A 71915-nucleotide genomic window follows, 5' to 3' on the forward strand; every position below is an offset into this window, starting at 1 on the left:
AATTATTACTTTTATTATTAGTGAAAAGTAGTGATTCTCAACTGGCTGATTTTGCACACCTACGCTGGCCCCTGGGAGTCACCTGGCAATGTCTAGAGACATTTTGGGTTGTCACAATTTTGGAGAGGAATGCTAATGGCATCTAGTGGGCAGAGGCGGAGCTATATACTATGGCTTTTGTGGGCCCTACACACTTTTACCGTCACGAGTCCCTTCTTCTGTAAAAAACAAACAAACAAAAAAATTAAATTATATTTTAAAACTTAGTTGGTATGAAGAGGAATATAATCCCAGCTGGTTTCATTATTATATGTTCTTTATTATTATATTCTTTTTTATCTAGCGCATGCACATTTTCTGCACATCGATTTTAAAGTTAAATTAAAATTAAAACGTTTTTGTAAGCCCATAAAAGAATCATGAGCCTTAGGCACTGGGTCTACTGTGGCTGATGGGTAAGTGGTCCTGGGTAAAGGCCAGGGAGCCTGTTAAATGTCCTACAGTGCATAAAACCCCCCAAAACACAGAACTATTCGGCCCCAAATGTCAATAGCGCCTAGGCTGAGAAACCTCTTATGAAGGAAAAGTCCAGAATATTAAAGCCTGGAAACTGAATGTGGGAGCTCCCACAGCAACTGTAATGCAACACTGGAAGAACATAAACTTTTGGTAATTAGCAAGACTTTGGGGTAGGGAAGAAGTCGATGAACATAGCACACACTTTCATTAGAGCATTCATAAAAAATCCAAATGTGTTTTTTCTTTTTTTCTCCAAATGGTGGATAGAGCACGGAACACATATTTTGTTCATAGTCAGCTATGCAGGCAATGGGCAACACTTCATTATTCAGACAAATTGGGGAAGTCCCATGATGCCTCCTGCCTCGTGGTCAGCTTCTCATTATCATGAAACAGAGCTTGTTGCTCAGCAAAGCAGCTCAGAGGTACTGATGCTGAGCCCTTCACCTGCCTGCTAAGGTGTCCAGGCAAACCTGCCCCCGGATCGGATCAGTTTCCAGGATGACTCTTCTAAGAGAGGTGTCGGGTAACACAGAGTTCTGAGTTGGGGGGGGGGGTCTGTGTTAGTCAAGGTTCTCCAGAGAAACAGAACCAACAGGGTAGTGTTGGGGAGGTGGGTAGGAGAGAGTTATTGTAAGGAATTTGCTCATGCAATTATGGAAGCTGATGAGTCGAAAATCTGCAGAGTAGGCTGGCGGGCTGGAGAGCTGGAGAGAGTTGCAGTTTGAGTCCATCTGCTAGTAGAATTCCTTCCTACTGGGGGAGGTCACCCTTTGTTCTTCAACTGATTGGGTGGGGCCCACCCACATTAGGAAGGGTAATCTGCTTTACTCAAAGTCCAACAATTTATACTCCAATTTCATCCAAAAACAAACACCTTCACAGCAACATCCAAATGTCTGGGAACTGTGGTCCAGCCAAGTTGACACATTAAATTAACCGTCACAGGGTCTAAATTGTTTTTATTCTCTGTTGCCCCTCTCTTTCTCTCTAAATGACCAACGAATGACCCTGCTGGACAGGGAAATACACAAGGTTTCACATCAAAAGGAGGCAGTTCGCATTCATTGAGTGCTTACTGTACACAGGTATTTGCAAACACGATTTCCTGTGGTTCTCACAGGAGCCCTTGGGGGGCAATACCAACCTCATCTGATAGTTTTGTCACTTGCCCAGGGTCTCACAGCTGGTCATCAGCAGAGCCAGCACTCAAACCCAGGTCTCTCCTGAACCAAAAGCCGTGCTCTATTGACTCCCACTTGGCCAACAGCTACATTGGTGACACCAGGGGAAGGACAGAGGCAACCCAGATGGAGGAAAGAACACTGGATCAGAGTCACGAATGAGTGGGAACCCTTTGCAAATCTGTCACCGCTCAGTTACTGCGACCTCTGTTCCTGCTTGTCCCCAACATTCTCACACCAGGCTCTCTGTCTCCTGTACACACACACACAAACACACACAGAATATTTAGATAATGCATATGAGGTGCCCAATAGTGCATGCACATTTTTTTGCATATTGAAATAATGGTAGTTGTTATAATAATAACTATAAATAATGTATACGTGCTAGTGAAATGGTCCCATGTCACAGGTAAGGGAGGAGGGGCATAGGAAACAAAAGGGTAGGGGGAAGTAACTTAAAATTAATGAAACTTTGGAGTTTAACCCATCTGATACCACAAAGTCCCTAAATAAATGATCAACAGCTTCCCTTTTTCAAAGAACACATTGTTCTCGCCCCTTTGGTGACCCTCATCACAGCCTGGTTAAGGGGGAAGGGCAGGGACCCTCTGCCCTTCTGATAGGTGAGAAATCTGTGGCTCAGACAGGCTGAGTGCCCTGTCCAAGGACACACAGCATTGTGCTCTGAGAATTCGAGCCAGGCCTCCTTCCATTGCTGTCTCCACAGAGAATAGACAGCCCAGGGAAGGGAGAGTCTGGAGGGTCTTTAAAGCATTCGAGTATCTGCTTTCTCTGTCTCTCAGGTCAAATTGGGATCCAAACTCCTTCCCCACAAAGGGGGAACCACGAGAATTAGCGACAACCTCTGCAGTGGTCCCCTCCTGGTACTTGGCACAAAGTGTGTAATAAATAAATGGTGGGTAATAAGTAATTACGTAGCAGTTGCTATTATGATCACCATCATTCTACCTTCCAGGTTCAGCAGTTTGCACTGCAGCACACAAAATCCAGAGGCCCTCAATCGAGAGGGGGGATAAAAAATGCCGGTACAAGTATGTCTTACCGTCCTTTGTTCTACCCCATTCTTCCAAATGTCTCCCAGGCCAGAGATTTCCATGGCGGCTACACAGCGATTCCCTATTTTTCACCTCAAATGTTCCTATTTACGGTCTGCAAATGTTGGCTGGGATGTGAGGTGAGGACTTTTTTCATTTGCACCCAGAAGGCCCATAGCCATTACATCATTCTGAATTTCCCGGGCTTGTTCATGACGGTACACCCACCCTCCCTGGGCAGACACCCGCTTTATTTTCTGCATGACATGCGAGGCCAGGAAAATTCAGCACAATAGCCGTGATGTTGGAAGGAGCTACAGAAGGAAGACCCAAAATCAGGATCAGACCTTCAGCTGGGATGGAGAAAGGCAGGCTTCTAAATGATATGTGGGCTGGGGAACCTGGCCATTCCCCAGCAGCATAAGGGCAGAGGGCTTTATTTTCTTTGAAAATATGTATTTTTCGCTTTGGGGAAAGACATTGGTTGAGTTCATCACACCCCTCGTTTCATGGCTCACTCTCACTCTAGGTCCATTCAAGGCATCTATCTATCTTGGTTCATTTACTTACTTCTTCCCTTTTATTCTCAGCCCCTACCCATCCCCCTCTCCCATGGGCAATCATTCCAGTGCCTGTGACTTTGTGCATTGTATCTGTGCGAAAGTATTGAATTTACATAAGCAGTAATGGGTCACGGGTCTCCTGCTTCTTACTCTTTTACTCAGCACTATGTTTTCAAAGATCTAGCATTACACAGCTAACTCCTGCGGAGTAAGTATTCCGCAGTGTTTGTCCACCACACTTTATGCACCCATTCCGCCAGGACAAGCACCTAGGGCTACCTCTGAGTGCCCTGCATTCAATGCCCAACTTGCAACCCTATGATGAACAGCCTGTATGTGTCACCTTATGGGGAGATGTGTGAGAATGTCTTTGAGAAATAATATCCCAGGTGGAATTCTGGGTTGTGGGGTGTACATATACACCCCATAACCAGGTGACTCTCTAGGATGGCTGCATCCCTCTAAACGTTCCCACCAGCCAAGCGCAAGGTTTTTTCTATATCCCCGCATCCCCGCCAACGTTTCGCATTATCCTGCCTTCTTTTGTTTTGCCAGCCCAATAGGTATAAGTGATATCTCATTGCTGTTTTAATTTGCATTTCTCTGTGTGCTGCTGAGTTGGAGACACCTCTTCATTCGCTTGGTAGCCTTTTGGGGTTTCCTCCTCCATGAATTGCCTCTTCATCTCTCTTACCCAGTTTTCCCTTGCAGTTCCTATTTCTCCTTGTTTTGCAGGGATTCCTTGGGATAGTTTCCATATTGGGCCCTTGTCCATTTCGAACATTGCAAACACCTTCTCTCGGTTTTTTATCTGTCTGTGAACTTGCTCCAATGTGTCTTTCACTGAACAGAAATCTCGAATTATATTATAATCAAGTCCATCCTTTTTTTTCTTATGGCTTGTACTTTTGAGACACACACACACACACACACACACACACACACACACACACACACAGTAGTTTCCCGCAAAAAAATGATTCCCTGTATTATCTCCTATATTATCTTCTATTGATAGTCAAGTCTTACTTTAGAGTTTAAGTCTCACTAGTTAGGGAACCTATGGCTCTATTTGCCTCCATTTGATGGCTCAGTTTTTCCAACCCCAGTGACTATCCATTCTTTCCCCCACTGATTTGTGGGAGCACCTTCATTGTATCTTGAGTCTCCATATGCACACACGGCTCAGTCTCTGAGCTCTCTATTCTGTTCCATTGGTCCAATGAAATGTTCCTTTTCCATGTTTCTATTACATGCCCAGGGACAGGAGGCTCACTACCGAAGACGATAGCTACCAGTAATGAAAGAAACACAGGCATTAGAGTCAAGCACTTTTGTACACTGGCCCACCCTGTATGCCAACTTATCACCCATGAACCTCAGTTTCCTCATCTGTAAAGTGGACAAAATATTTAGCTGTCATGACCGTATGTGATATATCCCCACGCAGGGCCTAATGCAGCAAGTGGTCCATAAATGTGAACTTTTGCAGTTAGTCTTATTGCATCCAAACATGTGTCCTAGTAACTTCAAAATTCCACACTTTGATAATGTAACTTCTTCTATCTGAAGGCTCCTAAAAGTTGATAGGAAAGGGACATTCCCTCCCTCTGTGTCTCAGCTTCCACATCCGTACAATAGATGGTGCCACTAGATCAAAGCTTACAAACTGCTTGCCCTCAGCCAGTTTGTGACATGTTTGATGTTGTTCATGCGGTTTTTTCCCTCTTAGAATCCAAATCTATTCTCATTTATAAAAGGGCAGATTTCACCTAAAAATCTGGAGTTCTGGCACCTCTTGAAAAATAAAAGGTTTAGCAATACTGGGTCTATTTCACTCATGGCAACAGTCTGGGGTAGCTGATCCATGCGACCCCCACATGGGGCATGAGCTCTCAGTCCACCACAGCCCCACCCCTCCCCACTGTCCTGCTTCACTCATTGTCTCACCTCTGACCTCACAGTTCTTAAGATATAAGGGTTCCCTGCTCCTTGCACCTCTCCTAGTCTGTGAGTCCTGGAAACCAGGAGTTGCTACTCAAAGCAGAAACGTCCTTGATAAACTACCAGAGGAGACTCTAACGACTGATGATTTGCTATGGTCTTTACTTAAAACAGAAGCGCCTGGACTCTGAAGGAGACCATAGCCACCTTATTAAAGTTAGTGGAAAGGCTACTTTGATTTGCAAACCCCGTGAAGACAGTGGCCAAGTCCAGGGCTGAAGAGGACGGGAGCTGGGAGGCCCTCATAGGAACCTGGTGGGCTAGGGGTGCCCCCAGGACACAACCACGTCACATAGTGGTACCAATCTATCTTTGCTGGGGATCTCCTGACGTATTTCACCAGGCATCTGAAGCAGACCTTCAGGAAGTAGGTAGTCTGGAGAGGTAAGGCAGGGGAGCCACGTAGACACAAAAACTGAAAAAAAAAAAAAAAAAAAAGAAAGAAACAATCACACTATGGCCCATTCTGGAGATGGAGTTGGCCCTTCCCAGTTAATTTCTGCAGGACTTCTGCGTGTGCCAACAAAATTCTCTCACCAAGTGTCTCTCAGTATAAACCATGCAGCAGAATGACAGAGCTGGCATTTAACTGCTTATGCAACCTCGGACAAGTCACCCTATGTCATTGAGCCTCAGTTTCCTCATCATTAAAATGGGAATAACCAGAATACCTATTTCCCAGGGTAGCTGCGCTCCAGTTAATGGTCTATGGATGACAAAACTGAGGCGTGGGCAGGAAAACTGACTTACAACACACCTGTGCTTTTGAAAGTCCACATGGCCGGCTAAGACGTAAACCAATTAATCAAATCCAAGGGAAAACTTATTAAGAGGAGATCTCCAATACAAACAAGAGGGTACTATTTAACCAGGAAAATAGATAAACAGAATAATACTCAGTGCTGGCCTCGCTGCAGTACGATGGAGACACGTGCATGGCTGTGATGGGTCTGTCTTGTCACCACAGATGAGAAACCACGTCACACAGTGGGCTCTCATTATATGTTTGCTGGACTGTTGACCTTAAAGTAATTTGGCAATTGTCTGGAGGGCTGTTAAAAATGTTCATTGGGGCAGCCAGATGGCTCGGTTGATTAGAGCGCGAGCTCTCAACAACAAGGTTCCAGGTTCAAGTCCCGCATGGGATGGTGGGCTGGGCCCCCTGCAACTAAAGACTGAAAAGGGCGACTGGACTTGGAGCTGAGCTGCGCCCTCCACAACTAGATTGAAGGACGACTTGGAGTTGATGGGCCCTGGAGAAACACACTCTTCCCCAGTATTCCCCAATACAATTTAAAAAACAAATGTTTGTTATCTTTGTTCACTTTGGCTTCTCTGGGAATTTTCCAAGGACGCAATCTTACAGGAAAAAGAATGTATGTGAACTCACTATGTGCGTCAGGAAATGCTTTACAATGTTTTCTAGAATGATGCAGAGTACTGGGTTGAAGAGTGAGGGCTGGGATCCGGCTGCTGCTGCTGCTGCCCACGGGAGTGTTTGACGTGGCTATGAAGAGCTGAAGGTAGTCTACAAGCCTGGTAATGGGGACACGTACAGAAACGAGGTACCTTCACTCAGTGGTGTTTGAAAGAGACTGGGTAGCAGAAGCGAAAATATTCACATAATAATGTTAAGTCCAAAAAACAAAATAAAAAAATATTACGGAAGCGTTGATGAAACAGAAGGAGAATGAAAATGGCTGTCAGAATAGTAAGATGAGGGCAGACTTTAAAGTTTCCTTTCTGTGATTTTTATAATACGCACACCTCGAGGTGAAACACTGCGTTCTGCAAACCCCTGAAACTCAGACTGGGGTCTCACCAAGGACTTGCTGATCTTTTTAGACTCAAAGCCTCCCACTAAGCACCCACTACGTGCTAGGTACGCACAGAGCAAGGCACACTCTGCCATGTCAACGGGGAGCTCCAGTCCCCACTGATGAGGCCTCAAAGGGGACCAAGTGTCACAGTATCTAGAGATGGAAAACAGAGCGCAAGGAACTTGCCCAAGGTCCCACGGCTGAAAAGGGAAAAGTGGGGGTTGAAGCCCCATATGACCTGTGGACAAATTCTGGTCTCTTTCCAGCACCCAGGGTCTTCCAAAGAGATGGACCATGGAAGAGGGCATTAAACGGCCTTGAATGACAATGCCCAAGGTCTTCCTTACTCAAGGCTTTACAGTACTTGCAATGACCTCTGGAAGAAAGATGCTCCTTTAGAACAACGAGAAAGCAGGCCTGGGGCTGAGAACCCACCCCAGACAAAAAGAAGGAGCTGGAACTGAATACCTCTGCTGTGCTTTCAGTAGTCACATCATCTTTACGGTCATTTCCTCTATGATCATTTTCATCTCTGCATGGCAGGCAACACTTGTGTCCCTTTAACCGTAGTGATGGAAAGTTTCCTTTGTGTTTCCTCTTCCTCCATCATGAATTTCGGAATGCATCTATTTCTGGATTTCAGGCTTCTGAGACTTTAGGTTTAACCACACCTCTATCACAGTGTTTTCATTTATAGAAAACCTGAAAATCCCGCCATCATGGGGCAAGTAGGGTCCACACATTCAATCACAAAAAATGTGTTGCATTGTTATGAAGTTACTGAAAACAGATCAGCTGATTGGGCCTAGGCTGTTTCATTTTTAAACAAATGCATTTAAGTTTTAAAACATGAAACAATTTATAAAAATATTAAGTGAACCATCATACAGGTGTCAGTCTGATGTGCAATGTATACAGCTAGCTGGTTGACATTTTGGCCATGTCACCTTAGCTCAGGCCTCTGAGCTTTGCAGACAAATTGTTCCTCACTGGCCTGGATTCAGGGTGCTATTTGGGGTTTCTTCTGAGCCACCAGCTTCTCTGAGGACTGGAATTCGTTTGCTCTACTGGAGCTGCTTGACTTGGAGCCTTTCGCCTAGACTAATCTGTCCCACTTTAAATTACAGCACTGCAGAAACTCAATGACAAAAGAGAGAGCTGGCCAGTGGCAGGAAAATACCATTGGAAGTCAGAAAAGCAGCCAAACCCTTGGTAAGCGGATTAACTCACTCAGCCGCTGGAAGGTGAGCCTTTTGGAGATGGCATCCAAGTCAGGAGGTGGGCCAGCCGGCTGTCTGTCAGGTGGGCTCCTTAATGCAAATGGAATGTGGGTTTGGAGCTGTGATGCAAATCCAGAGGGGCCAGGGATGGAATGCTCAGCAGTCACTGTTTCAGCCTGTGAATGCCAAGGTGAAGCAAATTTGAAATTACAAGGATGGGGAAAAAGCAACAAGAATAGAAGCAGGTATCTGGAGGGGATCTTCCGTGGGCTCACTTACCCTTGCATTCCAAACCTATTATCTTTAGTGTGTGTAAAGGAACACTTTCTTCAGAAGGAGTCCCATGACACTCTGAGGAAAAATTAGAAGCAGTGTGCTGGGCAGATAGAAAATAGACAAAATCCATTAACATCATGGAAATTGCACAGTTAGATCAAATACTAGAGTTGGAATCCTGACTTAATAGATCACTACCCTTCCAGTAACATGTGTGTGCTCAGTGTGTGTATTATTTTTTAAAGAAATAGTTTGGCTACTATCCTTCAAGTATCCAAGGATACCTGAAAAAGATAGTCTAAGACAGACTACCCATCCATTCCTCTGATTGCCTAAGCTCTCAGTCTGTATCAGGTTAAAGCATGAAAAAGCTGTTTCCTAGACCACAAGAACTTAACTTCTTACAAAAATTCCTTTACTAAATTGCACTGAAGTAATAACATCCTTTGCTTTTATATTGGAATGCCATGGCATCTTTAGAAAATCCTATGCTGCTTAATATTTTCATGGGTAAGAATCCTCATGAGAAAATACTATTTGCAACATTTGAAACAAGGATTACTTTATCTCACTTAGAAGATTGGTATGTTTCCCTTAATCGGACAAGTGTTACATAATTCATCCTATTTCTATTTTTGCATTGGCTACTAGGAAGCTCAAAGTTAAATTATTTGTTTAAAGACCAGTAACAATATTGGCCTAAATTTTGAGTATGATCATTTTTCTACTTACTTCAATATTTTTTAACAATCCTCAAATAACAATTTTAATAGTCCTATTATGTCTGAGTCTGGTATATATCATATCTGTTATTTATCAGATATATCATATATGCTGTATATTATATCAGATCTCTTTGCTGGCAACTGACAGATATCCAACTTAAGCAATAAATAGGGGAGGGGAATCTTATTGGTTCATATATCTGAAAAGTTGAAAAATTCAGGGTAGATCCAATCATAAAACCTAGAGACAAGTAGAATAGACACAGAAGCCAGCCTTGAACAGCTCCCAATGACCAAAGCTAGAACAACAAAATATATAACATAGTATTGAATTATAACCCAAAGTGTAAAATAAAAAGACATGAGTCCATACTTAGATAAATGAATAAATAAATAGGGACAAGAAACAAATCTTTCTTACAAAAGCATTTCAAATTATATATGTAGATACTCCCTTTCTAGGAGGTGGACCTTAATTCCTCCTAGTTCCCCAGCTTGAGGATAGGCTAGAGTTAGTGACTTGCTTCTGAAGAGCAGGGTATGCGTCCTGCCTTGTGAGGATGCAAGGAGAAAACGGCTCTCTGCAAACCAGGACGATATCCTCACAAGAACTGATCAAGCTGGCATTCTGATCTCAGACTTCCAGCTTCCAGAACTGTGAGAAATACATGTCTGTTGTTTATAAGCCATGCAGTCTGTGGCATTCTGTAACAGCAGCTGGAACAGACAGAGACAATAGTACAGAGAGCACCGTATGTCCCTCACCCAGCTTCCCCCCGTTGTTGACATCGTACATGATAGCGTCATGTGGTACATTTGTCACAAGTAAACCAACCTTGGCACATTGCTCTTAACTAAACTCCAGACTTTATTTGAAGTTCACCAGTTTTTCCATTAATGTCCTCTTTCCAATCCAGGTACCACATCACACTTAGTCATTATGCCCTCTTAGTCTCCTTTGGTCTGTGACAGTTTCTCAGACTGTCCTTGTTTTCCTGAGCTTGACAGTTCTGAGGAGTCCTGGCCAGGTATCCTGTAGAATATTCCTCAGCGTGGGTTTGTCTGATGTTTTTCTCATGGTTAGACTGGGGTTACAGAATTTCGGAAAGAATACAGTACCATGGAAATGTGCCCTGCTCATCACATGATGTCAGGATTCCTGACATCAATCAGTGTGACTCAGCATTGGTGACATCGACCTTCGTCATGTGGGTTAGGTGCTGTTTGCCAGGGTTCTCCTCCACAACTAAGATGGACACTGCTACTGGACTTGGAGCTGACCTGCGCCCTCCACAACTAGATTGAAGGACAACGACTTGGAGCTGATGGGTCCTGGAGAAACACTCTGTTCCCCAAGATGCCCCAATAAAAATAAAAAAATAAAAATAAATAAATAAAATAATAGCAATAATAATAAAATGGTAGGCCTAAATCCAATTATGTCCATAATCACATTAAATCTTAATAGCCTGAACACTCCAATTAAAAGGTAGAATGATCAGAACGCATAAAAGAGACCCAACTATATATTGTCTAAAACTGATGTACTTTAATTATAAAGACAGATAGATTGAAAATAAGTCGGATGGAAAATAATTTACCATACAAAATTAAGCCTTCAAAGGATGGAGTGACAATATTAATATCAGGCAAAATACACATCGCACAGGGTATTAGCAGAGATAAATTACATATAGACACACATATGTAATCTTGAATAGCAGCCTACATAAGGTCATCTTCCTCAAAAGGTGTTAGGTCTGTGTTTGTCCTAGTCTTGTATTTCCCTTTTACGCTTTTATGTGGCTTTCCAGCCACTTCCTCTCCACCGCCCCCCCCCCCCACTTAAGCAATGCTAACACCCTACTATTTATCTTTTCCACATTTTCCCCATGCTTGTAAAATTATTTCTAAGCATATAATAAGTACACACATACATGTATATATACACATATAAAAGTGTTGTCAATATTTTGGGAAAACGTGGGTTCATACCATCCTACCATGCACACTTCACTTCAGCTTGTTTGCTCTTTCAATCCCTTATGTAGATCACTTCAGATCCCCAGATACAGTGTAATTTATTATTCTCAATGAATTAGTATTAAGAATTATCCATCACTATAATGGTAATGAATTATTACAAATTATCCACAATTTATTCAGCATTGAATACACAGTCTTGTTATTTATAAGTATTCCCAGGTGTGGGATTCTGGGCCACAGGGGCTGTGTTTGTGATTTTAATACATTTTGCCAGATTAGTTTCCGAAAAGGTCCTGACGATTGCACGTGCACCAACAACGGAGGCATGTTTACCTTCTCCCCGGCACAGGAATCAGATGCTACCTGTTCGGCCTGAACTTCTGCACTGGCCCTCGTGGTTGGTGTAGGGGCAGACGCCGTTCTCCCCTGGAGCTCACACACATTGTCATGGGGCTCCAGGCCCACGGCTTCTCCAGCTCCTGCCCTGTCTCTTCCCTCCGGTTCCCAAATCCTAGGTCAGGCTGTGCATGAATCTGTTCATGTCCGCCTGCGCCAGGGGCTTCTGTGAGGACACACCCAGCTCTTCTGCAGTTCACCTACAGCATCAAGGGTTGGAGGAAATGAAAGACCAACGTGGGATCCCATGAGACGCAGTCTCCTGGTGGGTTCCAGCTTAGCCTTCCAAGTTCCAACTTGACCTTGAAGGCCCCCACAGTGCATTCGTCTTCTCTTCCATCCTCCAGCCCTGCTGTCCTGAGACCCACAGCCGACTTGGGGACAACACACTGGCATAGACTGTTTAACTGGTTCCCATTCACATGTGAGGTCTATGGTAAAACCATGACTAATACACCACCGTCGCTCTCAACACAGCTCTACCGTAAAGCAGAACTTTGAGCCTTGGTTGTTATGCTAATACCAGCTGTTACTACCACCAGCCATCATTTAATCCACAGATTGGAATTCACCAATGCCATTGTGCAGCAAGTCAATTCAGCAAACATATACTGAGCACCTACTGTGTGCTCTCTGTGAGGTCTGTCCTCCCACTAGTAAGCCTCCTCTTTTATAAAGACAAAGAAAAGGGAAAATCTTGAGATAAGGATGTTTAAAAAGTTTATGCTTGTAGTTTTAGCAATTTCATATTAGATTCACACTCCAATTATTTTTAAGGAAAATAGACCTTTCATTGGGCAAATAATAAGATGACCCAGCGAACTGCCAGCTGCCGGACATAACTCTTTGTGTGGGTGATTCCCTGAGAGGCTAAGATCTAACTAATTGCCTGATGCTGACTTTCTTTAGAAAAAGAAAAACAAGACTATAACACACTAACATGAATCAATATCTTCAGAGTTTCAACAACAGTTTAATTTACACCTAACACTTGGATATGCACATGTTTGAGACACACTCTTGTCACCTATTTTTAATACAAAATAAATAAGACAGCAAACCCCTGTTCATCCCATGGAGGTCTCAAAGCATCTCTGTAAATTTTTGATGCTCCCCCCATCAAAAGGTGGGGTCTAATTGCCCTCCACTTGAAAATGGGCTGGACTTCGTTACTCTCCTGGAAGTGACTGTGCTTGATTTCTGAGGCTCATTCCTAAAGGGCAGCCCAGGCTCTGCGTGGCTCTCTCTCTTCGCAGACATGCACTTTTGAAGCTCTGAGCCACCCTGTGGACTCCAGCTACCCTGACGGCATCATGCTGGAGAAATTGCGAAAAGAGTCCACACAAAGACTGACCTGCCCTCGGAGCCCCAGCTGACCAGAAAGACATGTGAGCCTTCCCAGTCAGACACATGAGCAAGTAAGCACCTTCAGATGGTCCCAGCCCCAGCCTCCATTCTGTCATACCCGTATGTGCGACACTGCATGAAAACCACCCAACTGAGCCTAGTCGACTGCAAGAGCCATGAGAGACAATAAGATGGTATTTTAAACCACTAAATGTTGGAGTGGTTTGTTACGCAGCAATAAATGAGTGGGAGATTCTGAGTAGAGAAATAAATAGCATAGTCACACTGTTCCCAGGGCTCACAGTCTATAGGGAGACAGAGACACAGTTTCAACACAGAGACACACAGACACATACCTAGAAACAGCCAGCCTGAAAGGTCACCCAAGAGATGTGAATTTAAACCTTAGCACCCTATGGAATGTACTCAAGGTTCAAAGAAGCACAGAGACAAGACTAGTCTGGCTTCCCGATTTGAATTATGAGACATCTCACATCTTGTATCTAAAAGCAACAATGAAAAAAGCTTTTATTTAAATAACAGCCCTATGTGCAAAAATATTGGGAGCCCAAACCACTCCTGAAGCACAAAACATGCAGTTGGCTCCCGTGTTACATTTGTGCGGTGACCGGCACAGATGAGCGGACGGCTATCAGCATAGGACGGCACTTAAAGACTGCCTCTCCTTACCGTTCCACATATGTGCCGCTGTACGTTCTGAAAATGTTAGCATGGATTTCACACACACCCTTCCAGATACTGCAAACTTTTCCAATTGGCAGCTCAGAAGGGAAATATTCCTATTGCACACATTGGTCTAAGGGAAGGAGGCAGAATGAACGCGTTGGAGGGCCTGCTCTATAATGAATAATTTGCATCATCTCACTGGATCACAGGTCAGTCCTGCCAGGTAGAGTCTGTGACAGTCACCATACAGACATAGGAATCAAGTCTCAGGGAGAATGCGGTTTACTCACGGTCAGCAAAAGGCAGGGCTGGGATGTACAACCGACTGTTCCTACCCCAAACCTCTTTCTGTTCTGGGTTGAATTGTATCCCCCAAAACGATATATTGAAGTCCTAACCCCCAGGATCTCAGAATGCGACCCGATTTGGAAAGAGGGTCATTGTAGATGTAATTAGTGAAGATGAGGTCATACCAGAAGAAGAAGGTCCCTAATCCAATATGACTGCTGTCCTTATAGGAAAAGGAGAAGACACAGAAAGAGTCACACACAGAAGAAAAAGCCTTGTGACGACGGAGGCAGAGACTGGGGTGATAAGGCCACAAGCCCAGGAACACCCAGGATTGTCAACCACCACCAGAAGCTGGAAGAGGCAAGGAGGAACCTTCCCTTAGAGTCTTCAAAGGGAGCAGGGCCCTGCCAACACCTTGATTTTGGACTTCCGGCCTCCAGAACTATGACAGAATAAATTGCTGTTCTTTTAAGCCACCCAGCTTGTGGCACTTTGTTACAGTGGCCCCAGGAAGCTAACACATACCATGGTCCCCTGGAGTTGTGAGCTGCAAAGGGCGCTCACACAGCCCTGATTCTGATGACTTATCTGGACCTTGACAGTTGGAGGTAGAAGCAGTGGGTTCCACAGAAATCTGTGAAGGATTCAGTCTGTGCTCACATCAGGCCAAGCGTACACTGATCCCATTTGGCCGGACTGAAATGGTCTGGGATGGCCTGGGTGTCTGCGTGTCAGGAAACTTGTTTTACAGAAGGAGCTGGGAATTTTTTGTTCCAGTGTGTACTATATCACAGAAGTTTTTGTTTATCCAAAGGATTTTCCATGTAAATAAAGACATTTGCAAATTGATTTAGATTAATCAGGTGTGACTGCTGGATAAACAGAGGGAAAAACGCTGTCACTGAGATCCGGGAGCTGGAACAACCAGAACCCTGTGCACAGGCCGGCCTGCGACATTGGCAGTGGCAGTAGCAGGACTTCTGTGGTCCAGGAGAGAAGATGAAAACCAGAAAGGGAAAGAAACCCGAAAACATGAAAAACATCTTGGGGTGTAATCCCAAAAGAGGCAGCCAGGCTTAAAGGTCACCCAAGAGATGTGAATTTAAAGTATGGGTCCCCCCAACCTAAATCTTACAGATTCATGCCTTCTGGCCTCTCCCACTCCTTCCCCACCCCCAGACACATGCATAGAAACAGACACACACAGACAGAAACATACACAGAGACACATAGATACACAGACACACACATACCTTCACCCTTGGGCACAGGGATAACTGCACATTTAAAGTATTTTTTAGAGAATAGAATTCATGTATTTGGCATCCAGTTAAATGAAATATTAAGTGAATATTTAATGAATAATAATTATTAACTGACATATGCTGAGCACTCAGCACCGTGCTCAGATCAGCCAGTCTCCAGCCAACTCCCGGACTTGAGAGCAATAATAAATAGATGCGCTTACAGCCACTGAGTTTGGGGATGGTATTTTACACAGCAAGAGCTAACTGACAAACATTATATTCCTGACTGGTGAGATTCAATATTGTAAAGATGCACCTTCTCTACAAATAAAGGGTGCGTGTGGCTCCAATCAAAATACCAACAGATATTTATTTCTCTGGGACTTTTAAAATAAATTATAAAACAAAATGAGCCACTAAAAATTTGGGAAAGAAACTAATGGAGGAGGATAAGATTTTCCCCCATCAGATATTTAGAGGTACCATAAAATTAGGATAGTTACATAACATAGCAACAGATAAATGAACCAATGGAACACAACCACGGGGGCAGAAAAAATGATAGATAGATGATAGATGGATGGATAGATAGATAGATAGATAGATAGATAGATAGATAGACACAGGATGCTACAGACAACTATAGATAATGTTACATTACAAATCAATGGTCGGGGGGGTGATAGGTTGTACAGTAAATAGCATTAGAATAACTGGTTATCACTTTGAAAAACATAAAATTAAACTCTTACATCACCCTAGATACCAAAATAAATTCCAGATGGATTAAAGGCCTAAATGTAATAAATCAAACTATAAAAGTACTAGAAAAAAGTACAGACGACTATTATCATAATCTTGGGATAAAGCAGGCCCTTCTAAGCAAGACATAATCCAGAAGCCATTAAGAAATAGACTCACAAATTTTACTCCATAAACATTAAACTCTCTATACAGCAAAAGACCACAGACAACGTTGAAATACAAATGACAGTTTGAGAGAAAAGTATTTGCAATACATATAAGGGACGAAGGACTAGTTGCCCTGGCTTGCTCAAAGCTCTGACAATAAGAAAACCATCACTGTCCCATCGAAAATAGGGACAGGTATGAACAGACAATGCATGCAATAGGGAGAAATGCCAACAAGCAGTTAAAAAAAAAAAAAAGGCTAAAGAGCCCAGCCTTTCTATTGTGCCCCTCAGCCTGGCACAAATTCATGACTGACACCTGCAGTGTGGAGAAGCAAGACTGGCCAGAACTTCTGCAAGTTGCTGTCCTTCCAGACCTCCCCTGGTGGGGACGAATAGGATCCCTGCACAGTGGTCTCCGGGCATTAACTATGTCAGTTAAACATCGGGAATGGCTTCCTAAGCAGCAATAAAGAAATGGGCCAATAAACTAAGGTATATCGGTACCCACTGCGGACGCGGACGGAGAGAGAAGTGCATGAGTTGTTCATGATGGATTGTTTAATGAAACACACGGGAAAAGTATTGAAGAGGAAGAGAGGATTTTCACCCCTTACTAGATCCACTTCTGAATAGTTTAAATTTTTACATAGGCATGTATGATGTATGTAATCCTACAAGAAAGAAAGAAAATAATAAACGTGGAGGTGAATGAATACTTGTGTTTGGCTCTGAGATACAGTTGGATATAGATATAGGGACAGGGACAGGTATAGAGGTGACATAGCAGCAGATGTAGATTTTAACCCCCTCACCACTTTCTGTTTTAAGAATTCACTGTCCTTGAAACCTAGGAACCGTTCCTCCCTAAGGGAGCCTCAGAGCTGTGCATGTCCCAAGCCATGAACGGAGCTGTCACCAATTAAAGGCACAATCAACCTCATCTGCCTGATCCGGTGACACCTTTGTCTCAGTGAGGACACCGGGAACTCCACTCCAAGCGGAAGAAAAGTCAGGGATCCATCCCTGTCAAGGAGCACAGTGCCACTAACGCCCCACTAATCCAGCCCTGCGGCCCCATCCTGGGATTCTGTCCCTCTGCGTCCAGGCTACCAGGGCCTCTCTTCCCCTCCCCCGCCCCCAGCCTCTTTAAACTCCACCTGGACACTCTTTGTGTGGCCCCCTTGGAAAAGGCTTTAGGGCATGAATCATTAAAACCTGTATTAATTCTGCAGTCTTTCCTGACTCCACCTCTTTGTCTTCCCAGGTAGAATAACAATGCTGACAGTGACAGAACAGGTAGCACTGAAGCAGGGCCAGGCTCTGCGCCCTCCTTGGTGCTCCCCTGGGCCCTGCACCAACGGCTCTCCTCATTGTCACTGCCTCCAGGGAATTCATTTGTCAGCATCTGTCTCCTACCCTGGCTGGGGCCCTGCCCTTCTTGTCTTTGTATCCCAGCTGCTAGCAAAGGACAAAGGTGTTGGAGAACGGAAGGGGAAAAAAGGAAATGAAGGACTAAAGTAAGGGAAAGGAGGACAATTCAAACAGGACAAAGAAAGGGAGGGCACATTGTCGGGTCCTGAGAGCGAGGTGATGGGGGCAGAGATAGGCAGCCCTGGAGGTCAAGAAAGGAAGTGATCACGTTTCGTAATTGACCTTCGTCCTAGTGTTCGCTAAAAGCAGCTCTGTTCCCAAGGACTCCTCGTTCACACGGCCCCCAGGGTAGAGTCCTATGTGGACCTGGATACAGGCTCCACCGTGTGCTGCCTCAGTATCTCCCAGCCTGGAATCTTCCATCCTGCAAGTCTGCCCTCATGGCCGGCACCCCTCACCTCGCTCACAGCGCCATCCTGAACCACTCACCCCAGGGCACACCATGCCCAATTCCCAAAGTTGTTCTGGTCAGCTTGGCCCTGGACTGCAGGCCTAGGTCCCCACCCCAGCCTCACCTTACCCTCTTGACCTGAGGCTTTGGAGCTCTTCTCGGGAATGAGAAGAGATGTGCTCAGCCCCTTCTCCCAGTGCACCAGGTATCCTGGGACACCTCTGCCCTGGACTCTGGGCTCCGCTGGTCCTCCCCTCACAGATGCGGCCAGTTATAGTGAGACCCCGGACGTGTCCCACACCTCTTCCTCCCTGAGCCTCCATCCAGAACATTCCTCGTTCTACCTCACCCATTATCACAAGCAATCACTGGGAAAATGAGTCACTCGTACTTGCCGTCATTCCAGGGTGGGTGTCTTTTTTCCAAGCACGCAGACCAGTTTCACATAGCTTGCATTGCACCTCCCAGATGCTCTATCATGGGTCTATAAAAAGAATACTTAGATGGAGGCAAAAATATGGACTGTTATCAACGTCATATTCTGCCATTTCACATCCAATTCATTTGAAGAGTTCACTCATCTCTCCCTCTCTGACGGAAAAGGGAAAAAAAGTTGCTTTCATGCTTCCAAGCTTGCCGTAATTTGCGCCAGAGAGAACAAAGGGGCATGAGTTATTAGCTCTGTTTTATACCGGAGGCAACCATGTCTCTGAGAGAGTAAACGGCTCGCCCGTGTCACCAGGCTCTAGGGGCCTTGGGAAGCAGAGCCAAGCTGCCTGGCTCTCCATCCGCAGACGACAGCTATTCCCACCACCCCATCCTGCTAAAGCACTTTTACTGCCGTCTGTCGGCAGTCACATAATTTGGACCAAATGCAGACCAACCCCGCAGGACAGTAAAAATAGAGACAGCCTCAACGACGCAATTGAATGGGATCGAGATTATTGAAAATTGCTCATTTCCAGTGAGGATCCGAACAAAAACAAGAGCAAACCAGAGAGTACGCTATCATTCTGGAGGCTTCTGGGGACGAGTGTGTGCAAGAGGCCACTGCACGCTCAGTCCCCTTCACCTTTGCTCTGAAAACAAGCCGGTCTTCGTACAAGGCAAATGCGTCCAGATTTCCAGGGGCAATGACGCGAACACCCCATGCAGTGGAAAGAATGAGCAGCCTTGAGGTCAAACACCCTTCCCTGCAAAGAGACACACCCACCTTTCGTGGCTGGCTGGCTGGCGGTCACCTCCATCCTGTGAAGATGCTGGTCTGTATCCAAATGACCCCTCTACTTGGAAGCCCTCGGCTCCGCTCTGCCTGGAAACCGTTGCTATGTGTGGGGAAGGTTTTTCCCCCAAGTGCTGAATGTAATCGCAGGCAGTGAGAAGGCTGCATGTGCCAGTGACATCCCCACGGGGCTGGCTTTTGGATTATTAAAAAGAACACAACAGTTTATCTGGCCAGGCTTGTAACCTTCCAAAGAGAGACAGAAGTTGATGAATGGGAAAGAGCAGTGCTGTTTGGGAACAAAAGGATGGTGGCCGTCCCGAGCTGGGTGTTCAAACGTTCTCCTCTGAACCAACAGAGATAAGAAAGGAGGGTAGGGGGTAGAAACACAGCCTCCAGTCAGATAGAAGTGGTTTCAGGGCGCCTCCCTCACACTGCCTCGCTGGGAGATCTCCCCCTCTCTGAGCCTCAGGCCCCTCATCAATCAAATGGAACAAATGATTGTCCCTACTTATAGGGTGAGGCTGAAGTGAAGCCTGGACACGTAGTGTACAAATGTCCACACTGTGCCTGCATGGCATTCAGTGCTCAATGTGTGGTAGCTGTTACTCGCAGCATTCTTACGGATCTCTGTAGATGGCTGAAACTCTGATGGACAGTGTTAATAAAACTGGGAAAAATCATGTATGACTTAAGAAGTGCAGCATCTGGTTGGCCAGATCTGTCAAAACGTTGGTTCCCTTGGTGAAGCTAATCAAAGGGGGTGTCTCTGGAGTGCACTGTGTCCCCTCCAAATGTGTATGTTGAAGCCCTACTCCCCAGTGTATTTGGAGAGAAGGCCGTTAAGGAGGTAATGAAGGTTAAGTGAGGTCATATGGGTGGGGCCCTGTTCTAATAGGATTAGGGTTCCTGTAAGCAGAGGAAGAGATACTAGGAGTGTGTGCGCAGAGGAAAGGCTATGTGAGGACAAGAAGATGAGGTGGCCCTCTGCAAGTCAAGAAACCAAACGTGTTGGCACCTTGAGCATGCACTTCCAGAACTGTGAAAAAATAAAGTTCTGTTCTTGAAGCCACCTCATCCAAGGCATTCTGTTATGGCAGCCAGAGAGGACGAAAACAAGAGGTCTCCAGTCCTGTGTGTCATTTGCTCTTTCCAGGGTTTTCATCTCCCTGGCACTTGCAGCCTACCCCTTGGGTGCCAAGGGACGGCACTCAGGCCTCAGAGCATCATGGGTACATGGAGGTCACCTCGGCCTGACCGCATGGGAGTGCCATGGGGGACGTCTGCACAGACCTTCTTAGAAGGGTAAGCAAGAGAAGCATTTCCTACTCTGCTGAGACATGGGGTCACAGCAATTCCTCCCTTTTCCTTACCTCCTGGCATGGGTACAGTGGTGGCCCCCCAAAATATAGGCCACATCCTAACACCAGGAACCTATGATGTGACCTTATTTGGGAAAAGGACCTTTGCAGATGACATCAAGGATGTCGAGATGAGATCATCCTGGACTTAGGGTGGGCCCTGAATCCTATGACAAGTGTCCCTACAAGAGAGAAGCAGGAGATCTGACACAGGGAAGATGGTCATGGGAAAGTGGAGACCGAGATCGGGTCGATACAGCCACAGCCAGACGCCTGGAGCTATGGGAAGCTGGAAGCCACAAGCCACAGAGTGTCCCCTGGGGCCTTCAGAGGGAGCAGGGCCCTTCCAACACCTTGACTTTGAACTTCTCGCCTCCAGAACTGTGAGAGAATATATTTCTCTTGTTTTAAGTTGCCAAGTATATGGTAACTTGTTACAGAGCCCACAAGAAACTGATACACCTTCTCATCCCCTCCTCTGTAGTTCAACCCCTAATCTTAGATTAATGAACAAAAAAAATCGTAAGGCGCAAATAACATCATAATACAAAGTTCCTAACGACAACAGCTGCCATTTCCTGAAGATTTGTTCCTTGTAGGCACTGGGGTCAGTGAGTTACATCCATTCTCTCTTTGCAGAGGAGGAATGTGGAGCTCAGAAAGGTTAGGAGACTCGCCCAAGGTCACAAAGCTCACACCTAGCAGTGCTGGAATGAGACCAGAGCTTGTCCAGCTCCGCCAGTGCGATGTTGAATCAGACCTCCAGGGAACAGTGGCAAAACACTCTGTGAACCCCAACCCAGTGCTTAACGACCACAACTGAAGTTGAGGTAATAAACCCCAGCACAGCCAAGGAAGTGGTAGTTCTCTGGGGTTCGTAGCAATAGGATTTTATCTCGGTGAACATTCATGGGTCTGGGCAGGGGGATCAAAATGCCTGTAGGTTCCCTGGTGACCCAAACACCTGGTCATATTGCATGAGCCCAATCATTCATCAACAATCCAAATTCTTTAGCATTCGTGCCCCACCCAGTAAGGGAGCCACAAAACACATGGCAGAGGCCATACGTCTCTGGTTAGACCAATGACTAGGCCAGTGAAAAACAGGTACTTCCATGAAGCAACCTAAATGTCGGAGAGGCCAGAAAACAGAGGTAAAGAACGTCAAAGCTGAAAGGGACACTGCCTGGTATATTCCAGTCTTCATGCTGAGGGGACACCAACATATGATTCTAAGACTGTCACAGCATGTTCACATCCATCAGACTGTGTGAGCCTCTCAACATCCCAGGCAGGTAGACAAGGCAGGACTAAAGACTCTCCCTAACAGATGGGGAAACTGAGGCCCAGAAGTTGCACAGGGCTGCCAAAGGTCACCAGTCAGGAAGTGGTAGAGGCCCGACTTCTGACAGCTAATCCAGTTCTCTCTCCTGCCTCCCCACCCCGTCCTCAGTCTGAATGTGAAGCCTAACTTTGTAATAATCAGCAATGAAAGGGATGAAGAGGGGGGAGTGGAGCTGACCTGCCAGGACGCAGGTTGCAGGACACATCAGAGGTTATGCTCTTGACCTCCCTCACCCGGTGCCCAGTCCTGTATCTCAGGCCAGAGTTGCCCTCAAAGGCCCCTGGAAAAGCGGCTGGACAGGTGGAGGGAAATCCTGCTCAGAGGCAGTCCCACCTCCCCACTGCTGAGCTCAGAGAAGGGTTTGTTTGGCTTCTACCCGCCCACAAGAGCCCTTCCCCTGGGCCTGGAGAGCTCGGCAGAGGCAAGCAGAATTAAGTAGCTGTTCTTGGGCTGCCTTTTCCAGAAGAAAGGTCAGCCTTCTCAGCAAGAGCAGAGGGAGGGCCGAGAGACCACTACTTCCAGCCTACCACAGGCCCCACCACGGCCTTCCAATGCTAGAGGCTCACAGGGGACCCAGCTCATGGACCCCTGCCTGCCCCTCACTGTTCTCACTCAGAGCCTGTAGCCTTGAGGGCCACACAACCCCCCACATGTGACACTTGCCCCAAAGGGAGGTAGTGGGGACACAGTGACAAGTTGCATGCAAAAATCACTCATAGACTGCCACGGGCTTTACAAACACTCACTGCCTTCATTATCAAAACTGACCTGTGTCCCATCCTATGAGACAAAACAGCTTAAAAATAAATCCATGCCACTGAGTTAATATAATTCCTCCAGGTTTACCTTTTGCCAGAGTTCTTGAGTAGAGACAACCCCTCTGTCAAGGGATTATGAAAGGAGCGAGATTCTATGAGAATGCCATGGAAATCAGTACAGAGGTGGGGAGGGTGGTGGCAACAGGTATTGGGAGCAGCTCTGCTTTCTTGAAGTCTTAGAAGCTCATGGTCACTGGCAGACATGAGGTGTGACTTAATTTGGCAGGGGGACATCATGGCAGTAGGGCTTGTAGGAGTTCTAAGCATGTCCAAACATCATTACAAACTCTTAGAATCCCCACGAGATCAGGCCAGAGTCACTGAGGCCTAAGAAAGGCTGGAGTGAGCCAGGAAGACTGCCTGGAGGACGTGGCATTTGGAGAATTTGGTTCCCAGGAAGAGTATGAGTTTGGGCCTCACCTGATGCTGAAACAAACATGCTGTCATACCCGGAAGAGCAGTTATACTCCTGAGCGCAGACAAAGCCGGATACCAATGGAAAGTTGCAGGGCTTGGAAGACTTCTGCTTTTCCCCTGTGACTATGTGATCGTAGGAAAGCAGCTTGATCCGCTGTAAAATGGAAAGAACAATCCTTGCCATGCCACATGCCATGTTTATTTTAGGGACAGGTTCTATAAGCTGTAAGATATTGCACGCATGCCTTGGCCAGTTTTGTGAGGAAGGATTGGTGCTTAAGGCTGGAGAGAAACTTAGAACATGGGGTGGGGGGGGGTGGGGGGGGTAGGGGGAGCCTTGATGTGTCAGCGGCCCAAGAAATACAGCATCTGGAAAAATCACTTTGATGAACTCGACTACCAGCCACAAATCACTGTATTTTAAAACCCATTCCAAATTAAAAAAAAAAAAAAATCTTCTCTGCAGAAGGTTCTGAGTGAGACGTTTTTCTCTCCTCCTGTAATAGCAGATGGAGAAGACGCCAAGCAGATGCTGACAAGATATGGCCCTGCAGGCCTCTCTTGGCCAGAAAGGCCTGTGGTTGACAGTGGACGTGAATGTTGTGTTAGCAGGACGCTGGTCACCTCCGTGGCTATCCTCCGTGGCAGGGAGGGAAACCTGCTTTGTAGGCTGGTTTTAAAACCGTGAACTGAGCCATGCACAGTGCCAGACTGCACATACCCACCAAGTTCCTGCCTTCAATCCTTCCAGTCTCTGCCCAGCCAAACCCCGTCACTGGCGGTTCTTTTTCACACACTGCCTTCCCACCTTTAAGCCTTGGCTCAAGCTGTTCCCTCTTCCCACTCCCCCCTGTCATCACCAGGTGCCTCAAACCACGTGCCTCCAATGATCCCCTGCCAAAAGCCTAAGACCCTTCCTCTGCCCAACCACAGCATGTCATGGGGTCTCCCACCTTCCACCTCAGCACTGGTCATTTAGTATTGGATCAGCCTAATTCACGTGCCTGAGGATGGACACTGCTCTATTCATGTTTGTGACCCAACTCAGCACAGGGCCTGGCATTCAGTAGGTACTTGGCGAGTATTGGATGGAGGGAGCTAACTGGTATACAGAAATGATGCGGTGTGACAGTCAGGCAGGCTCCTCTGTCATGTGATTGAGGGGGCCTCCTTGCTAGCCAAATACTAACCCACCTGCAACTCTCACCTCCTCCAGGAAGCCTTCTGGGGTTGCGGCTGTCTTCCCTCTTCGTCTCCTAGACAATGTCACATCATTGAGCATTTCTTAACATCCCATTTTCTATTGTTCAGAAACTGTTTCTTGCACAAGCAGACTACATCACCAAAAGAGCAGCTCCCAGACATCAGGTGCCATATTACATGTATTGGGCTTCCATATCCAGCCTTATATCCCACCCCTCACACCCCTTACCAAGGAGACTAACACTGTGAAAGGAGATGAGGCATCAGGCAAATGGGTGTAAATCTTGGCTCTATCCCTGATTAGCACCAGCCTCCATTTCTGGTTTACACTCTAAACTTTAGACAGGGGTCCACAAACTTTTTCTGTGAAAGACCAGATAGTAAATATTTTCAGTGTTATGGGTCCTACAGTCTCTATTGCAACCACTCAACGCTGCCATTACAGGGGGAAAGCAACAATAGATAATACGCAAATAAATAGTCACGGCTGTGTTCCAATAAAACTTTATTGACAAAACAGGCAGTGGACCAGATTGGCCCACCGGCTATAGTCTGCCCATCCCTGCTCTGGAGGCTTACTTGAGATGACATTTAATCCCCTCGTCACACAGACCTTAGACCACATTGTAAAACAACCCAAATAATCCGCAATCCCCTCTATCACCTCAGCAGACTTGGTTTTCACCTTAGTGCTTAACACTGTCTGAAATTACAGCCTGTCTCTTTGGTGACTGGTTGTCTCCTGCAACAGAACATAAAACTCCAGGCGGGCAGAGGCTGTACCCCCAGCACCTAGAACAGTACCTTTTAATATTTGTGAACTGAATGGAGGCCATTATTATTGTTGAAAGTCTTCAATACATAGTTTGTTTATATGCTTCTGATTATTTTTAATGTGTTGATATATTTACTGTGATAAATCATTTACGTAAACCCCATGTAATTGTCACGAGTGGCAGGAAATTATAATCCATGTTGGAAATGAGGAAACAGCTCAAAGGTGCCACTGTCGGCTGGTGACCTGGCAGACATTCGAACCCAGACCTCCTGGCTGGTCGTTATTAAGGGAGGTGGTGTGGCAGTGTAGAAAGAGCACTGGACTTGGAGTCTAAGATTTAACCATACTTAAATGGACATATCCTTTCACCTTCTGCACAATGGCAACAATAATAGCAACTTCACAGGGGCATGGACAGGATTAAATAAAATACAGAAGATACAGCACTCAGAACAGTACCTGACACAGGACAAAAGCTGTAGTCCCTATTGTTATGAAACAAGGTGACAGTAACCACCTCCACCCTGCCTCATAAGGCTTAGAAGGGCTTAGAGGACATGCCCAGGAAAATGATGATGAAACTGTCAATCCCCAAAAAACATAGTTTGTTTGTTGTTGTTTTTTACAACACCATCCAGGCAATGCAGAAAATATTTCCCCTCTTTTCAAAAAAGAAAACTATACACGAACATCTGCCATAAAGACAGAAATAAATGAAAGACCTACACTCTTTCCAGAGCTTTAACTGCAGTCAAGAAAAGGGTTAAGTTTTCTTCCACTCACATTTGTGTAACAGTCCAGTTACCACAAAGGCCAAAATCGAAACAAAACCAAGAGGGTTTCATCAAGCGAAGGACAAGGGGACCAAGTCTCTGTTTCGGCCCCTGCACGTCTGGAGTGTTCTCGCAGCAAAACCAGCCGCGAAACAAAAACAACCCTAAAACAGAGAACGGGCCACCACGCTCCTGGCGTCCTTCACCAGAGGTGAGGGGACAACCTCTCGAAAGGCTCTGAGTGTAGCAGAAATTGTGCACGCTGGGGTTACGTTTAGGACACGAGGGGGACATCAACACACACGCACAACTTTCCATCGCTGCCTACTTCAGTAGAAAGTGATTCGCTTGGTTCCAGATTTAAATATTTATTCCTCAAACACAAAACCACGTCTAACACACGCATCCCCCGTGATGTCCCAGCCATCTGGCCTTCGTAGGAACATCTTCAGATGAAACGACCAGCTGGGATTCCGACTTCACAGAGTTGAGTCTTCCTCGCAGAGGGGGACTTTCCAAATGCTTTGCCTCCCTGGTTCTTGGAGCAGGGCAGTTTGATTTTTCTGGTCCCAGAGTTAGCACTTTGAGCATTTACAAAGGAGGATTAGCCATACTCCATCTGGAAAGAAACATCCCTTGGCCTTGCCGGGTGATGTCAATAATTGGTTTGGGACACGATTAAAGTGGGCAATGTCACCATGAAGCTGGCTGGCCAAACACTGACCAGGGTGATTCAGACCACGCTGGCCCCCAGGTGTCTTTGCAGTGAGCCCCTACCTGGCTGAGGTACCCCCGCCCTCCCACCCCAACCCTGCAGGAGGAATGCCCTTGCCAGCATGTCGATCTGCCATGTGGCCCTGCGGTGGGGTGGGACCCCTGTCACTGTGCTGTGTGCAACCTGTTTGGGACACAGCACCTGTGTGTGACACATCATGTTTCTCACCACAGGCTGCTGGAAACACTGGTCTTTTCTCTGAAACATTCTGATGTTTAAGATATTTCTGTCCCACCCCACCCTTCCCCCAAAGAAGTTTTAACAAGTTACCATGTGTGAACTCTGAGTGTTGGGTCACTGCAACAGTGGGGGGTGAGAGGGATGATATTCATGCTGCAAACGCACACCCCTTCTCAGTTCAGCAAGGAGCATTTGCCTCCTTAACCTGCAGTGGCCTCTCCCGGGGGCAGCCTCGCCCATAACACACACAACACAGTTGAAGCATTTCATGGGCTAGGCATGATCCAACTAGTAAATCAGTGAGGAAAGGATATGGACACTTTTAAGCTCGGTCCATCTCGGCTACAATGATCTCACTAATTACAGCTTCCATAAATCAGCTCAGGTTAAGGGAAGGGGTACCCACACTTGGGGAAATGCAATTCAATGGACTAAATAAACCCAGCCGCTTGATTTGGTCAGCAGACTCGGGAAGACTGCAAAATTAGGAAAACAGAAGGTATAAGTGGAACGAACTCCTAAGGAAAGGAGGGGGGTTGGGAGAGGAATTCTTAAGATGTACTGATGCTTCCCAGGGCGAGACATGTGAGAACAAACGAGGGCTGCTGGAATCCAAAAATTACAGGCCCACTTGAAAAACCGCAATACCATAATTCATCCTGTTTGGTCCGTGGGCTATTTGGACTGCAAAGACAATGGCTTCTTATTTTTTCCAGATTTAACACCAAGCCATGACAAGCAGAGGTCCCCCATATTGTCACACGGCTCTATGACAGGCCTCCGAGAGGCTCATGTTCCCCCAACAAGTAGCCCCAACTGTCAAAAACCCAGCCGGATCCATTTCTTCCAGAACTTTCAAGGAGCTCTGCACTGGCTGCTGCATTTTGTTTTTGTTTTACTTTGAAGAAAAAAAAAGAAAAGAAAGAAAAGAAAAGAAAAGAAAAAAGAAAAGAAAAGAAAAGAGAAAAGAAAAGAAAAGAAAAGAAAAGAAAAGAAAAGAAAAGAAAAGAAAAGAAAAGAAAAGAAAAGAAAAGAAAAGAAAACTGCAAGGTCATTTCACAAAACTTGGAAATTGAATTGGAATCCACTCCCAATTCTCTCCTCCTTCACTCTAAATCTTCTTGTCCTAAACCTCTCAGGGAGAATGCAACCTATTATACCTTATCAGATGCTTCCTTGTCTTAAATCCAGGGCAATCACATTTAATTTTGTTAGAGCTTATGTCCTGTGGTCATGCATAAACTCCTAAACCAACAACAATTAAAAACACGGTACATTCTTTAATTCCTTATTTCAATCTACTTATGCAGGGCATTACCCAGCCGATTTGAGGGTGTCTTTCAAAGCACACAATAATCAATGTGTCAGACACTCTGCTGGGTTCTTTATTATCTCTAATCCTCTCTGCCCAAGTCCATTTCGCAGGTGAGGAAGGAACCGGACAGACAGAGAGAGGTTAAGGAACCTTTCCCAGGTCACTGGGCGAACACATGGTCCCATCTGGACGGAGGCTTAAACCAGTGTGGCAGCTGTCCATTTGCCACATCATGTTACTCGGACCTCCTCAGGCTGAAATTCCAGCTTCTTAAAGGTGTGCAATGAACAAAGTGAATTTGGGGGACCTGAGATAGGGACCTAAAGATCTTTAGGTAGGGGTGGGGGGACCTTGGTGCCTAAACTATTCTACTTGAGTCACTTAAAACCTCATCCAGTTCAGATAATGAGCTCCCTGTCACCTCTACCTCCTGGCCCCCTTACCCCACACGCAAGGGAAAGAGGAATCTGCCAGCTTCACTCTCACACATAGCCATTAAAATGACATCCGTCACACAGGCTTAGAACATTAGCTCAAAGTTCAAAAGCTGGTGAAAGGCGACTTGATTGAAGAACTGTCATTGAGATATACTCTCCATGGGTGCGGTTTGTAAAGCAATTGTTTTCAAGCCCTTTGCCCTCCCACCCAGGCCCAGCCCACTGCTAAGAATAGAGAGAACACACCCTCCGCTCAGTGGAGCATATTTAGAATCCGAGAACCCCCGTTTCTTCCCCCACACACTCCACTTCTCCTTACTTGTCAGCTCCCTGCTGCCAGGGCCCTCCTTGGCCCAGATGACCTGGAACACCTGGAAGCCATTACCCCATCCATACCTTGCAACCACTCCAACAGGTATGTGGGAAGAGTCTGCTCAGGTCTGGGGGTTCAGAGCCTGCTCTGCCATTTACTATTGTCCCAGGCAAAGAATTTAGTCGGAGCCTCCATTTTCCATCTGCATAATGGCCACGGTTCCCACCTCCTGAGGGCCTGAGATGTGTATGGAAGGACTCTGCAGTGGAAAGTGCTAGACTAATAATGTAAGGGGTTAGAATTGCTACTTTTCTTTGCCAGTCTGTCTGGCACTTTGCAGCAGATTAATTCCTGTGTCCCCAGGGGCAACCGCAGTCATTTGCTGTTGAACTTTCATACACAGCTAGTATCACCACCAAAAAGAACAGTCTGGGTTCTGTGAGGCAGCCTGATCTACAGAAATCACAAGAGCTTTGTCCCTTTGTGCCTCAGTTTGCTCAACTGTGAAATGGGGAGAACACCTTTCAGTTTCAGGGGAGGTGTTGTACAGACTGGAAATCACTCAGGCAGTGACCTGACTTATGCCTTGCCCATTTGAATATGTATGCACACCACTTTCCAACACCATGATCCAAATTCCCACCGAAGACAATTACAAGGCCCAAAGATAACACTTGAAGATCAAGTACCTTCTGCTCTGTGACGCCAATGCCAGGCTAAGACAATGGTTTGAGCCCTACAGCTGACTGGGGAATGCAGAAGGAAGATGGGCGGACTATAATTAGACAGACCATCCTGACATTTCCCTCTTCATGCCAGATGTTTATTATGTTTATTTCCTGTGAGCTGGGCCGATCACTTCACAGGGGCCTCCAGCGTGGAGACGTGGACAGGGAAAAAGCTTTGGCTCGCCACCTCTGGCCTGCCTGGGGCCAAGCAGGGAGCAGCTCTCCAGTTCTGCATACCCTCTCATCTTGGCTTTTCACCAGGTGCTCTTGGGGAAAGTGTCTTAGAACCACTCCTCCCTCAAGCCTCCTCTCCGTCATTCGCTGTGGACCCCTCTCCAGACTAGACAAATGCAGATTTAAAAAAAAAAATAGGTTTAAAAAAATCTAGATAAATTGATTTTCCCTTATATAGGGAGTCCGAGAACAAGTTATGAATTAAGAGACACAAAGGAATTAATAGAGTTCTGGAGACGTCAAGTCTGTCAGGGTGGAATGATGCTGCCCACCTCCTTCTTACGTTAGAATGTGCCAGACTAACGGAGTACTGAAGGAGGGTTGGAAGCCACGGCTCATTCTGGACTCCCATGCAGGCTCACCCCTCTCCAGTGAGACAGGGGACAGCATCCAGGAACAGTGACCAGGGAGCAGAAGTGCACGGCAGGCAAGAGTCTCACCCTGGAAGTGCGATTTCTAAGGAGGAGGCATAAAATCCATTGCAAGATTCATTTGAAATTAATGTATCGGCCTCTTTGAGTAGGTCTCACCAGAACTGGTATTACTGGAAACATTTCCAATTATGGTAAAAGACTTATTTGGACAAAGATGGTGTGCCCCCTTTACTTCTTCCAAGCTACATGTTGGTTAAAGTATTCCACCTTTCTGAACTTGACCTTCCTCATTTATAAAATGGTGAAAACATTCCCCATTTCCAAGTTCTTGAAAAGTAAAATGAGATCATGTACACAAATCTTGACGTGCTGGGTCTGACACAAAATAAATCATAACATTTAAAAGAAAATAAGTAGCCACAGTGAAGGATTCCCCCTATGCCAGTCACCACTCTGCATGAGTTGGCGTCGTTAATATACACGACAACCCTGAGAAGCAGAAACTATTACTGTGCCCATTTTACAGTCATAGAAAGCGAGGGACAAAAGGGGTTAAGTAATTTGCCCAAGGTCACAAATGATGGGGTCTCCATGTGAAGAGGCCATCTTGCCCCTCTAGGCAGACCTGCCCTCCAAACTGAGCCCCTCTTTTCGTTCAGGAATACTCCTTATTAAAAAGGCATGACTGGGAATCACTTCATATTTCACGTGTCACTTCACCTGCTCCAGGAGTACCTTTTAAATGTACAAGAAGCTGTGAAAAAAAACACTGCTTCTTGTAAAAATCTGTTACCTTGCAAGTGCTCTGTTCCACAGCCAGGACGCACAGCCTGCCCCTGGGGAGCCCTTACAACAAATGCAGGCAGCAGCACTGGAGGAAGCACAAGCTCACCTACTCCCAGGCAGCAGATACAGTGTGCTTAGCCGGGCAGTTCTGAGCCTTAGCTTCCTGGTCTATAAAATGGATTTAATGCAAAACCGATGAAGTTTAACACAGTGGAAGCCATTCCTGCTGGTCCTTGGCCTCCACCCCACGCCCCGATGGTCCTGGGAACCACGCAGAAGGCATGCTCTTGCTGCGTCCCTGTCTCAAAGGCTTAACAGGTACCCGGAAGCTTCTTTGGACTTTTCCGGGTACCCCCGGCCGAGTGCACTGAGCGCTCCCGCCACTCCTCTGGCCAGAGCTAGTGCAGAGGGGAGATAGCTTGAGGGACAAAGCGGGAGGCATGGGCACTCCCACCTCGCAGTGGCTCCTCTGCCAGCTCGCTCTTAGACCTGGTTGGCCAACACATCACTGGGGCCAAAATACCTGGGGAGAAGCATGATGGACCCAGCACCGGTGGGGTCTCCAATGGGTCCTGGGGCTCGCAGCTCATAGCCACCCCGCAGGAGGGAGACATGCCCATCAGGGTTGTGGATTGGAAACACTAGCCCTGGAGAAGGAGGCAGTGGAGCGACCATGAAACATCCAGGGAAGCCTCCGGAGAGAGGGCAAGTTTACTGCCTAATTTCACCCAAGCACCCTTCGCCTTCGGTCTGGGGATTTCGCAAGAGCAGGGCCTCGTGAGCCGTCTGAGCAGCTGGGAGGGTAGCTCCCAGTTTCCCCTAGCTCCCGAGTAGATCCTGCTTTCCGGCTAAGGCGGCGACAAGGAGGGAGTCCTGGCTCTACCCGCGGCCTGGGGGAACTGGAACCCCGGGCTGTCCCTCTCCTGGAAATGTTACACCCTTCTCCTTCTCCCGCCCCCCCACCCCGCCCCAAAAGACCTCGGCAATGTCACTCTCCACCCCTTCCTGGAGACCTAGAGACGAAGTGTACTTTTTAACCAGGACACCCGTCCTGTGACTGATTCGTACCCAGTTTCTTTCTTTCTTTTTTTGGACAAGTCAGAGCTGCCCAATTTTTCTTCGGAAGCTACAGACTAATAGATTTATTTTCCGGGCCATTGATGGTGGTGGTGGCGGAAGGGTACGAAATACGGAATGTGGCCCGTCTATATTGCCATCACTTTATTGTATTGTCACCGTTAACTTAACTATAAATACTACGGTGGGGAGCGAGGCACCGGCGGCCTCTGGCCGCGGGGCTCAGAGGCCCCGCGCGGCCCCGACCCCAGGCGCCGGCCCTCCGGGCTCTGTACACTATTTACAGCTCCTCGTTCCTCTTTCTCGACCCCCTCCCGCAAGGCAGCGCGTGTGCAAGAAAGTAGCATCGTCTGTCTGTGCAAGTCCTTCGAGTTAGGCAAGTGCCACGGCCGGCCCGCGGCCGTCAGCTGTCTGAGTCCAAATCGCTTTTACCTTCCTCTTCCCTCTTCTCCGGCGACGCCTTCGACGACGGCTTGTTCCACTTCTCGGCGTTTTCCGACTCTTCAGACGAGGACCGCTTCTGCCGCCTCCATTTGGCCCGGCGGTTTTTAAACCAGACCTGTTGCACAAGGGAGGACAAAACAACAGTTTGGATCAAAGGCGCGTTCCCCAATGCCTGCGCACCCCCGGGCTTGGTGTGGCAGCCCCGCAAACTCTGGGCGGAATCCGGATCTAGATACCCCGCGAGCGCGCGCGAGCGCCAACAAAAAGAGAGGAGACTTGCTCCCGCTTCCGCATTTTCATCCAACTTCCTGGGCCTAAAGCGCCCTCCAGCAGCCTCCGGGCCGCCACTGGGGTGTTTTTCAAGTGCAGGGAGATTGAAGGAGGACTGGGCAAACCCAGGCAGGGCCTGTAGGCGCACCGGGCAGGGCCCCGCGCCTACCTCCACTTTCTCCTCGCGGAGATGCACCTTCCGGGCCAGCTGCTCTCGTGTACCCACGTCTGGGTACTTGGTCTCCTGGAAGAGGTTCTCCAGCGCTTCCAGCTGCTCGTCGGTGAAGATGGTGCGGTGCCGCCGCTTCCGCCGGCAGTGCAGCTGGTTGAGGAGCTGCAGCTCGGTGCGCGACAGCGTGCCCACGTTCATGTAGGGCAGCATCTGGTGCGGTACCGGGGACACCAGCACCGAGCCGGGGCCCTCATAGCCTGCGACAGAGTAGAGCGCACGGTCAGCCGCTCCCCTTGCCACCGCGCACACGCCCGCCCGCAACCACTCCAACTTTAAAATCGTCTACAAGGGTGTGCTAGGAATTGTGCGCGGAAATCGAGGGTGCAGGGAAATGAAGGAGCGTGTCAGATAGTCCAACAGTTAAAGAATCTCTATGCCCGTCTCCCTACGCAGGCACTGAGTTACATTTTCCGCTAACTCGCATAACGTTTGCAGCAAATGTGCTAACCCCAGCGCCCGACCGGCAAAAAATAAGGGGGGTGGGGGTGGGATGCAGTTTGCAAGAGGAGAAAACTTTGTGCAAAGTGAAAAAGCAAGCGCCACCACCCGCCGACGCCCCAGGAGCTTGCGACCGCGGCAGGCGGCGAAGGCCAGCGCGAGCGCGACCCTACCTGGGGCAGTCGGGACGCAGGAGCACTGCTGGGCGCCCAGCGGCGGCACGGCCCCGCAGCAGGCCGGGCCCACGGGCGCCGCCTGCACGTGCAGCTGCCCGTAGAAGTAGTTGTTGTAGCCGAGTCGGGAGCTACCCACCGCGGCCGAGAGGCCTGCGCCGCCGGGGGCCACGGGGCGCGGGTAGAAGGCCCCATAGTCCGAGGAGGCGCCGCCGCCGGCGCCGTAGAGCGAGTCCCCGTGCAAGGCCGGGAAGACGACCGGAGCCGCGGCGCTGGGAGCCACCGGCAGCACCGAGTCCTTGCAGCGCGGCCGGGCGGCCAGGATGTTGTCGATGCTGAACATGCTGGCGGGCATCCCCGATCCCCGCGCCGGGATGGTGGGCAGCGGGGACGCGCCGAGGAAAGAGCCTCAAAATGGGGGGGTCCACTCTCCTGAGCCGGACCAAACCGAAAGAGAGCGCCGGCGAGCGCGCGGCCCTGCACCCCTCCCCGCCCCCTGCGTCCGCTCTCCCTCCTCCCACCCTCCCCTCGCCGCGGCGTTCGCTGAACTCAACCCGCGGGTAGGATGGAGTTTAGCCCAGCTGAACCTCTTGTTGGTTTTATACTGAGTCGACGTCATCCTGGATTTAGTTCCTGGTAATATGCAGATGACAAACAGAACCAGATTTGGCCCTTTCTGTTCCTTTGGGTGGTGGGGCTTTTGGAAGGGGGAAGGGGGAGAGGTGCCAAGGGGAGGGGGTTACGGGGCCTGAAAAGAGATTGTGGATTGAGAATTAATGAAATTAACCTAATCTTTTCCATTCAGCCTCCCCGCCGCGGGCCGGGGGAGCTGGGAGGGCGTCCTAATTGCCCCGGTTAATCTCATTAATTCCATTGTGCGGCCGCAGTTAACAACTCCCTCCTCCCGACCTCTCCGCCCCCACCCTTTTCCCTCAGATTCGGTCCTATTATTGGGTGCGATTTCCTCTGCGCGAAGCTCAGATTCATTGTGGCCGATTTTATTTTGGGGTTACTTTTCTGTTTTCTCCTTTCCGAATTTGTTTTGTTTTAGAAAATGTGAGGGGCTGCATCCTACCTCAAGCAGGATTGAAAATCCCGCTCTTCTTCCGGGCCCCAATGCACCCACCGCCTAATTTCACCTCTATTTTCTTTTATCTTGAGATTCTCTCCCTAACGGCGTTGGTTAACCCCCTCCAACCCTTTTGTTTTGCAAAGGCCAACATTTGTAAAGGTAAAAACCGATGGAAGTGGTGCATCGTATTTCTTTAAAATATGCATAGTTTTGCAGTCACTTTGGGTCCGAAAACTATTATAGCAGTCGCCTTACACAGCGGAAACCAAATTCAGCCACTATTTAAAACTGGCCACCAAAAGTAGCACTGAAGCGATGCTTCCAGCCGCTTCCTGCGTGGATGTCGGTAGGTTTTGTGTGTTTTTTTCTTTTCTTTAATTATTATTTTTGGAAATGGGGTATCTCCTCCCCCAAACTATTTGTTTCAATCAAAAAAAAAAAAAAAATGTGGCTTTAGGGATTTCCTACCACCCTCCCCAACAATTGATCGCATTTTTCCCTTCCGACTTGCCGGGTCCCTAACAGGGACAAGCCCTTAGCTGTCCTTCATCCGCAGGCCCGGCCTGGGCTCCCCCGGCACCGGCGGCCTGGCCGAAGCCCGGCTCTGCTCGCGGCAAAAAGCCGCCTTGATTTGCAGGATCCTCGGCGCGGCCCTCCCGCCCGCGGGAGCCTCTGGAGACGCATCCAGCGCAGGCGACCGAGCGCCCTGCGAGAAGGTAGGCGACGTTGCGCGCGGAACGAAAACTGGCCCCGAGGTCCTACGGATCCGCCGCAAGCCCCAGTCCTGCAGCGCGGTCTTTTCTCGGTCCTTCGTGCAGGTAACTCTAGCCACTTCAGGGGAAGGAGAAGTGCCGGGCCCAGGCGAGACCTCCGAGTGCCGAGAGGTGGGGAGCACTTCGGAATAAGGTCCGCCTTTCACACACTGTTTTTCGCTGTTTTTCTCCCTAGTTAACTAACAGCCGTCCCCGCAGGGTTGTCTGAAGTCGCCGCACTAAAGCTAAGTATGTGGGCTGCCTCCTCCCCGATGCTGGGGCAAAGGGGAAAGGGCACTTGTCAACTGTTGTTCCCGGATCAGAGGAGCGCTTGCGCGGAGGTTTGGTCCTACCCGGGCGCAGAAATCCTGCGGCGCTAGGAGTGGCGGGGAGAAGCTCGGCGGTGGCGCTTCTCCTGCTAGGCCTCCCGGCTTGGACCTCGGCGCCCTCACGCCCAAACGCCCACCCGCTAGTGGCCCAAGAGCCTTGCTTCTTTGAGTGCTGAGCAAACTAGAAAGTGGTTGTAGGTGGAGGTTAGAGCAGGACAGGACAATTTAGCGAGGCGATGGATTTCTTTTTTTTAAACAAGAAAAACCGCTCCCAGAGGAAGGAGTGTGATCCTCCCCTTCAGAGAGGTCAGGTCTAGGGAAAGAAGTGTAGCGCCTTCCCTCTCCTACCAACTAGGGATAGAGGCATTTCCCTACCCCCGGTTCTCAGGGACTTAAAAATCACGTTTCCGGGCACACACATGCCTCCCAATCTTTCCCGGATTTAATTCCACAGGGCAATTGGTGGAAGACAATTAGAGGCTACAACTTCATCAGGAACTCTGGCTGCATTTGTGTTTGTGGCTGGGCGCGCGCGGCGGTGGCGCGTGAATGGCTCTTTTGAGACCTTTCCTGAGCCTGGCAGAGGCAGAAGCGCCACGGGAAACCGGAGCAGAGTTCTTGTCGGTTTCTGCAAAGATGCTCAGACCAGCGCGCAGCGGAGACTTCACCGCAGATCCAAAGGAGCGCCTCGGAGTTTTAAAATCAGGCAACCTTCCTCACTCACGCCACTCTGCCTCTTTCCACTTGGTAGATTTTAAAAAAGAGATTTAGCAAGCCCCTAGACTTCTCCCCGTGTTTTCCTGTAGCCCTCCCACTGAACCACCGACTCCTGGAAGGAGGAGCACGGTACGTCGAGTCAGAGTTCTAGACCAAACTTTGCCATTTTGCAAATCATCCCTCCTCTTTAGGCCTTAGTTGATTGAATCAATGCCAACGTTCATTGAGTCCCTTACAACCCTAACATTTAATGAGGCTTCGTTAATTGTCACCAGTTCGCCAAGGAGAGTGTGGGTGGACTTAGGGGCATTTTTCAGCTCTTTCATTAGGACAAAGGAGTGTGCTGTCCCCAACCCCACCCGAGGGCAGGGTCTGGGTATCAGTTGGACCCAAGATAAGGAAAAGTGATTGGAAAGTTCTGTTCTCCTGCAGAGGGGACTTTCCGGGAAGAGGTCACAGGAACCTCAAGACCACCGTACTCCAATTATTCAACCAGCTCTCTGGGAGCTCACCCCCGGCGCGGTAGGGCCTCCCCCTCCATTTTGCCCTTCAATCTGCTGGAGCTCCACTGTGTCCGCGGGGAGGCAGGAGCCAGGAAGGCAAGTCAGGGGCGCCACCACCTCTTCCTCTGGCCGAAACCCACAAGTGTCCGCAATGCGCTAAACAAACAATCAGCGGCCTCGCGTCGCCCGGTGCAATTGGAATAACAAATGCGACGCACGTAAATTGCCCACCTCGTGTTGCTACGCGATTGTTTGTCTGCCCCGCATGCACCGCTCAGCATGGGAGGACCGCAATCGGCAGATGCGGCTAGTGAGCGCTTAGGTCGGAGATGCAGTAAACACGCCGCTGATTTTCCCTATTATCACCCAAACACGATTTCACACAAAGCAATCACCACGCAGAAGTCTATGAAAATGTGTTTGTTGAAGAGTCAGTCGCCTTGGTAATAGCCCTCATTTTTAAGATATTAAAGAATAGATCAGCGGATTCTGCATGCATAAGGTATATCCGCGGTTCCGCATCTATCTAGGCGCTTTTGCGCAGCAGTCATTGCTAAATTGATTCATAGAGCGTAGATTAAATTGCTTCTCTGATTTAAAGCAGAATGTCCAAATTTGGAGTGTGCGTCTGGATATCTCATCCCGCCCCAAGATACCTTCATCAGGGAGAAAACTGTCGCCCACTACACACACATACACACACACTCGCACCCATGGCTGTTAAAAATAAATGCATATGCGGCCCCAACTTCTTACGGTTTCAGGAACTTTCTTTTCTTAATTATTTCAGCCTCTTGCCCGGTCAGAGCAGAGTTCATAATCAGATGAGTTTAAGTAAGGTTTTTCGTGGCATGCAAAAAGTTGGCCTGCCCTTTTCGAAGGTACGGAGCCCCCTAGCAGGGCGAGTTAGCGGGTCAGAGGAATTAGGGACAATACACAGAGCCGGCTGCAGCCTCTGCACAGCGTCCAGACCGCGCACAGTTTTCACAGAGCAGATTGGCGTTATTGTTTGTATTTGGGCTTAACAAGAAATCCAGTGCCTCAAAGCTAGTGCTCAATACCCGATCCACGGTCCTGCTGCTTCCTCGAGGACACCTTCAGTAGCCTCGGGGTGTTTCCTGTGTGAGATTAGGTGGGTGGAGTAGAACACCCGGCACAAATGCCACCCCACTAAGGCGCAGCACGCACTAGGGCGCCCGCATTCAGCGGGACGTGGGGACAATTACTACGAGCTGAGTTTTGCTCAAAGTTTTGCAACATTCCAAATAAACACACTGAGCCCCTGAGAACGAAATAATCAAGGTGTTAGGAAAAGTCAGCATAACACGGGGGGGGGGGGGAAAGAAGAGGGTGTCGAAAAATGACGTGTTCCCGCAGCATCAGAAAAAAACAGCTCCGGGTTTCCAGGGTTGCAGGAATCGGCTTTCCGCTGAGCTATTTACAAAAGTTTGTTTCAAAGCGATTGCACCGTTGCTTTTGCAAATCACAGAATGCAAATGACGATAATTTGTTCTCAGTGGAACTTTCTCTTGAAATGATTAGCGAAGTCAGTCATTTGAAAATTAGAGCGAATGCACAGACGGTTCCGAAACCCCTCGCTAACCGATATCAGCTTCTAAAGTTTTCATTCATGTAAACCTCATTAATGAAGATCTTTTATTTAAACGTCAAGGGGATTTGAAATTTAGAGTAAATTATGAAGCTTGTATGTCTAGCCAAGTCATGGGTCAAATGCATTTGTGAAAAACTGCTAAAAGAGCATATGGTTTTGAATTTTTCTACAATGACTAGTGTTTAAATAAATTGCTTGTACTGCTTAACTTCATGTGTAATTTTGACAGAAATTGGCCTATAGCCTTTTGATATGTAAACATTTCAGCCTTTTATGCGGTATAAAAAAGACACTTGCTCTTTAGGATCAGCTCAGGCAGTCACCCTGTAATTCAGAAAGCTGGCACCTACCATTACATTCTTGCTAGATTTCAACTTTCAAGTGGCAGCCTCAGGGAGGAAAAAAGAAAGAAAGAAGTAAAGAAAGAAAGAGGATATTTCAAAAGCAGTGTCCATTTGGGATTAAAAGCTGCAAATAAGGTGAGAACGTGCCACTTACTATCTGAAAGAAATGGATAAACCATAGTTATTAAAGAACATTTTCTGTCATTTTTCTTTAAGCCAGCCAGTCTGAGGGGACACTTACGCAAGGCTGGGACTGACTGGTATGTCATTAAATGCTTGTCTTAGAGCCGAGCCAATCAGTCCAACATACAAAGTGGTGTTAAAAAATCTAGGTATCACTTCAGGATGTTACCAGCGAAATAGCTCTGTGTCACAGAACCCATTAAGGGGCAAAAATCACTCATTCTCGGAAGAGAGTCATCCTTGCATGGAATCACTGGACACAAATGGCATATCTGAGCCATGCACGGGGCTGTTGCTGGGAGATGCAAAGTCGGTGCAGGACACAGTTCAGACTGCTCTGAGCTGCTAGAGTTTCTAAAACAAGTATAAATCTGCATAAACCCATTTGCTGCTAATATATCCGCCTCCCATAAATAAGCATTGGAATGTGGATTGGACGGCAGGTCGCCCAGGAGGAAACAGAGCAAGTGCCCCTCAGGTTGCCTAGTGCTAGACGGGGGCCCACATGTGGAGTTGGTGAGCTAGGGCAGGGCAGGCACCGCCTGCCTTCCCCTCTGTTCTCCTGGTCCTGCCCGTATTTATGCTATATGTCAGCTTTGTTATATACAGACTTTCCGAGAGACATCGCCCCTTTTGTGAAGTTTCAGAGGAATTGGGGGTTGGGAGGAGGACGCTCATGAAGCAACAGAGACCCGTTTCTTTGTACACAGTTTAACCTTCCTAACAAACTGAGATCTCTTTATAAAAGCTGAGCCGGGCGAAATGTAATTAAGAAAAAAGACTCACAGAGAAAGACAGGAGGAGGTGTTTTATTTACATTTCTTATGCATTCCAACACATCATATTGTGGGCGGCAAACCGGAAAGAAAAGGACACATTTCATGACATAAAGAAGACACCAGGCTTTTTTCTTTCCCCCCTAAGCGTTCTACATTCCGGTCCAAACTTTCTGTCCATTTTGAAATGAATAAGGGTAATTTTTTTTCATTAGCTGTAATTTAAAAATTCTTGGAAAAACAATTGATTTGCTAGTAAAATAGTTCCAAAGCTTTTAGCTGCTTAACTTTCAGAAACTTACCCCAAAAATGTGTGTGTGACCAAAGTTAGCTAGACAAGATATATATGTTGGGTAAAAGAGGGACACTTAGTACTTAAAACATAATTTGGGAGGGTGAAGGTTTTCTTTTTTTGATTTTTTTAAAGAAAGAATATTATAAAATCAAACTGAAAATTACAGGAAAAGATACCCGTACTTGGGGGGCTGTTACATGTATACAATTTGGGGTGTAGAGAAGTTACACAGTGGAGATAGGTGCAATAGGCAACTTTATTAGTGTATTTGTCTTTGAAAGAGGATTTGATAAAAAGGTCCTTTGCTGGTAGGTCATCTTAAGATCTGGATGTAAAATGTATATGAGGGAGCATTGTCAATTCTTTTTAATCATCGAAGTGAGGAAACTCACAAGCACATCTCTAGATGTGTCTTGTCCTCTGAGTAGCTGCTGAGGGCGACTCCAGCTTGCTTCAACCTCACTATCGGGTTTTGAATAGTTTTCTGAACTCCGAGAAGGGCACTCACTTGGGCCCATTAATTCCTGACTGTCTTTTAAAGAAGCAGCCGATCTCCCTCAAAAATCAAGACTTTTGAAGCCTAAAGAGTCAAGCAGAGTAATAGGAAATGGGGAGGGGTGGGGGAAGCCACTGTCAGAGGTCACAGGTCATGCCCCCCCCCCCTTCATGCTACCATCAGAAGGATCTGACGCTGTGACTCAACTGTAGCTTGGCCTTGCTATGAGCACAAGAGGCTGAGTCCTTACCAGCCTGTCTGGAGAATTCAGGCCAGTTCTCTGCTTGTTCCTTATGGGAAAAAGGAGAATTCCCAGGAACAACCTCAACTTTCAGTTTGTTTGATTTGTGTTGGGAGCTTTCATTGGTTTTTCTTAGCCAGGAATACACACACTGTCCTACACACACACACACACACACACACACACACACACACACACACACTCTCTCCTTTCCCAACCTCTGACTCCTTTGTTTTGCACACTTGACCATTACTGGGCCAGTCAATCCCAATACCAGCTCCCTGGTCACCCCACTTCTGGAGTGTGTTTATGTTCTTGTTTTGGGTATCTACCCGCAGCAGCCAGGGACAAAAACTGAAGGATGCTTGAACCACGACGTGGATTTGGTTTCACTTAGCAGTAAAATTCTTTCTGCAGACCAGAAGGTCTTAGTTTTAAACTCACAAGAGTCCATCTCCTATGTCGTTGGGTTGTTTGTAATTTATGTATCATGGGGGAAAGTAGTCTGTTCGTAGTAATGATAGCGTGGGGAATTCAGTATATGAGCCAAACATAGGACAGTTGAACTGAAAAGAACCCCTCTTGTCTACATGATCCCGCGCAGGGTTTTTTTGTTTTGTTTTGTTTTTTTAAACAGGTCCCTAAAGAATATTTTATTCTCCTCTCATAAGGTTTGTAGATACAGTCATTTTCAGCTCTGCCTGGTAGGTCAACACACTATCTGCAAGTGAAATGGTGACGTCAAAACACATTCATGCCCAACTAATGACAATACTTTCTCTGAAACTCTAGAATTCTGGAGTTATTTGGACCTTAAAGTATCTCCAGTTGACTCTGAGACAGGAACATAAGTTTTTGATCATGCTGTCCACATTCTGATTTAAGCCTTGGCCATTCTTTTTATCCCCCCAAACCCTCAGAAAGTAGCTTTCCAAGTTAAACTCAACCAGGGTGATCAAATGAATGTTTGACTTGAAATAATTTTTAAAATAACTTGTTCACTGTTCGAGTCCTTCAGTGAAGTGGAGCAGAAGCAGAGCAAGTTGCTTTTCAAAGCTCTCCGGTTGGCAGAGGAATTCGGCACTTCCGATGAAAGATGGATATTGAATATGTGTGGCGAATGCACACCGCTCCATATTTCAGGGAAATTCTTTATTGAATACTTCTCGCTCACAAGCTGGAGTCACTGTGAAATCTCGCTTCTCGGATCTCTGTCGGGGCAGACCTCGTCTCCCAACCTAGTAACGAATTGCCTTTTTATGGGCTCATGTTCTAAATGAGAGCAAGCATCTGCATCCTAGGGCATAGAGCAGTCGAAACTTGTACTGAGGGCTAGAGTGACCATGTTCTAAATTAGTGCAAACTACTAGTCGGGTTGTTCTGGAAAATGGAGCAAATGGACCTCGCATAAAATCTTGACGCTCTGGCCCAAAAGAGAAAGAGAAGGAGAGGACCATATCTGTATGCACCTCTGGGAGGTGGGCCCTGTTACCGCTGAGGACACCAAAACCGGACAGGGGTCATTACCTGCTCAAAGTCTCCCTGCTGAGGCCTGGCATTGAACTCAGCTCTGTTTAGCTCCCAAAGCCACCCTCTGGCTGCCTTACTATGCCAACTCTTGTAAAACAAGTGAAATGCCCAGCTTCTCAGCCTAGCAAGCAAAACCTTTGTTCCCTGGCACCAAGTACCCTTCCTGCCCTCCCTTCCCCCATCGTCCCTCGGGACTGTCACCACCTGAAGGGACAGCTGTTGCTCTGTTCTGCTAAGTCTCTGTGCCTTTGCTGGCTCTGTTCCCTCCTCCTACATAGCTGTTCCCTGCCAGTTCTGTCTGTCCACATCTGGCTTCCCTGAGCTGTGTGGATGGAGGTAATTGGTGGGGTCTTCCTGGGCTCCAGAGCAAGTTCTCCTGGAGTCAGAGGTGTCCACCCTGGGACCACACGGGCTAAATCAGCATCAGTTCAGCTGCATATCTCCCACCAGCTGACCGCAGGCCTTGGCACAATGGGTATGCTAACTAACTCTTTGTTTAAGGAAAGAATACGTTTTCACCCTTGCCCTCCACATCCTTGCTTCTAGATCTCCCCAAATTCCAGGCCAAAGACCATTAGCAGGAGAGTGTTAATTAAACACAGTGGGTGCCCTCCTGAAATAAAGAACAGAGGAGCAGAGCGAGAAGGCAGTTCCCCAGAAGCTGGCTGGGGTCATGGCGCAGCTAGCATTGGCCTATAGGTAACAGCTGTGTCTCTTCAGCCACACCTGTGTACACAGGCAGGCTGACTGTCACCTTGGAACCTGAGGGCTGACACATCTAAATGACATGTCCCATAGTTACCTGAGTGGGTCCTGAACGAAAAAAGCATGAAGACTTCCGAGACCTGCCTGGGTTATGTCCCCATTGGAGCGTTCCTTTTCCCATCTGTGAAATGGGAGAGCAATCAGGAAACAAAACGCAAGTTTCCTCTTAGCTCAGACACCTGCCACTGTTTGACATTAATTTGAGCCTTGGCTGTGTGCAGGAAAGACACATCTGTGTTTCCCAGTGGTGAAGCCTGAGAGACAGAAAGCTCAGTCTCTAGCTCAAGGCTACGTGGGGTGTGGGAGCAGAGCTGCCTGGACACAACTGGCCTCCCATAATGCTTTCCTCTGGCCTTGGATAGTTTAAAAAGGCTGCCTCTTAGAGACTAAGCGGTTACATATGTTGGTGGTGGGTCCTCCTCCACCTTTAGGGGCCCTATTAAGATCATGGTTACCACTCCCTGCCCGTCCATGTTGACAAAGCAAGTCAAGGAGAGATCATTGCTTGGCCCAGCCAAAAGAATGATTGCAATGGGGGAATTCCATGCACTGGCAGTTCATCTCGTGAGAGAATAAGGCTGAGCGCTGGGGATCTCATTCCAGAGCTTCTGATTCCCACGGCGTCAGCCCAGGAGAGTAACCTGAGCTGCTTCCCCCGTGGGTGTTGTGGTGGCTAAGAGTCCAGACGTTGTCAGGTTGCCTTCCAGCTCTGGAGCTTATGAGCTGTGTGAGCTGGAACAAGCCCTGTAAACACTCTGAGGCTCAGTCTTCACTTCTGTAAAATGGGGATGGTAGCACCCCCTTCTCAGGGCAAGGAAGTAAAGGTGTGTAGTAGGCACTCATCAAGCAGCTGCTGTCGTTTTTTACAAGCGTCAGGTCCTTAGTACATTCAGGGATTTTGACCATTAAGGCCCCCAGCTCTCTCACATGGAGCAGTTTCAGGAAGTCAGTCATCGATGGACAGAGAAGCCTAAATATCTGGGGCTGTAGGTAGAAGCCTGGGCTTTGCCCCTACATAACAAAGGGCTAAATGCTATCCTGGCGGAATCCCCAAGGACAATGGTGCTTCACTTAGGAGTTGTAATTCTCCACTACATTTGATTCTCAGATGAAAGCAGTAGAGGGGCAATAGGGCGGGGACGGTACCTCAGACAGAGGAGCCCAGTGACTTCCTCCAGGTCTCAGAGCTGGGAGTCACGTCACCACATGGGCCTCCTGGAAGCCCCAGGGCTCCTGTCCAGGAGACCCCTCCTAGTGCAGCCTGGCCTTTTGAACCTTCAAACAACAAGCCACTCCAGCTTTCCTGGTAAAAATCAAGGTGGCTTCCAGCTGTGGTGAGTCTGAGAAGCTGACTCCGGAAAAGCCGTGCATCCCTCCCAAGGTGGGGGCTGTTCCTAGCCTATCTCTGTCTCCCAAGGAAACCAATGGGAAGGGGCCGGTTTTCAGGTCAGAGTTCAGTTGTAATCTCCCCACCACCGACAGAGCAACCCTGCCCAAGCATATATGATTCAGAAATGAACCTACTAAGGTTGAAGTGTAAGACCCCCTAAGTAAATCTACCCCAGAAATCCCCTCCACTCTTACTAGACACGAGGTTTTGTGGAAGGATATTCATGGCATTGAAACAACCTAAATGTTTACCAGTAAAGTACTCGTTAAATAAACCGGCGAACACTCATAATAGATAACCACGCAGCCTTTGAGGAAAATAAGGCAATCTTACATGCACTGATATGGAAAGATCTCCAAGATGGATTGCTGAGTGGCAAAGGCAAGGGTAGAACTCTAGCATAGTGTGTGTGTGTGTGTGTGTGTGTGTGTGTGTGTGTGTATTCACATATATATTGCACAGCACTATTTTCAATGGGGTCATGAAAAAAATGAGTTAATATTTGGAAGGCAGTTAGAACTATGCCTGGAACATAGTAAGTGCTATATCATGTCTGCGAGAGAAATCAACATGCAAGAGAAAAAGATCCGGAAGGTCCACCGCAGAATTAACAGTAGTGGGATTGGGGCTGATTAAGGGGGACTGGAGCCTTATCACTAATTTTTCATTTTTTGCACAAAGTCATGACCTTCGTGTTTCACTTGTGAAATTAAAGTTAAGTATGCATCCAAACCCAGTATCTCCAAAATACAAATCTAGTTTCCTCGTGTTCAGAGGCAACATTAGAAGGAAACAGCACCAAGGTCAAATAACTTGAGATAAGGGCCTGCCCACCCATCCCCATCCTCATTTCCTCAACTAACACCTCATCACAGGCAAACAGTATCCATGGAAATATGTCCGCCTTGCTAATGACTCGCTCCCCTGGGTTCCTGGACAGCAGCTGGAGGTGTGGGGAGGAAACAGGAGGAGGGCTGTCCCCAGTGGACCAATTGCAGGTTTTAAGTCTTAAGACTGGATTCAAGTCCCCAAACTTGCCCTTTGCATGTGTTAAGCCACTTCTCATCTCTGCAGTGAGGACCTCAGTCTCTGCCTTGCAGCCTTCTTCACCCTTGAGAATCAAGTGGGGTGTGTGTGTCAGTATATAATAAAGATATAATTATGATCACCTTTGTCCTTTGCCTGGCACACTATACGTGCTCAACAAGTGTTTATAAAACTGAGCTGAAAGTAGTCAATAAGCAATTAAAATAATAACGAAGTCCTTGCTATTAGAAAGCATGAAATTAATATTTTTTGATCTTTTGAATTCATATTCGCAGGGCACTCACTCAACAGGTATTTCTCATTTGCCTTCTGGGTGCCAGGAAGAAAACGATGAACATGAAAAAGTCCCTGACTTCATGGAGCTTATATTCAAAAGAGATTTCCAGCAATAAAGCGATGGCTAAGGAGGAAATAAAACAGGTCCTTTTAGCTGCCGGGTGCAGTGAACAGGGCCAGGAAATTATTGTCACCATTCAAAGTGCAGCCACAGATAGAGTGCATGTGTCATGTTATTGGGAGTCACAGAAACTCATAACTCCAGTGTTGATACCAAGTTTGATTGTTACATGTAGTATTCATATATCCTGCTAGGCCTGTTTTCTAATAAGTCTGCTAGATCTTTTGGGGGGGGGGGGGGCTTGAACAGCAGAAATTTATTTTCTCATTATTCTGGTGGCTAACAGTCCCAGGTCAAGGTGTTGGCAGGGTCGGTTTCTTCCAAGGCCTCTTTCCTTAGCTTGTAGACGGCTGTTTTCTCTCTGTGTCTCTATGGTCTTCCCTGGGTGCCAAGCCTGCTAGGTCTTCATTGACAATTTGGGGGAAAGTAACTTAGGTGCCATGAAGTTTTGGACCGACCACTACACTCAGACAGACCTGAGCTCAAATCCCAGTTTTACCAACTCATAGCCGGGCACGTGGGGTGACAGGGCAAGTTATCAGGGTGTCTGAGCCTCAGGATTCATCAGTGTCAGATTGCGTGTTAGGACTGCTCTCCGGGAGCATTCTGTCTGGACAGGAGGGGCAGCAGGACTCCCACACAGGGGCTGGTCACTAAGTGGTGGCCTGGGGAGGCACCCTGGCTGTTCAGACTTAGCATTTCCCAAGGCCCTGAACACTTCTAAGGCTCAAGTCATTGTATGGATATTCAATTTGACTCAGAAAATTAACCTCGGTATCTTCAAGGGGAAAGACAAAGAGGGCCCTGATAGTATTTCCTTATCTCTAATATATTTCAAAGCCCTTTTAATTTGAATTATTATCCCAATTTGCACATGAGGAAATGAGATCCTGGGAGATTAAGTGATTGCACAGGTTGTAAGAAAGTAGCAGAAGTATTACGCAAACCCTAATCTGCCCAAAGTCCTTATTCTTTTCACTCCTATTCTTTTTTGCTTTTTTATTTTTAATTGTATTTTAAGTGTGTTTTTCCAGGACCCATCAGTTCCAAGTCCCTATCAGCTCCAAGTCAAGTAGTTGTGGATGGTGCATCTCCCTGGCCCATGTGGGGACTGAACGGCAACCTTGTTACGAGCACCGTGCTCTAACCAACTGAGCTAGCTGGCTGCCCCGTTTCACTCCTCTTCACTCGTGGCTAGGCAGGGCGGAAATACAGGAGAATGGAAATTTCCAGCAAGGGCTTTGGAGTCGGAAAGACTCTTGTTGGTATTAGCTTCCTTGGGCAAGTTTTTTAACCGCTCTGGCCCTCTGTTTTTGCATCTATAAATTAGAGTTCACTGTAGTCCTGTCCATATAAGTTGTTGTGAAGACTAAAGGAATTCATTGGAATGGCTTTAGCACATTCGATGGCCCAGAGGATGAGGCCATGTGGAAACACGTTGGCCTAATTCGTAGAAGTCGACTCTGACATTGGAGGAAAACAATTCATGTTGCTTGTAGTTTTTTAATGTATGCACAAGAGAGTGGCATGTATGATAAAAACCACTCTATGGCCACATAAGCCTAAAGATCTCATCCCATGAGAATGGAGGTGCTAAGTTGCATATGTAAGCACAGACACACGTGGGAAATCTTAGAACGGTGCTGACCAGCTGCTAAGTAGAGTTAATTAAGAGATATGGTGAGCAGGTAAAACCAGGGGTGGGACCAGGCACCTGGCTCCTGAACAGATGTAGGTAGCTGCTCAGCTGCCTTCTCGATGGTTCTGCTTCCCAGGGGTGTTGCTGAGACTAGCTGAGAAAGGAGATGTGGCAGCACTTGGCAAACTGGCCCCGGGATGCCATATTTGGGGATCACGGTCTCAGCCCTCCCCTCTGCAGTACTTGGGACAATGCAGTGGGGCTGACCGACCACAGGTGTGCAATGTGTTTTTTTCAGTATGCTCTAAGAGTGAACCAAAGAGTTCTTTTTTTATTTCTGCTCAGTATCATGAGTTCATGGATTTGAATTTCTTTTATATGTTTCAGTGTACTGACATTAATTTTTTGTTGATGCTCACATTTTCCCATCTTTAGTGGGTGGGTACACTTCCAAATGATCTCCTGAGTCTTCAGCGGACATGGCCCCAGTAGTCTTTCACAACTGCCTTGCTTTTTTCTGTGACAAGATGTTCCAGATTAATCTCATCCATTTCCTGCCCAAGACCTAGAACAGCCATTCCTGGTTTCTTCAAGTGAGAACCGATCATAATCTGGACCCTGGGGATGCTTATTCATACTGGTTAGCTATTGTTTCTAGACCTTTTCAGTAGGTCTCAAGTTAACAGCGTTAAAACAAAAAAATACAAAAAAAATTTTTTTAAATAAAATATATCATAAATTTGTACTGATGCTTCTAATCCTAATTCAGGCAATAGTTAACCTTTCTAAGATTAGATTTCTATCTTCTTTTTCCTACACCCCAAATCCTGGCTCCCAATAACAAGTGGGGGAGATAAGATAAGCTGATAAGTGAAGTGCAAACAAAAATAACTGACATTTATTGAGTGATTATAATGTGCCGGGCCCCATCCAGTCCTCACAACCAGCCTAGGACCAAGTTATTGTTACAATTGGGGAACCTGAGACACAGAGAGGTGAGAAAAGCCGTGCATCCCTCCCAAGGTGGGGGCTGTTCCTAGCCTATCTCTGCCGCCCAAGCAATGACCTCCCTTTAACTTGATTTCCTCTGTAAAGACCCTCTCTTAAAATGAAGTCACATTATGAGGCACTGGGGGTTAGGATCTCAACATATGAACTGTAGGGGTAGGGAGGGTGGGGACACATCAACCCATAACCCAGGGGCTGGAGGAATCATCCCCTTTTAAGGCACCTGTGGGCTGGGCAGTCCTGAGGCTCCCGCCCGCACCTCCATGCCTCTGGGTTCCCCCTGAAGCCCTCACTCTGCATTGTCCTGCCACTCCTTTCCCGTGTGTACAAGTGCGTCTATGCTATGTCTGCTTTGTCTCCCTCATCTCATCATGAGCTGCTCTGCTGGACCATCTTGGTTATCTTTGTACCCTCCTCCCACGCCCCGCTGTGCAGATGAAAAGTTCTCGATACAATAAGGTAACATTTTCCAGGCCTTTAGCTAAAGCAAACCCAACCCTTCACCTGTGTTCTCTGCCCCCCACTATTTTGCATCTTTAAAAATATTTTGCAACCATCCTAATAAAAATTCACTTAGGGCAAAAATCACCTATGGATGCTAAACTCTCTGGGTCAAAACTGTTGGGAAACGTGATATTTATACAGACTCAAAGCCTCATGCTGTGGATTACTTGTTAATTATAAAAGGAAAATGCTGGTTCCTTAATAATTAAAAAGGAGAAAATCAGGCAGACACTGCTCCATCATTGATCACAGTTACCCTCACTCACCAGGATGGGACCGACTGACACTGCCAGCCCATCTGTGGGAGGCAGTCAAAGGATGGGGCGTTATTTATGCTGCACATTTACAAGACTTTTAAAACCTGAATCTAATAATGAGGACTCAATCAGACAAATCCTATGGTTGAACACTGTACGAAACAGCTACTCTGTAATCTACAAAAATGCCAGTATCATGAAAGATGAGGTTAGAGAATTGTTCCAAATTAGTGGAGACTAAGGACACATGACAAGTAAATGAAGGTGAGATCCCAGTTTGCATCCTGGATCAGGGAAATGTTGCTCTAAAGGATGTTTTTGGGGTAAATTTCAATATGGAATGCATATTTAATAATAGTATTGTAAAAATGTTAACTTTCCCAAATTTCGTATTGTAACTATTACATAGGAGAACAACCTTGTAAAGGGGTGGAAAAAGATATTTCATAAAAATAGAAACAAACAAACAAACAAACAAAAAGCTGGGGTAGCAACACTTATACCAGACAAAACAGATTTTAGAACAAAGACTATAACAGGAGACAAAGAAGGACCTAATAATCCCACTTCTGGGTATTTATCTGAACAAACCCAAAATGCTACTTGGAAGGGACCTGCTCATCCATATATATGCTCATTGCAGCATTATTTACAATAGCCAAGATATGAAGGCCACCTGGGTGTCCCTGAATGGATGAATGGATAAAGAAGAGGTGGTATATATGTATATAAAATGGAATATTACTCAGCCGGAAAAAAAGAACAAAATCTGGTCATCTGTGACAACATGGATGGACCTAGACTGTATTGTGCTGACTGTGGTAAGTCAGACAGGGAAAGACAAATGTCATGATTTCACTTATAAATGGCATCTAAAGAACAAAATAAACAAGCAAACGAAACAGAAACAAAGTCGTAGATACAGAGAACATTTTGATGGCTGCCAGATGGGAGGGAGGTTGGGGTGGGTGAAAAGGGAAGGGATTAAGAAGTACAAATTGCTACACAGTAGTCATGGGATGTAGGGCATAGCATAAGGAATATAGTCAATAATATTGTAATAACTATGTATGGTGTCAGATGGGCACTAGGTTTATCGGGGTGATAGATGAGAAGGGGTTGGAGGCAGGGTGTGAAAGGTGAAGGGATTAAGAAGTACAAATTGGTAGTTACAAAACAGTCATGGGGCTGTAAAGCGTAGGGAATACAATCAATAATATGACAACTATGTATAGTGCCAGGTGGGTACTAGTCAGGGGGATCACTTCCTCAATTATATAAATAAATGTCTAACCACTACGCTGTACACCTGAAACTAATATAAAATTATATTGAATGTCAACTCTAATTGAACAATTTTAAAAGAGGGGAAAAGATAATGAATGATAAAAGGTTCAAAATTCCAGATAGAAAACAAATAAGTCATGGGGATGTGAAGTACATCATAGGGAACACAGTCAGTAATATTGTGATAGCGTGGTACGGTGTCAGCTGGTCGCTGGGCTTATCATGGTGATCGCCTCTTTAGCACAGGGAATATAATCAATAATGTGGTAATAACTCTGTATAGTGCCAGGTGGGTACTGTTAAATAACTATGACGTACACCTGATACTAATATAATAGTGTATGTTAGCTATATTTTAATACAAATCTTTAAAAAAGTAAAAAGGAACAGGTGAGCCTAATTTTGAAAATATATTTTACTACTGCCAATATATTTCAAATAGATCACGTCCGCATATATTCAACATAAAAATCCTCAATGAAATACTTTTCATTCATTCATTCATTCGTTCGTTCATTCGTTCTTTTCTTTTTGTTTTTCTCTCCTTCATTCCTTTTTCCTTCCTTCCTTCCTTCCTTCCTTCCTTCCTTCCTTCCTTCCTTCCTTCCTTCCTTCCTTTCTTCCTTTCTTTCTTGAATGAATATGAGATGTATTTTACCTTTCCAATATATCTTGGTTTGGACTAGCCACATCTCAAGTCCTCCGTAGCCACCTGTGGCTGGTGGCCATCACATAGAATAAGCAAAGGAATAGATCGTGAAACCAGATATTGGTGGGTTCAAATCCCAGCCCTGCCAATTTTTAGCTTTGTGAATTTTGGGCACATCATTTAATCTCTTTAAGCCTTAATTGATGTTTCCTAAACTGTAAAATGTGATTTGATTAGGGAACCGATCTCTTAGGGTTGTTTTGAAAATTAAAGGTGATGATCTGGGTAAAGTGCTTCATGGAGTGTTTGTTCATTCATTCATGCATCGATTAATTCACCCATTCAACTGATGCACTCTATGCGAGCATTCTGTCTATACGAGCAAAGCACTGAGCAAGTACAGATTGGAACCAAAGCCGGCTATTCTGTGCTCGTGATAAATGCATATTAAACATGCTGGGAGGAAGCAGCATTCTCTGAGATCTGAATATTGTGCTGACTCCTGGCTCAGAGGTAGACTGTTCTTAGTGCCCAGATCAGCCTAGGGACTTCATTATTCGGCAGCCCTTCATTCTACAAGCAAAGCATTTGCTCTATTTAACAGTTGTGCCTGGAAGTGTGGGAGGAAATAGCAGTTGGAAGAGACGACGAGGCAAGCACAGAAGAGCTTGGAAAGTAAGCCAAGCAAGGAGCTGGGAGATGTGGGAGGCAGCAAAGGGCTATGTGGGACCATAACATTTGGGAGAGAGCCAAGGGCATGGGACAAGGCCCACAGTGAGGCGTATGGGGGACAGCACACAACGTCAGGACCATTGTGTGGACCAAGTGACCAGGAAGGGTGGAAGATGTAGCTCCCTTCTCAGGTGAGTGGACATTTGAGCGATGTCTCGCACAAGTAAGAGGCAGATGGCATTTCTGAGAGCGAGAAGAAAAACATTCATGCAAAGGTCGAATATCAGAATAGGACCTGGGGAGTTTGTGGACTGGGAAAGGCTGAAAAAGTGGGGTTGGGGGACGGTGGGGAGTGGTTGGAGCAGGAGGGTTTGTGGACTGTGAAGGGCAGGGTAAAGGTATTAAGGGAGTTTGGACTTTTATCAAACGGCATTAGAAAGGAGTTAAATGGTTCTGCTCAGTAGCAGCAGGAAGGAGGCCCTTTGGCAGAGGTGGGGGTGTGGGTGGTGGGTGGGTGGGGGGCCCTCTCAGGAGAAGATAGCAGATGGAGGATGATCAAAGAGGAACTTGCCCTGGGTCTCAGCTGGGGGTGGAAGAACCAGAACAGCAGCTCTGTCTTCTCCCTGGAAACCAGATTCCTGGAAACCAGCCTTGGGGGATGGACCAGTAGAGAATCAGGCTTGGCCCTCGGCCTAAGTTTAAGAGACAACACAGGACCAAACGGCTTGACAGTGGAGCTTGGGAGGAAGAATGCTTTGGGTGGATCCTCAGGAAAAGGATGAACAAATTTCCTCTAACAAATCTAGATCATTCCATTCTTGTCTCTAGGCCTTTGCACTTGCTGTTCACATCTGTTGCCTGGGAGCTAAGCTCACTCTCAGTGTTCGGGCAACTGACCTTTTTTCAGCAAGCAGGTCTTATTCAAACACCTACAAAAGGCCTTTGCTGAGACACTTTTGAGCTCCATTTATTCATCCTCTCTTTCCCCACCACTCCAACTTGTTATCCTCTTTTATCCTGTTTTCAGATCACATCTCTCACCATCTGAAATCACATTATTGGCTTGTAATTGTCTGTTTCCTCCCCTAGAATGTAATAAACTCCTTAAGGGTAGAGATTAGTCTTGTTGCTTGTTCTCTCTCTACTATTTGGGACAGTACTTGACATCTGGTAAATGTCCAAAAGGTAGCTGTTGTCTGAATGAACTCATGGATGGATGGATGGATGGATGGATGGATGGATGGATGAACAGACAAACTTGTTGACTGTTTCAATGTGATTGACACTAGGATGGATGGAGAGGCTGCCCATAGTCTTAACGGAAGGTGGAAATTTTTTGGTGTGGTGCTTCTATTTCAGAAATATTTCAGAGCTGGACTTAATCTTAGTGACTGACTGTGTAGTCTGCATGTGGAGGTGAAAGAGGTAAGGGGATGGGATCCTAAAACAGAGGACATGAAGGGGCCACACAGAAGCCATATCCGTCTACATAGATGGTTTATTTGAACTACTGTTACCGAGAGTGGGCTCTCCTCGGTGCGGTGTCCAGGTTTTTGGCGTCTTGAGCAAAGAATGGAATGAGACACAGAAATAAAGTGGTGAAAGAATAGTTTATTAGAAGAGATAGTCCACGCCAAATAAATAGGAGCAGACCCGAGCAGCAGAGAATGGCTCAAGAGCCCAGGGTGGCATTACTAGAAAAAGTACACTCCAAAGGGTTTGGAGTGGGCCCGAGCAAAGGCAAGGCTCAAGAGGCGCTGACTGGCGAGGACTTGGAGTTTTTATCCCCTTTTCTTTCTCTAGAATGAGCTGTTCCTTTCCGGGAGTGAAACCACTTGATTGACATCTGTGATTTACAAGAGGCTTATTACCTCATCTTTTTAGACTGCGCATGTTCCTTCCCAGAATTCAGTTTGTTATAATGATATGAATGAACTTTCCAGGCATATGTATGATATTATAATGATGGTATAATGAGGCCCAGGTGAAATAAAGGTCATTGTGGCCTTTACTGCACAGGTGAGTGGCCGGTTTAATCTAGTTGGGTATTTTGTACCTATTTGTTCCTCATAGGGGTAGATAATTACAACAAAAAGGGGAAGTTTTGGGCAGAGAGGGGAGGTCTTTTGGGCAGTTGCATTCTGTGGATTGTGCAGGAATGCAGAGACCCGATGTCTATTTCTAACTGCCTGCCTTGTTTTCCCCGTGAGAGACATAATCCCCAAAAAATCTCTATGGGAAGTTAAGGGAGAGGAGGTCTTTTCTTCTGTATCTGCTTCCTGCTGGGCAGGGGCGTAGAGCTGTCCCTACCTATTGGGGGATTCACAGAACTCTTGCCCTAGCTGATCTTAGATGAGAGGAAGGGATCAGGAGATCCGCCTGGAAGACCGTGTTGGCTTCTTTGGTTGCGACTGGCAACCTTGCTGGGGCATCCTCTGTATCCCCAAGGCCCCTGAATGAGGTAAAATAGATTTTAATTAATAAATCCATTAGCTCTACAGAGCCTGTGGCCATTCAGCCAGTCATTCAGGTGGCGTCAATTGTCCAGGAACTGGGCCCAGAATGGGTAGGAGAGAACATTAGGCTTCAATGATTACAATCAACAAGTATGAATCATACGTTTTAGGGTAATTGTCTAAAACAGGGGTAGGAGCTAAAAAAACTTGGGGAAAGGAAACTTAAGGAGAAGGAAACTTAAAATTTCTATAGGAAAGAAAACGTAAAGCTTTTCAGTGTGAGGGGGCGGGGGACTACTGGTTGGCCCATATCAGTACTATGTTCAAACAATTTTTGGAATTAGTCGCCAGCATTTAAAAATCTCTAAAGATTTCAAATAACAAATTTAAATTTATTTTCACTTAACCAAAAGATCTGGCAACATCAGGCCTGCATTTTTATGGGACAAAAATGGACTAAAGTTGACAGATGTTTTCTCCCATTGAATCTGGCCTTTACCATCGGGTCCCTCTAAAACCACCTGGCCCACCTCCTCATTTTCGTTTCAGACCCAGTCCCATCAGCCTTTGAATTTGCCTTTCTTGCTCTAATGCTCACAATAATCATTCAAAGCAGCGGTTCCCAACTTTTTGAAGTATGAGGACTCCTTTGGAAACTTTTCCCTATAATCATGAAATGAGTACATCCTCACAGCAGGAACTGAAGAAGCACAGAGAAATAACAGAAGATAATAAACATTATTCACACGCCCAACATGTATGGATAAGCACTGTTTATATCTAATGGATGTGAGGACCACTAAAATCCTCATGGTCCCCACACCCTAGTAGTGTTATATATAGCAAATAGTGGTTGACCAAAATGAGATGTAATAATTAAAAAAAAACCCACTATGATTTCATAAACATGAATGAAGGAATGCATCTTTCCTTCAACATATTGTTTACCCACAGCCCTTTGGAAAACGGTCATACATGCATGTGGGCACATATTACAGGCTCACCTGCTGGGCATTCCTTGGTGCCCACATGGAGGGTCAGATGCTTGGCTTATCTCTGTGGGCTCATAACTTCCACTTTAAGGAAATATAGTAAAAACTTCAGATTAAGCCAATTTGGCATTATGGTACTCTAGCTACTCTGAGGGACTCTCTTATCACAAGTAGACCCTGGATTAATTATAGCAAACATGCATTTCAATGCACTGATGGCCTTATTGGCAATAAGGGAACTCTTAAGGGCTACAGTAAATAAATAGGTAAACAAACAAATGTCACAAAGTTCAACCAAAGCAAGGACTGGTAAATAGTAAGGGAGTAAATTAAATAGTTACTATAAGATAAGGTTGTCCTGATATGTTAGCACAACCAATGAGAAACTAAATTTTGGTCTTTTAGAAAAGAGGGGGAGCTGAACCTGAGACAGCCACATTGAGCCCCGGATTCTCTAAAAACAGACAAGAAAAGAAAAAAATAAGCATAGAAAAAGTGCAAAGTCAAATTATGTAAATGAAGTCCGATTATTTCAATAATCACAATAAATTGAAGTGGACTAAACCTATCAGTTAAAAGGCAAAGATGGTCAGGGTAGATTTTCTTAATTTAGCCATGTATTAATAATAAGAAACAGATGAAACTAAAAACAGAGAAAGGTTGTAAGAGAAAGGAGGTTAAAAACATGTCAGATAAATAGTAATGAACATCAAATAAAATAATCTTTAAGAAGGAAATGCAATGTTAAAGATAAAAGGATCAACATATACTAATAAGTTCAATTCACCAGTAAGATATGACAATTACAAATGTATCCATTTTATAAAGCCTCAAAAATATAAAACAAAAACTGAAAATACCCACAGAGAGAAATGGACAAATTACCATAATAGGAGATTTCAACACACTTTTGTTAATTATTGATAGATCAAACTGACAAAAAATTAGTGAAGACATAGGAGGTTTGAGATACAATTGACAGCTATGAGTTAATGGACTTATATCGAACTCCCCCAACAATTAAATAATGCTCATTCGTTTCAAGCAATGTGGAAACTTGTGTTTAATGTTTCTTACCATTTAAAAATATTGATTGGCTTAACTGCATTGTGGTCAGAAAACATAGTTGAAATATATAGACATTATTAAACTACAAAACTTTTGTCATTATATTTAAAATAATCATTATCATACAGATATCATAATCCTCTGATCACAATGGAATTAAGAAAGTAGAAACAGATAATGCAAAGACAAATTTTAGTAATCTTCTGTTCGAAATTTAAAAGCACACTGTAAAATAACTCAGGCAGGGGCCAGCCTCGTGGCTCAGGCGGTTAAGAGCTCTATGCTCCTAACTCTGAAGGCTGCCGGTTCGATTCCCACCCGGGCCAGTGGGCTCTCAACCACAAGGTTGCCGGTTTGACTCCGGCAAGGGAGGGTGGGCTCTGCTCCCTGCAACTAGCAACGACAACTGGATCTGGAGCTGAGCTGCGCCCTCCATGACTGAAAGAACAACAACTTGAAGCTGAATGGCACCCTCCACAACTAAGATTGAAAGGACAACAACTTGACTTGGAAAAAAGTCCTGGAAGTACACACTGTTCCCCAATTAAAAAAAAAAAAAAAAGTCCTGTTCCCCTTCCCCAATAAAATCTTTAAATAAAATAAAATAACTCATGCATGAAAGAAAAATAATAATGTCAATTTTAAATAATTAGAATTGAATGTTTCTGAAAATATCATGTGTCAATACATCACAAGTGGCACTTTAAGGAGAAATCTATAGGCTTAAACATTATACTAGCATAAAGGAAAAGCTGAAAATGTATAAACTAAAAAGAACAACAGAATACCCCCAAAGAAGTAGAAAGAAAGACACAGTAACAATAACAAATTAATCAAATAGAAAAAAAGGAAAAAAAAGATCTAATAGAGCAAATCAATAAGACTAAATGTTGATTCTTTGAAAATATTAGTAAAGTAGACAAACTTCTGATAAGACTGATAAAAAATAAAGTACAGAGAAAAAAACAAAGTACAGAGAAAAAAACAATATTAAGAATAAGAATGGATCAAAACTGTAGCTACAGCAAAACTGTAACAGAAGTTAATAAAAATTTGAATTCTTAGATTAATAGTAAAATTTTTACAAAAATGTAACTCCAAAATTGATTCAGAAAGAATCAAGAAGCCCAAATTTTCTTATAACTATTTTAAAAAGTGAATAAGAGGTTAACAATTTTCAGACAGGAAAAAATAGTTACAGCAGGTCCCAGATTTTTTTTTTTTTTTATTTTTTTTTATTTATAGACAAGGGAGTTCAACCAAACTTTCAAGCTCATTTCAACTTACACAAAATCTTTACTAATCTAGAGATTAGTAAAAAAATTCCTAACTCATTCTATGGTAATATAACCTTTTAAGAAATATTTTATTACTTTTATTTAGGTGACATTAGCTAATACAATTATAAAGTTTTCAAGTGTACAATTCTATAATATATCATCTATTGATGATACATCAATATTGCATTGTGTGTTCACCACCCAAAGTCAAACCTCCTTCTGTCACTGTATATTTAATCCCCTTTATCCTTTTCTACCTCCTCTCCACATGATGGTAATTTAACCTTGATATCAAAATTAGTCAGGTACTGTATGAGAAAAGAGTATTACAGGTCAATCTCATTCATTAATATGAATGCAAAAGTTTTACCTAAAATATTACCAAACTGAGTCTGGCAATGTATAAAAAAGATAATGCATGAGAACCAAGTTAGGTTTAATCCCAAAAATGCAATGGTGATTTAATATTGAGAAAACTCTATAAATAGTCCCTACTTAACAAATTGAAGTAAACAAACCATATCAATATGTGTAGAAATAAGAATCTGGAAAATTTAACACCCATTTATAATCAATCAAACAAACACAAAAATATTTACCAAACTAGAAATGGAAAAAATTTCTCTGACAAGGTAAAGATATCTACCCAAATCATTAATCTTAATGGTGGTAAGTTAGAACCTTTCCTTAGAAATTAGAGCTAAGAGTGTATTCTATCACCAGTATCGCCCTAGAGGTCCTGACCTGTGACAAGGTAAGAAAACGATGTAAAAGATATAATAATTGGGGAAAATATGAAATAAAACTGTCATATTCACAGAAGATATGATTGTTTGAATAGGAAATATAAAAAAAATCTACAAATTTTTAAGATTAATGAGTTCAGCAAAGTACCTAGATATAGTCAGTAATAAAAAAATTAATTGTGTTTTTATACACCAACAGCAAGCAATTAGAAAACGTACTTTCAAAAATGATATCATTTATAACAGCAACAACAAAAAAGGTATCAGTCATCTGAGGATAATTACTCTTAAGACTTTTATAGAGAAAATTATATAATGTTAGAGAAAATCATTAAAGGAGTCGTAAATAAATGGAGAAATATTTTCATTTCATAGCTAGGAAGACCTAATATGTTGAAAGTCTCAAATATCCCTAAATTGAGCCATAGATTTAATACAATTCCAATCAAAATCTCAACTGAATTTTTCAAGGAATTGAACAAGCTGATTCTAAAATTTATATGGAAGAACAAAAGCCCGAGAATAGCCAAGACATTCCTGAAGAAGCATGAAGTGGGGAGATTTGCCCAGAAGAAGTTGAGATTTATTACAGAATTATGTGGATTACGGCAGTGTACTATTGGCATGGAGAAACTGACCATCGAAGCAGAATAAAAAGCTCAGGAGCAAACCCAAGCACCGTTGGTAACCTGATACACGACTGCAGCAGCATTTCGGGTCATCAGAGAGAGATGGAGCTAGTCTGTAAAAGATGCTAGGACCACTGGCTATCCATAGGGGAAAACCCAAATATGGGTCCTTACCTAACCCTGTCACTTACAAAATCTAGATCTAGATAAATTAAATATGTAAACGGAAAGGCAGTTTAAAATCTTTTAGAAGACAGTATAGAAGGCTATCCTATGGCCTCCAAATAAGGAAGTCTTTTGGAAACAAGACTCAAAAAAACAAAACAAAACAAAAAATCATAGAAAAGATTGGTAAATATGATAAGGAAAATCAAGACCTGTTGTCCAAATTCCCCTTCAGCAAACCAACCACTAACAGGAACAAGACAATGCAACACAGAACAAGGCTTAGCAACCAGGATGCATAAACAATTCCTGTAATCCAATGAGAAAAAAGCAATCAAACTTCTAGGGATAATTTTGATGTTAGAAAGGGATCCTCCCATCCCCATGACATACGCTTAAGCAGAGTGCTAACGTCTTGTGCTTTTTGGTGGTCACTGAGTCTTGTGCTAGAAGAAAGCTAAAGAAATATACTCAGCAATGAGTCCTCTTCCTTGAAGAAATGGGACAGTAGTGCATTGAGGAAGGCTTTGAATAGGGGCAGCAAACTCAAATTGCCAAGGGGCCACGGGTAACATGAGTGAAGGCAGGTGAGGGCAGAGTGCTGCTGAGTGGATTATGTGAGACAAGCAGAACTTCTTTAAATAGGAAAATAAGAACTCTCCTTTTATTATTGCCTCTAGAATAATCATTAAATTAATGGAATTAAGATATGGGCAAAGGATTTTGAAAACAAAGTGCGATTTTATCAATGGTGGGGTGGGGTCCCTTCCCTGTGATGAGTTATCAGCTTCTGTAGCTTGGTTCTCCTGTGAGCTAGAAGCCCAAATAAGCACCATGAAGCCATGGTGGGAGCTTTACAAGTTCCCAACAGTCCCAGCCTGCAAGCCGAGATGGCCAGACATAGGGCCATTAAGGCCTGGGAGAGTGGGATGACACCTTCCTCCCAGGATGTGATGAGATGTGACCTGTGTCACTTGGATAGCCTGAAGCCTGGCACACAGTGGGAGTTCAGCCAAGTTCCCTGGGCTCCTTTTCCCTTGGGAAACCCAACAACACACCTCTTGCTGAGGTTTCAATTTATTTCCTCCCACCTCCCTCTTTATTTCTCCCTAGTTTTGATTTTTCCACTTTCTATCAACATTTAACCAACAGTTTCCCTATCTATATTGGTTTCCAAACACCAAATATGGATGCAAGTAAATACATCACAACACACACAGCCTTTATAGCTATTGTTGACGGAAAGGACCACTCTGGAATTACAGGCTATCGTCATGATCAAAATTAACATCAATAAAATAAGTAATCATAATATTGAGACTTGCTGCAATTTGGCCAGCACTGTGCCGAGGGGCTGTGCTAAATTCACTGGATACTTTCTCTTGTTTAATCCTCATTCCATCCCTAGAACCAGCACTATTGTTAAGCCCATTTTGCAGATGAGAAAACTGAAGCTAGAGAGAGGATGTGTATCTCGCTCAGGGTCACAAGGCTTTTAGAAGTAGGAATCGTACATTTCCTATAGACCTGTCTGTAAGCTTAGCCACAGCGGTGGCACCAAGTGGCTGTAGGTAACTTGGCACAGTGGTTGGAAATGTGTTCCTGGCCTGACATTCCTGACTCAAACCTATCAGCTTTGCAACCTCAGGCAAGTGGCTGTTCTGAGACTCACCTGCTCCTGCAGGTAAAAAGAGGCTAATACCAGCTTCAGAGCACTTTTGCATGGATAAAATACCTGAAGACCTTACCACAGCGCCTGGCACACAATTTGTGAGGATTAAATGGGTTAAGACACGTAACGTAGTTAGAGCCATGACTGGCATAGAGTAACTCCTCCTTAAGTGCTTACCATTATTATTGCAGACAATGCTGAGATCATTCAGCCCCCTCGCCAGGACCTCACAGTGTTCTGGAAATCATATGAACAGTTCAATCATTACCTCGGTCAGAGCTTTGACAACACAGACCCCTTTTAGCCCATGGATGTGGTAGGGGGAAAAATTCAGGTTTTACACAAAAATCTGAATATCCAGCTTCTCTTGAAGCTAGATCTGGTGGCCCTGGGCCACATTCCGATGGATGACAGTCACCCCTTTAGAGCTGGCGTGTGTGGATCCTTCCTGTCAGCTTCAGGAGGGGAATGTCGCTTGCCTGGTCCCTGTAGGCTATGGATTTTGTAACCTCTGGGAGGAAGTTCCCCAGGGTCATGGAAGGAGGGTGACTCGCATGGTCTGAAACAGGTAAGAAGGGCTTCTAAGAGAAGGTGATATTTCAGCAGTCAGCAGGTGTCTATTAAAATTGTGAGAATAGTGTATGTACTAAAAAGCATGAAATGTACACACCTTGTTTAAAGAACAATAAAAAAACATTCATTTACCTCTTATCACGCTGAGAAATGGGACATCACCAGTAACTCAGAGCCTTGGTCCCCTGACCAGCTGTGTTGGCATGACATCAGGCCAAGGGGACAGCCAGCCAGATCAGCGCAGTGACACAAACGTTCGTGGTTTTCGCCTCTCCTTTCCTTCCATCCTTGTGGGATTGTCTTCTTAAAAACTCTTCTTTTTTTTTCCTAAGTCAAGTTGTTGACTTTCAATCTTAGTTGTGGAGGGTGCCATTCAGCTTCAAGTTGTTGTCCTTTCAGTCTTAGTTGTGGAGGGCGCAGCTCAGCACCAGGTCCAGTTGCTGTTGCTAGTTGCAGGGGGCACAGCCCACCATCCCTTGCGGGAGTCGAACCGGCAACCTTGTGGTTGAGAGGATGCGCTCCAACCAACTGAGCCATTCGGGAGCTCAGCGGCAGCTCAGCTCAAGGTGCCATGTTCAATCTTAGTTGCAAGGGGCGGAGCCCACCATCCCTTGCGGGACTCGAGGAATTGAACCGGCAACCTTGTGGTTGAGAGCCCACTGGCCCATGTGGGAATCGAACCGGCAGCCTTCGGAGTTAGGAGCACGGAGCTCTAACCACCGGAGCTACTGGGCCGGCCCTTTAAAACTCCTCTTACTGTAACTTAGTGGGATTTTTGAAGGGGGTGAAATTAGAAGTGTGTGTTTCATGTGCCCTCTTAACCTTGGCCAGGTCTCTGGACAACAAAGAAGGTTTGGAAAGGCATCAAGATCAAGGAACAGTATTCCCATTAGGGCTGGAGCTGTGACATGAGAGAAGGACGGTGTACTAGTGTCTGAGGGCCATGTAGCAAAGTGCCACAGGCTGGGTGGCTTAAAACAACAGAAATGTATTATCTCACAGTCCTGGAGGCTGGATGTGTGAAATCTAGGTGCCAGCAGGGCCGAGCTCCCTCTGAAGGCTCTAGGGAGGGGGTCTTCCTTGCCTCTTCCAGCTTCTGGTGGTGACGGCCATCTTTGGTTTGTGTCTGTACCATTCCAGTCTCTGCTCCCATTGTCACAGGGCTTCCTTCCCTGTATGTCTGTGTCCTCGGCTCTTCTAACAAGGACAGAGTCATTGGACAGAGGGCCCACCCTACTCCTAATATGTCTTCATGTTAATGAATTACATGTGCAAAGACCGTATGTCCAAATAAGGTCATGTTCTGAGGTTCCAGGCAAACATGAACTCTGAGAGGGGACACTGCTAAACCCACTACAGATGGTGTGGCTGGAATTCAGGGGCTGACAGGAGAGGGTGGCGGGAGCTCTGGGGAGCAGGTGGAGGGCTGTGACCCCATTCCTCACTATGTGGACTTTATTCTCCGCCCGTGGAGGGTTTTAAGCGTGACAGCGATACTGTCTCCACCGCAACACTCTTCCACATCCCCTTATATTGCTCTCTGCCTGTGGGGAACAACCCATCCTTCCGGGCCCACGTCAGCTCCCTGCAGAACCACCTCTGACCAAACCTGAGGAGCTCACTGCTGGCCCCCACGCAGCCCCCAGTCAGTGAGCTGCCCTGTGCTCACCTTGTCACGACCCAGGGATGCATCCATCTCTCTCCTCCTTGTCCAGGAACTCTTTGGAGCTAAGGTTATCTCCATTCATTTCTGTGTCCTCTGCTCCCAGCAAGGTTGGACACACAGTGGATGGGGACAAAACCATGGGAAGCTTTATGAATCCAGTCCTAGAGCCAATGCTTGGATCTGTCAGGGTTGTTTCCCAAAGAGGAATTCTTTTCTGCATTCATACGAGGGCAGTTCTCCCAGATCAGAGATTCTTTTATGATCTCTCTCTGACGTTAAACTTCCTTCTAAATGTGCTCCTATCCCTCAGCAGCCAAAAGGAGGTCTGTGCATCTTCAGAGCTCACATGCCTCTGTGAATCAGGCCTCCAATCCCCTACCTGCCTCACCCGCAGCCCCACATCCCTGCCGCCTACTGCCAAGACCCCTCGGTTTGCCGCCCTCCTCTTTGACGACAGGCCTCGCGTTTCCAAGACAAGGCGCGGTCATAAAATCAACTGTCCGCAGCCATTAGGTCCGGGCATGGTTAATGCCAAAACTGGCCTCCAAATTGACAGTTAATGAGGGAAAATGACGAGGGGGCGTGTTAACAGACGCAGGCTCAAGGTAATAAACAGGCCATTAAAACCAGGTAGTAAACAGCTTGCCAAGGATCATTTATGAATTTATTTTTTAAAATTAACCAACAAGGCTTGTCTCCTTTGGTGACTGGGTCTGAGTGGCAGTAGGAAGAAGTGAGACATTCCTGGGAAGCAGAGCTGGAGGGGACTTTGAGGCCATCCTCAGAGGCCCCCTTAGGTTGGGATTGCAGGTGTGTGGTGGGGTGCAGGGACCTGGGCAGTGGACTACCTGGGGACTCCCCGGACAGGATTTTGGTCCCAACTGTCCCACATACCCCTGGAGGCTATATATGGTGTCAGGAGTTCTGGCACTGGTCCTAGCTCTGCCTTCTGTGGGACGCTGGGACCTGGAAGAAGTAACCTGATTTCTCAGGCCTCAGTTCCCCCACTGCATACATGAGGACGGACTCCATTATCTCTTCAAGGCCTTGAACTGAGCTAGATCGTGCTCCCCTCCAAAACAAATCCATGTACTTCCTAGGTCCTCAGAATGTGACTTTATTTGGAAATAGGTTCATTGCAGATGCAATTCGTTCAGATGAGGTCATGCCTGAGCAGGGTGGGTCCTAATCCAATATGACTGGAGTCCTTATAAGAAGAGAAGAGATACCCTCGCACCTGCCCCTGCGCTGGCCTGGCCTGGGTGTCTGCTTTGATGAGCACCCTCCTGGGGGTGCAGAGAGGCGCCTGCTGCGTCTTCCTACTCCTCTCCTCTTCCTCACCTCTCAAGCGTCCATATTCCAGTGAGTGGTGAGCAGACAGCTGAGCTCTGGGCTCTGGCTTCAGGGTGCTTCTTGGTTTAGCAGCTGCCCTGCGGCTTCTATAAGTTCCGGAAGCTGTGGAAGCCACTGTCCCTCATTTGTCAAATGTGGGCTGTCATACTAGCAGGAACCTCTCAGAGTTTCGTGAGGACACATGAGATGACCCAGCGAAATAAAGCACTTAGCACAGCGCCTGGCACAAAGGACATGCACCGAAACCCCCAAATGTCTGCTCCACAGCACGCTTGTGGCAGAAGTAGATTTTTCCTCCCAAAGCACAGGCTTTGAGGGGCAGACAGACACTAGCTGGCGGCCTCTGGCTAATGACTGATCTCTCTGAGTCTCCTTTTACACAGCCATACAATGGAACTAATGCTTTTCTTCATATGTATTATGGGGACAATTAAATTAAATTAAACCCTCAGCAAGGTAGCTCTGAGGTTTTACACTCATCCCTTTCGCTCTCTCCACATTCAGGAAAGGGGCCACCTTTCCCGCCACTGAGGGAATCGAGGGCCTGGCTAGGGGAAGCGTGGGGATCCCCAGGAGTCTGGTCACCGACACCTGGAGGTCTCCAGGTCTATTTCTGGAAGCAAATCCAATCCTAGATTTTTAGGATGTTACCTAGAGGCAGCAAAGGGAAGCCTGAGACCGATATAGGACAATAACCCACTAAGGTCACACAGCAGGTCGGAGCAGAGGCCTTAACTCGCTCTTCTCCTTACACTGTGCTGCTAAATTCATCCAGTAAGGGATCTCTACAGAGCCAGGCACTGTGTGAGGGGCCAGCAAGGTTCTGTGTCTGCCCTCCTAACCAACTGTCATGGGTTAAATGATAGCCCCAAAGGAATATGTCCAAGTCCTTTGGATGTATCTTTGGAAAAAGGTTCTTTGTAGATGTAATTACATTAAGAATCGTGAGATGAGATTATTTTGGATTATACAGATGGGCCTTATATCCAGTGTTCTTTTAAGGGACAAGGTTCCCACCAATTTGGGAAGTCTAATGAAGTCATGCTTGGGACCCCTTCCCAAATCCAAGGTTCTTTTAAGAGGAGAGAGAAGAGAAGAAGGCAGTGTGAAGACAGAAGCAGAGATTGGAGACAGGTACCCTTATTATCCTATGCACAGGTAAGAAAACCGAGACTTGGGCCAGGAGGAGGTGGAACTGGGATGGAACCTAGATTTGCCCCTGGACCGTGCTCTTGCCCTCAATGCTGGTCTGTCAAACAGGGAGCCATTCAGCACCTTCTCTATGGTCCTCTCACCACGCCAGCTTTTTGTAGGGACCCTGCCCCGCCCACCAGCTCTGGGGATGCTAGGCCAGTGGAGGAATAATAAGAATACTAGCAAGGACCTGTTACTGGACATCTGCTCTGGGCCAGGCACTGTGCAAAGCATATCCCGAGTCCAGTGACTATTATTATTATCCTATTTTACCGATGGGAAAATGGAGGCTTCCAATGCAGGCCTGTCTGGCCAGTTCATTGTCTCAAGTGCCGGGTTTTGCAGCGAGCAGCACTGAGAGGGGTCCAGGCCATTGGCCGAGTGTTTGCACACAGCTTGAGTGTGATTGTCCAGCTGTAAAGCTCTTCTTCCTAAGGGCAGGGACCAGGCCCAGGGTGTCGAGCGTTACGTCTCCATCGCTAGTGAGGTGAGTTCGTTACTATAAGAGGACTAGCCAGGTGTTTTTCTCCCCAGGTAGACTCTGAACTCTGTGGGGTCAGGATTTTGTCCCTGGACCCCATCCCAGCATCTAACCCAGGTAGAAACTGAACACCTGCATAGTGAGACCCCAAAGCAGCGGGAGGAACATAAATGTGGAGGAGACAGAAACCCACGGAGGAAGGCCTCCTAAAACAAATACCCCCATTTCTAGGCCTGATATATGTGAATGAAAATGGCATTTAATTGGCTAAAACCAGAGCTGTCATCACCTAATCAGAGAGCCTGAAAATAGATTTTCAGCACCTTCTGCTTCTGCTCAGGAACAATGGCACAGCCGCCCTGGGAGACCGGGGCTGTTGGAGACGTCAGCAGGCGTCCGTCTGTCTGGGGAGCAGCTGGAGATGTGGTTATTCGATCAGGGGAGTCCACAGCGGTAGAGAAGGCTGGGGTGCTGAGGAAGCCTTCATTTCCGGTAAAGCCGACAACCCCATTTGTTTCTTTGGCCTAAATAATGGTCATCATGGTTCCCTTGGGTCCAGCATGCTCTAGTTTGCCAAGCGTTTTCACATTCCCAAGTCTTCCCTATTTGTCTGGGAGGGGGTCAGGCGGGATTGTCACCTAGTGCTATGGATAAGGGAGCTGGGGGGGTGGGAGTCACACGAGGCAGCTGTTCATGAATTGCCATCCTCTGTGCCAGGCATTTTTGATTCCTTAAGAGGCGATCTTTAAAGAGTCATTTCCCATGTGCCGGCGAATCCTTCCTACCAGTGCGGTGGGGTAGTCAGAACCTGCCCTCCACCAATTTGGGAAGTCTAATGAAGTCATGCTTGGGACCCCTTCCCATCACCCCTCACCCTTTTCAGTCACCCCTGATCTTTCCTCCTCATGCCCAGTTCTCCTGGACTCCTGGGCGCCTACGTCGCTTGGCAGGTGCTCTTCCTGCTGTGGTGCCAAGTCGTCGCCTGCCCTCCTTCCCAACACTCATCCTTATTAAGCTCAGCTTGGAATCCCCCTGTCCAGGAAGCTCCCCTGACCCTGTACTTCTTTCACAGCCAGATTCCAGAACCTTCTCCCTGAGGCTGGAGGCGGAGGTGGATTTTGCTTTGACAGAGACTGAGACTGAAGGCCACATGGAACTGGATGGCATTTATAGGGGGTTTCACCGAAGACAGCGGAATGGCGGGATGGAGGACGGAGGCATGGGCTGGGTGAACCTCCCAGGGGTGCTGAGGTGCCCCAGGGCTAGCAACGGAGGGGGTTGTGACTCCTGCCTGTCTAAAGGGACACATTGGGGGTGGCCCTAAGAGAGGGCTGCCTGCAGGAGGCATGGCCTTGGCCCGCAGGGAGGAGCATGAGCAGGAAACAGTGTCCTCCCTCTCCTCTGCCTCCCGGTCTCTTACCCCTGCCCCGAAGTCCAAACCCAACAGGATGCCAGGGGGCGAGGAGCTAGGGTGAGGCACCCCACACAGGGTGGAGAAAGGCGGAGAGTGACCTAGAAAGCAAGTGGAGAAAATGCAGCACATGGACTTCAGGTAAAACCGAGAGGCCACACTGGTCCATCCAACCAATCATCACCAGCGGTGGTTTTGAGTTTCAAAATTCAGATTCCCTGGCCCCTCCCCACCTTCTGATGCTCTAATTTAATAGGTCTGTGGTGTGTCTCCAGAATCTGCTTTTTAAAAAAGTGCTCTGGGTGATTTTTAAGAACAATCTCAGCATTTTGGGGGTGCGGCTGATTTTCTCAGGTCACTGGGAGGTCTGAGCTCTGGTTCCCTCCCAGTTTCACTGTGTGGCCTTAGGCCAGTCGCTTCCACATTCTGGGCCGCAGTTTCCCTGCCAGTAAACAGAGGAGTCCAGAGGCTTCCAACCTGAACAGACTGTGCTAAGTTGCCAGCGATGCAGCCAGCCTCTTAACTCTTTCCTGAGCCCCAGGGGCAGTTGAGGGAAGAAAGCGGTTGCTGTGGAGGTGACAGTCTGTATTTTCAGCTCCTGACACTCTCCACAGCTCTTTGAAGTTGACAAAGGCCAAGAGAGATCAAGTCACCTGCTCGAAGGTGCATGGCTTCCCTCTGTGGTTGTTGGTCTGTGGATTGTATGTCCTCCTGACGTGAACAGAGCTCATCAACATTGTGAACCCAAGACAGACGCAAGGAGGCTGGAGGGCGGATGGGTTTCTGTGGATTCATGGTGCACCCACACCCCACCCACCATCAGGCCTTCATGGCACAAGGGGCAGGCAGAATGGTGAGCCACAGTCCACAATCCCTGGGAGCCTTGCCTGACTCCTCTGTACTTTGGTTGAGGGGTACCCAGGTATAACCTCCAAGGGGAAAGATACAGAGCAGCCTGACTCCACAGGTGACTGTGTTCTCACGGCCCCGCCATGCCCCACCTTCCTAAGCCAGCTCCACGAGGCCAGCTGGAGAGGAACACTTGCACTTCCGTTGGAGCCCTGGGCCCTGCTGTGGAATGCAGGGCTGTCCTGCTCTTTCGGCCATACGCTGTCCCTGGGTCTCATTTCTCTTTTATCCTGGGAGCCCAGCACAAGCCTGGAGCCCAGCAGGGGATCAGACCGTGTTTGGCAAATAGACAAACACAAGATCTACTCGGACTTCCCTTGTGTATTGCCCCTAAAAACCAGCTGCCCGTTGTTTCCCTGACCTCACAACAAAGTCCATCCGCCGGCCCAACTGGCCAGTGGAAACCCAGCCACCACTCAGTAGCCAATTCACGGACATCCTCTAGTGGTTGAGAAGGGCAGCAGCCAAGTTCAAAGAGCTCTCCCCAAAACCAGGCCAGGGGAAGGGATCTGCTGTCCTCAAGGTTTATTATTCTCCTGCTATAACCATGACTACCGATACTAGTTACCACTTACAAAGGTGCAGGGAGGTTAGGGGACTTGCACATGCTCACTCAGCTAATAAGCAGTGTCAGCCTTCCTGGTGTCTCCAGCGTGAGACACCCACGCCCCCCACCCTCCACTGGCCAGCCCTCATGTCCCTTGGTTCCTCTGTCACCATCTGTCTCTGTCTTCCACACTTCAAAATGCTCCATCTCAGTCTTCTTTTCTGGCTCTGGGGTATCTTTCACCCCCAGCTGTGGACACGCTGAGGCATCCGGGAGCCCTCCCATGGGCAGCTCGCCGTCTTGCTGACTTTAGCCGACCCTAGTTCTTCAGACCACTGAAGACGGGGCAGGGCACAGGACTTGCAGCCAGGCTGGTCTGAGTCCAGAGCGTCAAGCACTTACTCTGTCAGAGGGACAGACAAATACATCATCATGAGAGTATTAGTTGTTTTTCTAAACAACAAATCTTTATATATGTATATAATTTTTTTTTCTTGGAAGACTTTTCATCACTTGGCCACTTTCCATCACTTGGCCAAACATCACGTGGCTTCCCTACAATCATGCCGCAGTGTCCCCGTTGATGTTCTAAGAAGCCACTACAAAGAGAAGCCTCGTGTTTGAAACACAACATTGAGTCACACAGCACTTGAACTCTGGCACTAAGCTGAGTCATGCTGGGTTTTATGTTCCCAAAGCACTGAGAAGCTCCTTGGTTGGCATTTCTCACCCCTAGGGACACTATCAGAGCCGCCAGTCTCCTGAGCTGCCTTGCATTTGTATAGTCCCCAAGTATTTATTTAGCACCTCGACCCTGACCTAGGCTCTGGGGGTACAGCAGGGAACAAGGCAGATGAGGTCCTTGCTCTCATAGGGCTGGACACACAAGTAGAGGAAACACGATTATAAGGAAAGGTAATTTCAGAGCGTGGTAGCATTTGAAAAGAATATGACACATGAGTATACGATACAATAACGAGGGTGGGAGGCAGTGTTAGCTGGAATGGTTGGGGAAGGTGTCCTTTAGGAGGTGATATCCGAAAGGTGAAAAGTAGCAGCCGGCATGAAGATGTGTGAGAGGGACAAGTGCAAAGGCCCTGGGGAGGCCGGGGTTGCCGGAGCAGAGTCAAAGAGGAGAAAGGGATAATTAGCAGGTGAGATCAGAGGGACAGGGGGGAGCCAGGACACTCTGGGCTTTGAAGGTCATTTCAAGTAGTTTGAATATTTTTCTGATCAATGTGCATTCATCTTACCGGGTATGCCACGAATGCAAAGCTCTGATGACGCTACGTAAGCCATTTCTCAGGGTTGTGTTTGCAGTGAACAAACTTGAGATGAAGGAGTGCCCCCTTCATGACAAAGAGCAGACTTATTTCCTGTTTGCTATAAAATGGTGAATTCCTTGAGCTCAGAGTTCCTCTGCTGGAATGCAAACCCTCTGCACGTGCAGCCATTCATCGAGGCCCATGCGTGTCACCCCAGCGGGAACCAGGACTGAAGAACCTTGGGTGAGCAAGCAGACGCTCTGCCCACAGCTTTTGCCACCAATGACAAAGTCTTTTGTCTCTGACCCAGGAGTTTCATGTCTTCTGTCAGCATCTATAAAACCAGCATAATAATTTGTTAGCTTTCAAATAGGGTGAAATCTCACAGCTCTTGACAGGATGGCTTTTGGCAGGTCGGAGGACAGGGCATGCATGAAGCAGAAGCAGGAAAACCAGTCAGGAGGCTCTTGCAGTGGTCCGGACAACAGATGATGGTGACACAGCTTAGAAGCCTACTGTGGAAATGGAGTCAAGTCGGCTGATTTGGGATTTATTTGGAGGCAGCATTGTTAGGTCTGCGGAAGGATGTAGGTGATGAAGGGAAGAGGGCAATTAAGGGTGACCTTGGGCGTGTGACCAGAGCAGCTGTGTGGATGGTGGTACCATGCAGTGACATGGGGAAGACTGTAGAGGAGCAGATGGATGAGCTCTGACTCAGCCACGTTGAGTCTGAGATCCCTGGGAGAGGGTATGAGGGTCTAGAGTTTGGGGAGAGTCCTGGGCTGGACATGTGGCCATGGGAGCTGTCAGCATGCAGGTGACATGGAAAGCCATGTGATGGGATGTTGGCCTCTCCCAGCCAGGAGGTGAGTCCTGTGTGTGTGCTGTGTGGCACCTCCCAAACGACCCCAGTGAGACCAATGGCGAGGCCTGAAAGGGCCCCAGTGGGTCCCGGGCCTCCCTGAACTCCCAGTGGCCACCCAGGTTCTGAAGTCTGCCCTGAGGGATGGTACTTAGTTAACAAGACAAAGTCTCTGGAGCCAAACAACTAGCCTTTAGAATCCTTGAAATCTGACTTCACCACCCCCTCTCTCAGTGCGCTGCTGGGCAAATCACTTGGCTTCTTTAAGCCCCATTTTCTAACTTTGTAGATCAAAGGTAATGGTATCCACCACTTGGGTTGTCCCATGGAGTAAATGAGATACTCCATGTGAAACTTTACCGCAGTGCCTGACACATTATAAACACGCATGACCATTGGCTGCTGCTTCTATCTATTCCATCATTTCAT

General features: G+C 46.5%; 1 protein-coding gene and 1 long non-coding RNA gene across 3 annotated transcripts; both read right to left on the reverse strand.

The window, feature by feature from the left end:
* Positions 1-321: 321 nt before the first annotated feature.
* Positions 322-23476, reverse strand: LOC148758711 (uncharacterized). Of its 2 annotated transcripts, XR_016020936.1 has the most exons (5): positions 19273-23476; positions 18445-18543; positions 8648-8744; positions 8379-8544; positions 322-5743 (listed from the first exon to the last, which is right to left on the reverse strand). It is a non-coding gene; the product is annotated as an uncharacterized LOC148758711 (long non-coding RNA). The 2 variants fall into 2 exon arrangements; XR_016020935.1 differs by having other exon boundaries at positions 18445-23476.
* An 8619-nt stretch (positions 23477-32095) lies between these two features.
* On the reverse strand, positions 32096-34258 carry GSC (goosecoid homeobox). Its single transcript, XM_019744354.3, has 3 exons — positions 33753-34258; positions 33079-33338; positions 32096-32754 (listed from the first exon to the last, which is right to left on the reverse strand). Exons 1-3 carry the CDS (start codon positions 34105-34107, stop codon positions 32599-32601), a joined length of 771 nt encoding a protein of 256 aa, XP_019599913.1. The 5' UTR covers positions 34108-34258; the 3' UTR covers positions 32096-32598.
* Between the last annotated feature and the right edge of the window lie 37657 nt (positions 34259-71915).

The sequence above is a fragment of the Rhinolophus sinicus genome, chromosome 3 (assembly GCF_057876585.1).
Source record: "Rhinolophus sinicus isolate RSI-liver-muscle chromosome 3, RSI-T2T, whole genome shotgun sequence".
Lineage (NCBI taxonomy): Eukaryota > Metazoa > Chordata > Mammalia > Chiroptera > Rhinolophidae > Rhinolophus > Rhinolophus sinicus.

Coding starts and splice junctions, on each gene's coding strand:
- GSC (XM_019744354.3), bottom strand. CDS start 34,107: ATGCCCGCCAGCATGTTCAGCATCGACAACATCCTGGCCGCCCGGCCG. Junction 33,339..33,752: donor CTGCGTCCCGACTGCCCCAG/GTAGGGTCGCGC, acceptor ACTCTGTCGCAG/GCTATGAGGGCCCCGGCTCG. Junction 32,755..33,078: donor TCCGCGAGGAGAAAGTGGAG/GTAGGCGCGGGG, acceptor CTTGTGCAACAG/GTCTGGTTTAAAAACCGCCG.